The 71729-nt window shown below is 41.5% G+C and overlaps 6 protein-coding genes across 9 annotated transcripts in view; 1 reads left to right on the top strand and 5 right to left on the bottom strand.

Moving 5' to 3' along the window:
* The window catches only part of LOC139353605 (uncharacterized), a 696-nt gene extending 89 nt beyond the window's left edge, over positions 1 to 607 (bottom strand). Inside the window, exon 1 of the mRNA XM_070997959.1 lies at positions 1 to 607. This exon is cut by the window's left edge and continues 89 nt beyond it. Coding sequence (XP_070854060.1) covers positions 1 to 607 — 607 coding nt within the window.
* Positions 608 to 8941: 8334 nt separating this feature from the next.
* LOC139353604 (uncharacterized) lies at positions 8942 to 9649 on the bottom strand. Its single transcript, XM_070997958.1, has one exon. It carries the CDS (start codon positions 9647 to 9649, stop codon positions 8942 to 8944), a length of 708 nt encoding a protein of 235 aa, XP_070854059.1.
* A 22676-nt stretch (positions 9650 to 32325) lies between these two features.
* Positions 32326 to 32889, bottom strand: LOC139353603 (uncharacterized). Its single transcript, XM_070997957.1, has one exon. The coding sequence runs from the start codon at positions 32887 to 32889 to the stop codon at positions 32326 to 32328; it is 564 nt and encodes a 187-aa protein (XP_070854058.1).
* A 1854-nt stretch (positions 32890 to 34743) lies between these two features.
* On the bottom strand, positions 34744 to 35307 carry LOC139353602 (uncharacterized). The gene has a single exon (XM_070997956.1). It carries the CDS (start codon positions 35305 to 35307, stop codon positions 34744 to 34746), a length of 564 nt encoding a protein of 187 aa, XP_070854057.1.
* A 4894-nt stretch (positions 35308 to 40201) lies between these two features.
* On the bottom strand, positions 40202 to 40756 carry LOC139353601 (uncharacterized). The gene has a single exon (XM_070997955.1). The coding sequence runs from the start codon at positions 40754 to 40756 to the stop codon at positions 40202 to 40204; it is 555 nt and encodes a 184-aa protein (XP_070854056.1).
* Positions 40757 to 61227: 20471 nt separating this feature from the next.
* On the top strand, positions 61228 to 63762 carry LOC139353638 (uncharacterized). 4 transcript variants are annotated; one of them, XR_011604857.1, is made up of 7 exons: positions 61228 to 61371; positions 61676 to 61947; positions 62087 to 62218; positions 62307 to 62541; positions 62597 to 63062; positions 63137 to 63682; positions 63748 to 63762. XR_011604857.1 is itself a non-coding variant. In XM_070997980.1 (3 exons), exons 1-3 carry the CDS (start codon positions 62935 to 62937, stop codon positions 63516 to 63518), a joined length of 432 nt encoding a protein of 143 aa, XP_070854081.1. In that variant the 5' UTR covers positions 62599 to 62934; the 3' UTR covers positions 63519 to 63533. The 4 variants fall into 4 exon arrangements, 1 of the variants encoding a protein (XP_070854081.1); XR_011604858.1 differs by lacking the exon at positions 61228 to 61371 and adding an exon at positions 61475 to 61581; XR_011604859.1 differs by lacking the exon at positions 62087 to 62218.
* Positions 63763 to 71729: the final 7967 nt, after the last annotated feature.

The raw sequence follows: 71729 nt of genomic DNA, 5'->3' as shown, positions 1-71729 counted from the left end.
CGGGATGCTCAGAACGGTCCTCATACAAGTAGTGCACTGACGCCGAGCCCATGCTCTCATTCACGGACGTCAAGACAATGGCGTACTGGGTGCCAAGTGCTGCGAGCTCCTCCAGACTGGAGAGCGGTTCGTTATCATCCATTGCGATCGGCGAGCGAGCTTCCGTGCACAGTCCCTTGGCGATGAGGCGATCCCGGATGCGCATAGCACCTCGGAAGCCTTGGAGATCCATGGCTATGATCTCGCAGTCGGCAATCAGATCCTGCCCCGAAGAGTCGGCCTCGGCGACGAGCACATCCTCCCCGAACTGTCTGGAGTCATGTCCGTGTTCCTCTATAGATTGAAAGGTGGAGCTGTGGACAGTCAGGGTTTTGGCCTTGAATCGCGACTGGTGCAGAGCCAGAATAGCTATGTTGGCCTGTCTTTCGCTCTCGAACTGAACAAAACCAAACGTCTCTATCATTGTACCCAAAACTTTTCCATAACGTGCACATAGCTGAGCAAGTTCCTTGCGGCTGCATGGCGGCAGGTTTCCTCCGAAGATTCGACTGGTAAGATGGGTTGGTCCCCTGAGCAGCAAATATCCTTCGATCGGCGTATTGGACATGTTGAAAACTTTCACTCGAGCTTGTCAAACGTGAAATAGTTTCCATTGACACGTGCGACTATAGATTAACCTCTCTCAGTGTTGGAAAATGTTGTTGCGATAGTATCAGATAACGTTGACAACCCTGTACCATACTCACGGTACCAATTATTAACTTTGAAAATTATATTAATACTCTCCTTTTCTTGTGGAACTGGTAACTATTGGTTTTAAAAGGTCGTTCCTTGAGTTATGAAAATGTTTGGTGCATTTTCAATAATCCCGTGCTTGTTAAATAAAAAAGGATGAGTACACTTTCTTTTCTTTTAAATATAAAAACAAGAAAGAACGCTATAGTCGAGTACCTCGACTATCAGATACCCGTTACTCAGATAACAAACTTTAAAATAAGTTAGCCGCGCACTTTGTTCTCTCTCCCTTGCTCTCATTTCTCGGCTCTGCTTTTGTTTCAGCCAGCGCCAAGAATGAGAAAGCAACACATAAGATAGACAAAAAACATTTATATTTATGTATGCTTGCTAAACATACACAATTTTAAGGCACATTCTGTATTTCAAAATATTTGGTTGAATAGCTTTGTTTGAAAGAATTCTATTTGCCGCGGATATTAGATTGCAATTTTGTACGTCCACACACATGCATAAATACATATGTATGTATGTAAGCTAATTCATATTCTTTGAAAGAGATAAATAAAGATGTACAGATCTTTAAAGGTTTTTGCCCGTCAATGGGACAAATGGATAAAGGGTTCATTATTCAATAGAATAAGTTAGCCACGCACTTTGCTCTCTCTGAGCGCCGGCAGGGCTTTTTTCTTTGCCGCTAAGTTCGGCCGGCAACTATTTACATACACACACATACACGCGTAAAAACATTTCGCGTTGTCTGGCTCTGACGTCATAGCTTTTTTCTTTGGAGGTTTGTGGGCGTTAGAGTGGGTGTAGCAAAATTTTTTTTTAGTCAATCGATAGGTATTGACAAGACTAATACATTTCAGTTAAAATTTTCTATCTAGCATCAAAACTGTAGGAGTTACATTTTAGGGCGGTTTGTGGGCGTTAGAGTGGGCGTGGCAGTCTACTGAAACAAACTTGCGCTGCGTAAGAAGCTCAGGAATCTGTACGCCAAATTTCAATAGCCTAGCTCTCATAGTTTCCGAGATCTCAGCTTTCATCCGGACAGACGGACAGTCGGACATGGCTAGATCGACTCGGCTAGTAATCCTGATCAAGAATATATATACTTTATGGGGTCGGAAACGCTTCCTTCTGCCTGTTACATACTTTCCGACGAATCTAGTATACCCTTTTACTCTACGAGTAACGGGTATAATAATAATTATAGTTTGTGGCATGAGAGGCTAGGTCATTTGAGTAAGGGAAAGTTTTTAGAAATTAAAACCAAAAATATGTTTGACGATACAGATTTGCTGAATAACATAAAACCAGAAAATGAATTATGTGAAGCTTGTGTCAAGGGAAAGCAGGCGAGATTAAGTTTTATTAAATTTAAAAATAAGGACCACATAAATCGACCATTATTTGTTGTACATTCTGATGTGTGTGGTCCATAACCCCATCTACTGTTGATCATAAGAATTATTATGTAGTTTTTATTGATGAGTATACGCATTATTGTGTAACTTACATGTTGAGTTATAAGTCAGAAGTTTTTAGTGTATTTCAAGACTATGTAGCTAAAACGCATGCTTTGTTTAATTTAAATATAGTTAACCCAAAGACCATAGAATAACAAGATGCGTAACTAGGAGTAAGAAAATGTACACAGGCGGGCTAATTTTTGCAAAGCAACCCTTACACGTATAGGAATCTATTTTTAGAATGCTGTTGATTTGCTTCCTTCTCTTTCCCTCTCTCTTGCTATCTCGCTCACTACACTTCGCGTGTAGTCAAAATTCCATTTTTGTCTCATTTGTCGATTCTTGAAATATGTTGACGAAAAGGAACCGATCTAAAAGACGTATTGCTAATGCGAATTATAAGAGGGCTGTTGCGCTCTGCGTATGTTGGTGGCCCGTGGATAATGGATTTGAGTTCGATGTTCGAGTCCACTCTGAGGCTGGATTCAACTTAATATTTTTTTATATTTTTTTTTATTTTAATATTTTTTTAGCTGTACTTTTTTGACAATTTTTTTTTAAATATTTTTGATAGTATTTTTAGTTTTTTTAAATTCGTTTTTGTTTTTTTATTGTTTTTAGTTTTTCACAAATAGATTTCTTAGTTTTTTTAAATTTATTTTTTGGTTTTTTTTTATTTTTTTTAGTTTTTCTTCCTTTTTTTTTTTTTAGTTTTTTTTAATGTTTTTTTAGATGTACCAACTGGGACTTTAGGAATTAATCGTTCCTATAGATATATTTTATTTTGTGTAAATTACATATTAAAGGTTTTAATAAAATATCTAATAACAATAAAAACATGAACACAATAAGTAATTCACTTTGAATAAAAGTATGTACTCGAGAAAAGGATTTTTCATTATATTTTGATGAATATGGTGAGTGCTTTCCATATAAAATGCAAATGTTCGATAAATAGATTTCAGCTTTACTGTTCAAAGATCCCCAGATATTTATTTATTTATGACGCAGTATATTAAGCTTATCGCTACTTTTACATTTGTCTGCGGAGTCTAGCCACTTACAATGTTTGTACAGCAAAACTCTAATTAATTTATCTAACATTAGCATTTTATGTGAATAGCACTCATCATTTTCATCAAACCACGATGAAAAATGGCTTTCTCCAGTACACGTTACACGTTTACTCATTATAAACTGTTAAATGTGTTCTTGTTTCTTATTAGTATTAAAAATGTTTTCAAAAACCTTTATACATATGTATTTTACATACATTAAAAAATATATCTGAAAGAGCACTTAACTTTCCAAAGTCCGAATCGTTACAGAAATTTTTTTCTGCAATAAAAATTTCGGAAGGCGAATTTAACATTTCTCCCTGTTTTAAAATAATCGCTTCACATCTTTTGCTGGGGTTGAACTCCGACCTGCAATTCTCGCGGTTGAGCGACTAGACTCCTGGCCTACAGGCCTTTGACAACTTGCGTTAGTCGAATGCGACATTGAGCCCTTATTGCAGCAGACCACACGAAATGATTCACCAACACAACCAAAGAGCTTTACACGGACAACGCACACAAGGAAGATCGAAAATCCACATCGAAAATCCACACCAAAAATTTTGCCGTACATTCAGTTGTATGGCTGTTACGCATCTTGTTATTCTATGGTCTTTGGTTAACCTTTATATTGATAATGGTAGGGAGTATTTATCGAATGAAATGAAAGAGTTCTGTGTTCAAAAAGGCATTAGTTACCACTTGACGGTTCCACATACTCCACAACGAAATGGTGTATCCGAAAGGATGATTAGATCTATAACGGAAAAAGCTCGAGCTTTAGTTATAGGGGGCAAGATTCAGAAAACTTTCTGGGGTGAAGCAGTGCTAACAGCCACCTACCTTATTAATAGAAGCCCAACTAGTGCATTACATGAATGCAGAAAGACACCTTTTGAAATGTGGCACAGCAAAAAGCCGTGCCTGAAGTACTTAAGAGTTTTTGGTTCGACAGTATACGTTCTCAATAGAACGAGAAAAAGAAAAGATCTCAGTATATCTGTAAATCTTTTGAGTCGGTATAGTCAGAAAAATAATAAAGAGCGTTGGCTATGCTTAAAAAGGGTATTAAGATATCTGAAAGGTACAATTGATTTTAAGCTAACACTCACTAAAACTGATAAGAATGACGACTTCTGTGTTGGATATGTAGATTCAGATTGGGGTGGAAGTCAATTGGATAGGAGAAGTACAACAGGATATCTTTTCAAGATGTTTAAAACAAACGTTCAAAACATATAGACATCAAATATCATTTTTCACGTAAACAAGTTGAAAATAAACTAATAAAACTTGAGTATATTTCTACAGATCATCAACTGGCGGATATATTAACAAATCCACTCCCAGCTCCACGCTTCGCACAACTAAGACAGCGTCTTGGCTTAACCGATTGATGGATGCAGACGACAATTTTTTTTTATATACATACATAAAAGTTGAAGACATAATTTTATTTATCATTTAAAAGAATAATTTTTTGAAACTATGTTATTGAATTTAAAATCTGTTATATTTTCTAGTTGTTAAGTTTGGAAACAGAAGATATTCCTAATTACTTTATAATTTTCAAATTTATAAGATTACTTCCTGAAATTGCCTTTAATTGTTTTGTATGTTAATTTTGCATCACATCATTTTGTCATTTTGAATATTCATTTTGGCGAGGCGATCCCGGATGCGCATAGCACCTCGGAAGCCTTGGAGATCCATGGCTATGATCTCGCAGTCGGCAATCAGATCCTGCCCCGAAGAGTCGGCCTCGGCGACGAGCACATCCTCCCCGAACTGTCTGGAGTCATGTCCGTGTTCCTCCATAGATTGAAAGGTGGCGCTGTGGACAGTCAGGGTTTTGGCCTTGAATCGCGACTGGTGCAGAGCCAGAATAGCTATGTTGGCCTGTCTTTCGCTCTCGACCTGAACAAAACCAAACGTCTCCTCTATCATTGTACCCAAAACTTTTCCATAACGTGCACATAGCTGAGCAAGTTCCTTGCGGCCAATCGATAGGTATTGACAAGACTAATACATTTCAGTTAAAATTTTCTATCTAGCATCAAAACTGTAGGTGTTACATTTTAGGGCGGTTTGTGGGCGTTAGAGTGGGCGTGGCAGTCTACTGAAACAAACTTGCGCTGCGTAAGAAGCTCAGGAATCTGTACGCCAAATCTCAATAGCCTAACTCTCATAGTTTCCGAGATCTCAGCTTTCATCCGGACAGACGGACAGTCGGACATGGCTAGATCGACTCGGCTAGTAATCCTGATCAAGAATATATATACTTTATGGGGTCGGAAACGCTTCCTTCTGCCTGTTACATACTTTCCGACGAATCTAGTATACCCTTTTACTCTACGAGTAACGGGTATAATAATAATTATAGTTTGTGGCATGAGAGGCTAGGTCATTTGAGTAAGGGAAAGTTTTTAGAAATTAAAACCAAAAATATGTTTGACGATACAGATTTGCTGAATAACATAAAACCAGAAAATGAATTATGTGAAGCTTGTGTCAAGGGAAAGCAGGCGATTAAGTTTTAATAAATTTAAAAATAAGGACCACATAAATCGACCATTATTTGTTGTACATTCTGATGTGTGTGGTCCAATAATCCCATCTACTGTTGATCATAAGAATTATTATGTAGTTTTTATTGATGAGTATACGCATTATTGTGTAACTTACCTGTTGAGTTATAAGTCAGAAGTTTTTAGTGTATTTCAAGACTACGTAGCTAAAACGCATGCTTTGTTTAATTTAAATATAGTTAACATTTATACTGATAATGGTAGGGAGTATTTATCGAATGAAATGAAAGAGTTCTGTGTTCAAAAAGGCATTAGTTACCACTTGACGGTTCCACATACTCCACAACGAAATGGTGTATCCGAAAGGATGATTAGATCTATAACGGAAAAAGCTCGAGCTTTAGTTATAGGGGGTAAGATTCAGAAATCTTTCTGGGGTGAAGCAGTGCTAACAGCCACCTACCTTATTAATAGAAGCCCAACTAGTGCATTACATGAATGCAGAAAGACACCTTTTGAAATGTGGCACAGCAAAAAGCCGTACCTGAAGTACTTAAGAGTTTTTGGTTCGACAGTATACGTTCTAAATAGAACGAGAAAAAGAAAATTTGTTGACAAATCATGGAAAGGTATACTTGTCGGGTATGAACCAAATGGATATAAAGTATGGGATGTGGAGAATAACAAATTTGTTATTGCAAGAGATGTAGTGCTTTATGAATCAAGCAGGATAATGTCTAGAGCTGTGGATGTTGATTACAACATGGATTTTCCCATTCTTGAAGAAAATATTGAACCTGCTTTTCAAGACTCTGGTCTTATTGAGAGTGAAACGGTTCAGAAAAACACTGATATGGTAGTATTAGATGTGCAGCCTAGTGAAATTGAAAATGAAGTGGAGAATGAAGTGAAAAATGCCGATCCAGAGATATCTGGTGTTTTATCTGAAGGTGAACCAAGTGACTCTAATACTCAAATTCGAAAAAGCAATAGACTAAAAGAAAAGCCCAAATTGTCATATAGAGATATGATTAAAAATTGTGTTATGAATGCGCAAACTTTAACAGGTAGTACTCCAATATCTTTTGATAAAATTAATAATAGGAGTGATAAAGAACAGTGGAGAGCAGCTATTGAAGATGAGCTTAATTCTCATGAAATTAACAAAACATGGTCACTGGTAGAAAGACCTGAAAACAAAAACATAGTCGATTGTAAATGGATATTTACAATAAAACAGAACGAGTTTGGTAGACCAGTAAAATATAAAGCCAGACTTGTAGCACGAGGATTTACACAGGAATGTTAAATCGATTACGACGAAACATTTGCCCCTGTGACTAGAATTGCAAGTTTGAGACTTATATTGTCTTTTTCAAACCAGTATAGCCTTAAAGTACATCATATGGATGTAAAAACTGCTTTTTTAAATGGAGATTTAAAAGAGGAAATATACATGAGAGTTCCTCAAGGACTGTCTTGAAATAGCAGTCATGTTTGTAAATCGAATAAAGCAATTTATGGTCTTAAGCAGGCGGCTAGATGTTGGTTTAAAGTGTTTGAAAAGGCTTTAAAAGATATTGGTTTTAAAAATTCACTTGTAGATAGATGTATATAAATTTTGGATAAAGGGACTATTTTAAAAAATATATATGTTTTGTTATACGTAGATGACTTGGTTATTTGTACAGAAAACATTTTAACAATGAATAAATTTCAGTCATATTTAATGAGCAAGTTTCAAATGACAGATTTAATGGAAATTAAGTATTTTATTGGTATTAAAATAGACACAAAAGAAAGTAAAGTGGAATTAAGCCAATCAGCTTATATTAAAAATATTTTATTAAAATTTAAAATGGAGCAATGTAATTCTGTAAATTCACCACTTCCAAGTAAACTGAACTTTGATTTATTAGACTCTGATGAAAGAGACGATTCTCCTTGTCAAAGTTTGATTGGATGCCTTATGTATGTAATGCTATGTACAAGGCCAGATCTCAGTATATCTGTAAATCTTTTGAGTCGGTATAGTCAGAAAAATAATAAAGAGCTTTGGCTATGCTTAAAAAGGGTATTAAGATATCTGAAAGGTACAATTGATTTTAAGCTAACACTCACTAAAACTGATAAGAATGACGACTTCTTTGTTGGATATGTAGATTCAGATTGGGGTGGAAGTCAATTGGATAGGAGAAGTACAACAGGATATCTTTTCAAGATGTTTAAAACAAACGTTCAAAACATATAGACATCAAATATCATTTTTCACGTGAACAAGTTGAAAATAAACTAATAAAACTTGAGTATATTTCTACAGATCATCAACTGGCGGATATATTAACAAAACCACTCCCAGCTCCACGCTTCGCACAACTAAGACAGCGTCTTGGCTTAACCGATTGATGGATGCAGACGACAATTTTTTTTTATATACTTACATAAAAGTTGAAGACATAATTTAATTTATCATTTAAAAGAATAATTTTTTGAAACTATGTTATTGAATTTAAAATCTGTTATATTTTCTAGTTATTAAGTTTGGAAACAGAAGATATTCCTAATTACTTTATAATTTTCAAATTTATAAGATTACTTCCTGAAATTGCCTTTAATTGTTTTGTATGTTAATTTTGCATCACATCATTTTGTCATTTTGAATATTCATTTTTCTTTGTATTAATTTTAAGATTGACCTAATTGGGTTTTACTGGGTTTCCCCAATTCAAGCAACAAATGTTGGGTCAATGTGCACTCCCAGAAATATCTTGTCTTGCCAATTCAAATTTCAAATTTTTTATTAAACTTTAAATTTATAAATCATGAGCATCAGACTTTTGAGGAAGTGTGTTGGAATATGACATTACTTCATATCGATAAGAATATCGTATAAGCAAAAGTATTCTGCTCACTACTGGTAACACTAATATCGTTTTGGTTCCGATGAGCTGGTTCAGCTCTCACTTATTCCGCATAATTTTGAAGTGACAAGACGTGAAATCTGGATTCTGACGAAATAGTGTGACGCTTCCAGGAAATCACACACACACATAAATAAATTGTGTGTATTCTTATATTTACAAGTTAACTTTACCGTGATTCCTGGAGTATTATCACAGGTTTTTGAATAGAATTTTATTATAAGTTAACAACCGCAGTCACGAACACCATCCGCTGAATTAAAGACATGGCGGAGGTTGAAGTCCGAATCAACCATCTCGATGGCCTGATCCTGCGGCAAGTCGGGATGCTCAGAACGGTCCTCATACAAGTAGTGCACTGACGCCGAGCCCATGCTCTCATTCACGGACGTCAAGACAATGGCGTACTGGGTGCCAAGTGCTGCGAGCTCCTCCAGACTGGAGAGCGGTTCGTTATCATCCATTGCGATCGGCGAGCGAACTTCCGTGCACAGTCCCTTGGCGATGAGGCGATCCCGGATGCGCATAGCACCTCGGAAGCCTTGGAGATCCATGGCTATGATCTCGCAGTCGGCAATCAGATCCTGCCCCGAAGAGTCGGCCTCGGCGACGAGCACATCCTCCCCGAACTGTCTGGAGTCATGTCCGTGTTCCTCCATAGATTGAAAGGTGGCGCTGTGGACAGTCAGGGTTTTGGCCTTGAATCGGGACTGGTGCAGAGCCAGAATAGCTATGTTGGCCTGTCTTTCGCTCTCGACCTGAACAAAACCAAACGTCTCCTCTATCATTGTACCCAAAACTTTTCCATAACGTGCACATAGCTGAGCAAGTTCCTTGCGGCTGCATGGCGGCAGGTTTCCTCCGAAGATTCGACTGGTAAGATGGGTTGGTCCCCTGAGCAGCAAATATCCTTCGATCGGCGTATTGGACATGTTGAAAACTTTCACTCGAGCTTGTCAAACGTGAAATAGTTTCCATTGACACGTGCGACTATAGATTAACCTTTCTCAGTGTTGGAAAATATTGTTGCGATAGTATCAGATAACGTTGACAACCCTGTACCATACTCACGGTACCAATTATTAACTTTTGAAAATTATATTAATACTCTCCTTTTCTTGTGGAACTGGTAACTATTGGTTTTAAAAGGTCGTTCCTTGAGTTATGAAAATGTTTGGTGCATTTTCAATAAAATCGTGCTTGTTAAATAAGTAAGTATTCGTCTGGTGTAGCTTTGAAGGATGAGTACACTTTCTTTTCTAAAAACAAGGAAGAACGCTATAGCCGAGTACCTCGACTATCAGATACCCGTTACTCAGATAACAAACTTTAAAATAAGTTAGCCGCGCACTTTGTTCTCTCTCCCTTGCTCTCATTTCTCGGCTCTGCTTTTGTTTCAGCCAGCGCCAAGAATGAGAAAGCAACACATAAAATAGACAAAAAACATTTATATTTATGTATGCTTGCTAAACATACACAATTTTAAGGCACATTCTGTATTTCAAAATATTTGGTTGAATAGATTTGTTTGAAAGAATTCTATTTGCCGCGGATATTAGATTGCAATTTTTTACGTCCACACACATGCATAAATACATATGTATGTATGTATGTCGTTTTCTGGCTCTAGTGTCAAGGCTTGTCCTAACTACTTTGGTTTGAGAGCATTGGACTGAAAACGGAAAAGTTTTTTTGGGACAATCTATAGGTATTTATTAAGCTAATTCATATTCTTTGAAAGAGATAAATAAAGATGTACAGATCTTTAAAGGTTTTTGCCCGTCAATGGGACAAATGGATAAAGGGTTCATTATTCAATAGAATAAGTTAGCCGCGCACTTTGCTCTCTCTGAGCGCCGGCAGGGCTTTTTTCTTTGCCGCTAAGTTCGGCCGGCAACTATTTACATACACACACATACACGCGTAAAAACATTTCGCATTGTCTGGCTCTGACGTCAAAGCTTTTTTCTTTGGAGGTTTGTAGGCGTTAGAGTGGGCGTGGCAGCCTACTGAAACAAACTTGCGCTGCGTAAGAAGCTCAGGAATCTGTACGCCAAATCTCAATAGCCTAACTCTCATAGTTTCCGAGATCTCAGCGTTCATCCGGACAGACGGACATGGCTAGATCGACTCGGCTAGTGATCCTGATCAAGAATATATATACTTTATGGGGTCGGAAACGCTTCCTTCTGCCTGTTACATACTTTCCGACGAATCTTGTATACCCTTTTACTCTACGAGTAACGGGTATAATAATAATTATAGTTTAGGCATGAGAGGCTAGGTCATTTGAGTAAGGGAGTAAGTTTTTAGAAATTAAAACCAAAAATATGTTTGACGATACAGATTTGCTGAATAACATAAAACCAGAAAATGAATTATGTGAAGCTTGTGTCAAGGGAAAGCAGGCGAGATTAAGTTTTAATAAATTTAAAAATAAGGACCACATAAATCGACCATTATTTGTTGTACATTCTGATGTGTGTGGTCCAATAATCCCATCTACTGTTGATCATAAGAATTATTATGTAGTTTTTATTGATGAGTATACGCATTATTGTGTAACTTACCTGTTGAGTTATAAGTCAGAAGTTTTTAGTGTATTTCAAGACTATGTAGCTAAAACGCATGCTTTGTTTAATTTAAATATAGTTAACCTTTATATTGATAATGGTAGGGAGTATTTATACCCGTTACTCGTAGAGTAAAAGGGTATACTAGATTCGTCGGAAAGTATGTAACAGGCAAAAGAAAGCGTTTCCGACTCCACAAAGTATATATATTCTTGATCAGGATCACTAGCCGAGTCGATCTAGCCATGTCCGTCTGTCCGTCGGTCCGTCTGTCCGGATGAACGCTGAGATCTCGGAAACTATGGGAGCTAGGCTATTGAGATTTGGCGTGCAGATTCCTGAGCTTCTTACGCAGCGCAAGTTTGTGTCAGCACAGTGCCACGCCCACTCTAACGCCCACAAACCGCCCAAAACTGTGGCTCCTACAGTTTTCATGCTAGAATAAAAATTTTAACTGAAATGTATTGTTCTCATCAATACCTATCGATTGACCCAAAAAAAAGTTTGCCACGCCCACTTTAACGCCCACAAACCGCGAAAACCTGTAACGCCCACAATTTTCATGCTAGATAAAAAATTTAAACTGAAATGTATTGGTCTCGTCGATACCTATCGATTGATCCAAAAAAAAAGTTGCCACGCCCACTCTAACGCCCATAACGCTTAAATCTGTATACCGCCGGTAGGTGGCGCATTTTAATCTCTCTTTGCTGCTTGCATATCTCCATATAGCTGAGTAACGGGTATCTGATAGTCGAGGTACTCGACTATAGCGTTCTTCCTTGTTATCGAATGAAATTAAAGAGTTCTGTGTTCAAAAAGGCATTAGTTACCACTTGACGGTTCCACATACTCCACAACAAAATGGTGTATCCGAAAGGATTATTAGATCTATAACGGAAAAAGCTCGAGCTTTAGTTATAGGGGGCAAGATTCAGAAAACTTTCTGGGGTGAAGCAGTGCTAACAGCCACCTACCTTATTAATAGAAGCCCAACTAGTGCATTACATGAATGCAGAAAGACACCTTTTGAAATGTGGCACAGCAAAAAGCCGTGCCTGAAGTACTTAAGAGTTTTTGGTTCGACAGTATACGTTCTCAACAAAACGAGAAAAAGAAAATTTGATGACAAATCATGGAAAGGTATACTTGTCGGGTATGAACCAAATGGATATAAAGTATGGGATGTGGAGAATAACAAATTTGTTATTGCAAGAGATGTAGTGTTTGATGAATCAAGCAGGATAATGTCTAGAGCTGTGGATGTTGATAACAACATGGATTTTCCCATTCTTGAAGAAAATATTGAACCTGAAGGTTCGAAAAAGCAATAGACTAAAAGAAAAGACCAAATTGTCATATAGAGATATGATTAAAAATTGTGTTATGAATGCGCAAACTTTAACAGGTACTGCTCCAATATCTTTTGATGAAATTAATAATAGGAGTGATAAAGAACAGTGGAGAGCAGCTATTGAAGATGAGCTTAATTCTCATGAAATTAACAAAACATGGTCACTGGTAGAAAGACCTGAAAACAAAAACATAGTCGATTGTAAATGGATATTTACAATAAAACAGAACGTGTTTGGTAGACCAGTAAAATATAAAGCCAGACTTGTAGCACGAGGATTTACACAGGAATGTTTAATCGATTACGACGAAACATTTGCCCCTGTGACTAGAATTGCAAGTTTCAGACTTATAATGTCTTTTTCAAACCAGTATAGCCTTAAAGTACATCATATGGATGTAAAAACTGCTTTTTTAAATGGAGATTTAAAAGAGGAAATATACATGAGAGTTCCTCAAGGACTGTCTTGTAATAGCAGTCATGTTTGTAAATTGAATAAAGCAATTTATGGTCTTAAGCAGGCGGCTAGATGTTGGTTTAAAGTGTTTGAAAAGGCTTTAAAAGATATTGGTTTTAAAAATTCACTTGTAGATAGATGTATATATATTTTGGATAAAGGGACTATTTTAAAAAATATATATGTTTTGTTATACGTAGATGACTTGGTTATTTGTACAGAAAACATTTTAACAAAGAATAAATTTCAGTCATATTTAATGAGCAAGTTTCAAATGACAGATTTAATGAAAATTAAGTATTTTATTGGTATTAAAATAGACACAAAAGAAAGTAAAGTGGAATTAAGCCAATCAGCTTATATTAAAAATATTTTATTAAAATTTAAAATGGAGCAATGTAATTCTGTAAATTCACCACTTCCAAGTAAACTGAACTTTGATTTATTAGACTCTGATGAAAGAGACGATTCTCCTTGTCAAAGTTTGATTGGATGCCTTATGTATGTAATGCTATGTACAAGGCCAGATCTCAGTATATCTGTAAATCTTTTGAGTCGGTATAGTCAGAAAAATAATAAAGAGCTTTGGCTATGCTTAAAAAGGGTATTAAGATATCTGAAAGGTACTATTGATTTTAAGCTAACATTCACTAAAACTGAGAAGAATGACGACTTCTTTGTTGGATATGTAGATTCAGATTGGGGTGGAAGTCAATTGGATAGGAGAAGTACAACAGGATATCTTTTCAAGATGTTTAAAACAAACGTTCAAAACATATAGACATCAAATATCATTTTTCACGTGAACAAGTTGAAAATAAACTAATAAAACTTGAGTATATTTCTACAGATCATCAACTGGCGGATATATTAACAAAACCACTCCCAGCTCCACGCTTCGCACAACTAAGACAGCGTCTTGGCTTAACCGATTGATGGATGCAGACGACAATTTTTTTTTATATACTTACATAAAAGTTAAAGACATAATTTAATTTATCATTTAAAAGAATAATTTTTTGAAACTATGTTATTGAATTTAAAATCTGTTATATTTTCTAGTTATTAAGTTTGGAAACAGAAGATATTCCTAATTACTTTATAATTTTTAAATTTATAAGATTACTTCCTGAAATTGCCTTTAATTGTTTTGTATGTTAATTTTGCATCACATCATTTTGTCATTTTGAATATTCATTTTTCTTTGTATTAATTTTAAGATTGACCTAATTGGGTTTTACTGGGTTTCCCCAATTCAAGCAACAAATGTTGGGTCAATGTGCACTCCCAGAAATATCTTGTCTTGCCAATTCAAATTTCAAATTTTTTATTATACTTTAAATTTATAAATCATGAGCATCAGACTTTTGAGGAGGTGTGTTGGAATATGACATTACTTCATATCGATAAGAATATCGTATAAGCAAAAGTATTCTGCTCACTACTGGTAACACTAATATCGTTTTGGTTCCGATGAGCTGGTTCAGCTCTCACTTATTCCGCATAATTTTGAAGTGACAAGACGTGAAATCTGGATTCTGACGAAATAGTGTGACGCTTCCAGGAAATCACACACACACATAAATAAATTGTGTGTATTCTTATATTTACAAATTAACTTTACCGTGATTCCTGGAGTATTATCACAGGTTTTTGAATAGAATTTTATTATAAGTTAACAACCTCAGTCACGAACACCATCCGCTGAATTAAAGACATGGCGGCGCTTGAAGTCCGACACAACCATCTCGATGGCCTGATCCTGCGGCAAGTCGGGATGCTCAGAACGGTCCTCATACAAGTAGTGCACTGACGCCGAGCCCATGCTCTCATTCACGGACGTCAAGACAATGGCGTACTGGGTGCCAAGTGCTGCGAGCTACTCCAGACTGGAGAGCGGTTCGTTATCATCCATTGCGATCGGCGAGCGAACTTCCGTGCACAGTCCCTTGGCGATGAGGCGATCCCGGATGCGCATAGCACCTCGGAAGCCTTGGAGATCCATGGCTATGATCTCGCAGTCGGCAATCAGATCCTGCCCCGAAGAGTCGGCCTCGGCGACGAGCACATCCTCCCCGAACTGTCTGGAGTCATGTCCGTGTTCCTCCATAGATTGAAAGGTGGCGCTGTGGACAGTCAGGGTTTTGGCCTTGAATCGCGACTGGTGCAGAGCCAGAATAGCTATTGTTCGGAGCAGATCGCCAGCGCCTAGTCATGCGCGCATAGGTGTACGACGGCACCTGCATCGCTCTCTGCTTATCTTTCGCCTTCTTTCTTATACCCATAAAGCTGTCGCTTATCTATTCAGCAACTACTTTGTAAGCCTGCATATGTCTATATGAAGATCTTGGAGCCAAGCTTTTTACACATTCACAGTCCGTCTGCCGCTCCGAATAAAAGCTATACATTTTAATATAACCTATTCGTGCGTTATTAATTATAAATATAAGGGTGGCATATTTGTTGTCTTCCCCACAAACATTTGGTGACCCCGACGTGATAGCAGTTTTTATCGGAGTCTGCAGCTCGGTCTTGCGATTGTTTAATATAGTTTAAACAAACGCTTTGTTTCGCTGTCGTTATCGTGCATTCGGGCACAAACATACGAACACACATACATACATAAGTGCATATAAAAGTGCACAGCCGGCCGTTTGATTTTTTGTACATTTTGCGCTGTGAAAAAACACCAAATTTGTGTTGTGCAAATAATTCTTAACAAAGTGAATCGCATTTAATCTTTGTTAATAGCGCATATTACATATATACATGTACATATAGCCATACATACATTCGTTTGCCAGTTACATAATCCGCTGTTGCTAGGCAGGCAATTTATCGGCGACGCTTGCTGGCCTTCACGTTTTCGCGGTAAAGGGTATACGGTGTTTTGTGCCTCTAACGCGGTCGGACATTTTACTTTACTTCATTTTCATTTCATTTTTTTCTTTCTCGTGATTGAAAAATGTCTGATACGGAAAACTCGGTTCGGGCTCAAAATGAATCCACAAGTGACGTCGACTACTACCGAGTCAAAGCCCAATCTATTTTGCGACAAATGAGCTCGATGAAATGCTATTTAAACGCTGATGCGGTTAATCAGTTTGACGAATCTGATTTGCTGGCGCGAATGGAATGGATCAATTCCTTAAGCCAGGCATTTGATTCTGCGCAGACATCGTTGGAAAGACTGGACTTTGCAGAGATCTCGAGCGACCATCGGATTGAATTTGCTGAAGTCTTCATGGATGTGAAGGCGAAACTAAGCCGAGGCTTGGCGGCTCATCGCAAGTCACAATTGCCGGCTTCAACCGCTGCAAATTCAACATCTATTGACATCACTAATAATGCGGATCTTTCTTTTCGATCTAGAAAGCCTCGGTTGCCAAATTTGGAAATTGCTCGTTTTCATGGATCCTACTCTGAGTGGCCGGATTTTCTTGCGACTTTCACTACGGTCATCGGAAATGATGATGAGCTAAGCGACATTGAAAAATTACAATATTTGCGTTCGAGTTTGGGCGGCGTGGCTCTGGAAACCATACGATCTCTCGAACCCTCGAATGCTAATTTTAAAAAGGCTATGAATTTGCTGGTTAATCGATTTGATAATAAAGTTTTACACTTTCAGGCACATGTTCAGGCAATATTCGGTTTAAAGGGTGTCGAGAAGGGATCTTCGAAGGGTCTTCGGGAGCTGAGCGATTGCATGAATTCGCATCTGCGAGCAATTCGAACCCTGGCCAATACGCAACAAATTTTGGATGGACTTTTAATTCACATCGTCACTCGGAAACTGGATCAGAGGACGCGGGAAAAATGGGAAGAGGATTTGTCAATCACTGAGCTGTCTACCTGGGATGCTATGGAGTCGTTTTTGGAAAAGAGGTGCAGGATGATGGAAAACTTGAATCAAGCCTTGGTAACTCAAACACCAGGCCAGCAGGTGGGAAAAAACTTGCATCACTTATTGCATCTGCTACTAACTCAAATCATTTGACATGCTTGTTTTGCGATGCACGGGATCATTATTTGCCAAAGTGTCCTCGATTTTTAAATTTGAGTCCGAATCTTCGATATAGAGAAGCAAAGAAGTTGCACCTTTGCCTCAACTGTTTGCGCAAGGGGCATAGTTTGCAGCAATGCAAGTCGACTCACTGCAAGTATTGTCGCATGAAGCATCATTCATTATTACACATGAACCATGACCCATCCGCAACATCAACCTCATTTTCATCTCCATCATGCGATCCATCCTCGAGCTCTCAGCCATTACCATCTACTTCATCAGCATTAGTATCATGTTCGCATACATCATCGCATCCTTATCATCATTTACCAAGCCCTCCACCCAAAGCCTTAAATATTTTGCCGATCGAGTACGTGTTGCTTCCAACTGCTATTATCTACGTCAGAAATAGAATTGGAGCATTTATGCCTTGCCGAGCAATTTTAGATTCGGCCTCCCAGCTAAATTTCATAACCTCTCGCTTAGCCAGCCAACTAAACTTGAATCACAGAAGATCGCAAACGTCGATTTCTGGGATAGGAGAATCTTCCATGATCTCTGATAAGACTGTCGATATTCTTGTGCAATCACGGGATGCAAGCTCTCGAGCGGCATTCACAGCGGTTGTGACTCACAGTATTACTGATTATCAACCCCATTTCAATATAAATGCAACATCGTGGAGGATACCGCAAAACATTTCACTCGCTGACCCTAATTTCAATCAATCACAACGAATTGACCTTTTACTCGGCGCTGGGTTGTTTTTCGAAATAATTTCTATGGGACAAATTCATTTGGATAGGGCTTTGCCAACTCTTCAGAACACCAAGCTTGGTTGGATAGTCTCTGGAGGGTTATCATCGAACATGCCAACTCATAAGTCGGTTTTACAAGCCAGCATCAAGGACCCAGCTGATTACTCCGATGACACACTTTCCGCCATTGTAAAGCGATTTTGGGAAATTGAGGACTTCACTTCGTCTAAGCCATCTTTATTGCCGGAAGACTTGCGATGTGAGCAACTTTTTACTGAAAATTGCATTCGACTTGGAAACGGCCAATACTCTGTTCGTCTCTTGACCACTTCCGGATTCGAATCTTTAGGTGATTCTTATTGCTTGGCTCGTCGTCGTTTCAAGAGTTTGGAAGCTAAATTAGATAGAAACCCAGCCCTGAAAGCTCAGTATTCAGCATTTTTGAGGGAGTATATCGACCTAGGTCACATGTCTCTTGTAACTAAGGAACCGCCAGAAACACAATTCTTTTTGCCCCATCATTGCGTACATAAGCAGGAAAGCACGAGTACGAAGCTTCGTGTCGTTTTTGATGGATCTGCTAAAACAACTTCTGGTAGCTCTCTGAACGACTTACTTCTGGCAGGACCAACAATTCAACAAAAAATCTTCAATATACTGCTTCGCTTTCGATTTTTTAAAGTTGCCCTTTGTGGAGATATCTGCAAGATGTACCGTTGCGTGCGTGTTTCGTACCCGGATGATTTCTTGCAGTGCATCGTTTGGAGAGAGAGCTCCAGGAAAGAATTGAGTGTTTTTAAATTGAACACGGTGACTTACGGAACCAAGCCAGCTGCCTTCTTGGCTATAAGGGCCATGCATCAACTCTCTTACGATGAGGAGGAATCATTTCCTATTGGAGCAAAAATTGTTCGTAGAGATTTCTATGTGGATGATTTAATATCTGGTGGGGACTCAGTTGAGGAGGTGAGAGAAATTCGTCGTCAGGTGAAGGAATTACTGTCGCGAGGCCACTTTCCAATTCGCAAATGGTGTTCGAATGAGTCAGCAGCCCTGAAGGGAGAGTCTGAATGCGACAAGGAGCAGTTAATCAAATTTCACGATGGATCGGATGTCGCCAAGGCATTGGGACTAGTCTGGGATCCATCTTCTGATCAGCTCCTATTTCATTTTTCTCAACTGCCAATCAATCAACGACCCACTAAGCGGGTTGCATTGTCGACGATTGCCAAATTCTATGATCCACTCGGTTTAATAACTCCTATTATCACAAAATCTAAGATTTTTCTGCAATCTCTATGGAGTGCGAACGTGGATTGGGATGATGCACTGCCAGAGCCCATTCTTTCGTCATGGGGGGAGTTGACCTCACAGTTATCGGTCGTACAGAACTCGTACTGTAACCAAGGGCTTCCGTTGAGTTGCATGGTCTATACTTGCGATCGGAGACCAATGGAGAATCGAAAGTCCATCTGCTCTGTGCCAAGTCAAGGGTAGCTCCATTGAAGGCCTTAACAATTCCAAGATTAGAACTTTCCGCAGCGCTTTTATTGGCTGAGCTAATCGTAAACGCCAAGGAAGCCATAGATTTCGATTGCACCTTTCATTGCTGGTCGGACTCGTCCATTGTGTTGGCGTGGATTCGGCAACCTCCGAGGGAGTTTAACGTTTTCATCAAACAGAATCGCGAAAATTCAGGAGATGACGAAAGACATGTCTTGGCATCACGTTCCTACAAACTTGAACCCGGCAGACGTCGTATCGCGAGGATGTACCCCAAGAGAATTGTTGGAACATTCCCTTTGGGCTAACGGGCCTCCATTCCTTCTGCAAAGCTCGTCAAATTGGCCGTCCCTGCTAGACTCAGTAAAGGATCTTCCAGAGCGCCGTTCTGTGGCTCTAATTGGGGCCGTTTGCATAGACAGTTCATCAAACTGCAAGTTCCTCAACTCTTTCGATAAGTTGCAGCGCGTATTTGCATACATTTATCGATTCATTTCAAATTGCAGAGCCAAATCTGCGCCGTTAAAAGGTCGACTTTCGGTGGAGGAGATCAACTCTGGAACTGTACTTCTTCTGAGGAGCATCCATCAGGTTAACTTGGCGAAGGAGTATGGATCTCTTAGCCAGGGCAAGCCGTTTCCACAGAAAAGCAAGCTGGTTTCGCTTAGACCTATACTCGGCTCCGATGGGTTACTTCGCGTGGGTGGAAGGCTTCAGAACGCAAACTTGGACTACGACACGAGGCATCCGATACTGTTGCCCAAGGATCATCCAGTCACCAAGGCGATCATCGTTTATTATCATGAGAAATATTTGCATGGAGGATCGCAGGCGCTGCTTGCCGCATTACGGCAAAGGTACTGGCCGATTGGAGGCCGCAAGATCGTCGCCAGCGTTATCAACAAATGCGTCCGATGTTTCCGAATGAAACCTGTTACTGGGGAGCACGTCATGGGTAGCCTTCCAGCAAATAGAGTGCAGCCTAATCCAGTTTTTAATACCACAGGAGTGGACTATTGTGGGCCATTCTATCATAAAGCAGAGGCCAGAAATAAGGCACCCCACAAGTGCTATATCGCCGTCTTTGTCTGTTTTTCCACGAAGGCTGCTCATTTGGAAGTGGTCCAGGATCTCACGACGGATTCTTTCATCGCAGCGCTGAGGAGATTCATCAGCCTTAGAGGCAGTCCGCGTACCATTTGGAGCGACAATGCTACAAACTTTGTCGGTGCAAAGAGAGAGCTTGCCGAGCTGAAAGAGCTCTTTTTGAGCGAGCAGCACACAGCATCGATATCTTCCGTCTGTTTAGCTGATGTGATCGATTGGAAGTTCATCCCTCCGCGTGCCCCGCACTTCGGTGGTTTATGGGAGGCCGCTGTGAAGTCAGCTAAATTTCACTTCTACAGAGTCGTCGGTGCATCCATCTTAGCCATCGATGAATTAAGAACTCTTGCATATGAGATTTCTGCCATCCTTAACTCCCGTCCACTCTGTCCAATTTCAGAAAATGCTGAAAGCCTTGAGGTGCTAACACCGGCGCATTTCCTGAAGGGTTCCAGCTACACTAAGTTTCCTGAGCCTGGCATTACTCATCTCCGCGAAGACCGCCTCAGCAGATGGCAGCGGGTTACCCAGATGCAGCAACATTTCTGGAAAAGGTGGAGCAGCGAGTATTTGTCCCTACTTCAAGAGAGGAGCAAGTGGCGCGTCGAAACGTCTAACATCAAGGTTGGACGCATAGTTTTGCTTAAGGAGGACAACGTTCCACCCTTGAGATGGCAGCTTGGGTGCATCCAAGAAGTCATACCCGGCGGGGACGGAGTCATCAGAGTAGCTATGGTCCGTACAGCTACGGGTCTGATCAAGAGAGCCGTCGCCAAGCTAGCCGTTCTGCCCATCGATTCCGAGATAGTTGGAACCTTACCTCTTCCAACGGGGGGAGTATGTTCGGAGCAGATCGCCAGCGCCTAGTCATGCGCGCATAGGTGTACGACGGCACCTGCATCGCTCTCTGCTTATCTTTCGCCTTCTTTCTTATACCCATAAAGCTGTCGCTTATCTATTCAGCAACTACTTTGTAAGCCTGCATATGTCTATATGAAGATCTTGGAGCCAAGCTTTTTACACATTCACAGTCCGTCTGCCGCTCCGAATAAAAGCTATACATTTTAATATAACCTATTCGTGCGTTATTAATTATAAATATAAGGGTGGCATATTTGTTTTCTTCCCCACAAACAGCTATGTTGGCCTGACTTTCGCTCTCGAACTGAACAAAACCAAACGTCTCCTCTATCATTGTACCCAAAACTTTTCCATAACGTGCACATAGCTGAGCAAGTTCCTTGCGGCTGCATGGCGGCAAGTTTCCTACGAAGATTCGACTGGTGAGATGGGTTGGTCCCCTGAGCAGCAAATATCCTTCGATCGGCGTATTGGACATGTTGAAAACTTTCACTCGAGCTTGTCAAACGTGAAATAGTTTCCATTGACACGTGCGACTAGAGATTAACCTTTCTCAGTGTTGGAAAATGTTGTTGCGATAGTATCAGATAACGTTGACAACCCTGTACCATACTCACGGTACCAATAATTAACTTTGAAAATTATATAAATACTCTCCTTTTCTTGTGGAACTGGTAACTATTGGTTTTAAAAGGTTGTTCTTTGAGTTATGAAAATGTTTGGTGCATTTTCAATAATCCCGTGCTTGTTAAATAAATAAGTATTCGTCTGGTGTAGCTTTGAAGGATGAGTACACTTTCTTTTCTTTTAAATATAAAAACAAGGAAGAACGCTATAGTCGAGTACCTCAACTATCAGATACCCGTTACTCAGATAACAAACTTTAAAATAAGTTAGCCGCGCACTTTGTTCTCTCTCCCTTGCTCTCATTTCTCGGCTCTGCTTTTGTTTCAGCCAGCGCCAAGAATGAGAAAGCAACACATAAAATAGACAAAAAATATTTATATTTATGTATGCTTGCTAAACATACACAATTTTAAGGCACATTCTGTATTTCAAAATATTTGGTTGAATAGCTTTGTTTGAAAGAATTCTATTTGCCGCGGATATTAGATTGCAATTTTTTACGTCCACACACATGCATAAATACATATGTATGTATGTATGTCGTTTTCTGGCTCTAGTGTCAAGGCTTGTCCTAACTACTTTGGTTTGAGAGCATTGGACTGAAAACGGAAAAGTTTTTTTGGGACAATCTATAGGTATTTATTAAGCTAATTCATATTCTTTGAAAGAGATAAATAAAGATGTACAGATCTTTAAAGGTTTTTGCCCGTCAATGGGACAAATGGATAAAGGGTTAATTATTCAATAGAATAAGTTAGCCGCGCACTTTGCTCTCTCTGAGCGCCGGCAGGGCTTTTTTCTTTGCCGCTAAGTTCGGCCGGCAACTATTTACATACACACACATACACGCGTAAAAACATTTCGCATTGTCTGGCTCTGACGTCATAGCTTCTTTCTTTGGAGGTTTGTGGGCGTTAGAGTGGGCGTAGCAAAATTTTTTTTTGGTCAATCGATAGGTATTGACAAGACTAATACATTTCAGTTAAAATTTTCTATCTAGCATCAAAACTGTAGGAGTTACATTTTAGGGCGGTTTGTGGGCGTTAGAGTGGGCGTGGCAGTCTACTGAAACAAACTTGCGCTGCGTAAGAAGCTCAGGAATCTGTACGCCAAATCTCAATAGCCTAGCTCTCATAGTTTCCGAGATCTCAGCGTTCATCCGGACAGACGGACAGACGGACATGGCTAGATCGACTCGGCTAGTGATCCTGATCAAGAATATATATACTTTATGGGGTCGGAAACGCTTCCTTCTGCCTGTTACATACTTTCCGACGAATCTAGTATACCCTTTTACTCTACGAGTAACGGGTATAATAATAATTATAGTTTGTGGTATGAGAGGCCAGGTCATTTGAGTAAGGGAAAGTTTTTAGAAATTAAAACCAAAAATATGTTTGACGATACAGATTTGCTGAATAACATAAAACCAGAAAATGAATTATGTGAAGCTTGTGTCAAGGGAAAGCAGGCGAGATTAAGTTTTAATAAATTTAAAAATAAGGACCACATAAGTCGACCATTATTTGTTGTACATTCTGATGTGTGTGGTCCAATAACCCCATCTACTGTTGATCATAAGAATTATTATGTAGTTTTTATTGATGAGTATACTCATTATTGTGTAACTTACCTGTTGAGTTATAAGTCAGAAGTTTTTAGTGTATTTCAAGACTATGTAGCTAAAACGCATGCTTTGTTTAATTTAAATATAGTTAACATTTATACTGATAATGGTAGGGAGTATTTATCGAATGAAATGAAAGAGTTCTGTGTTCAAAAAGGCATTAGTTACCACTTGACGGTTCCACATACTCCACAACGAAATGGTGTATCCGAAAGGATGATTTGATCTATAACGGAAAAAGCTCGAGCAGAAAACTTTCTGGGGTGAAGCAGTGCTAACAGCCACCTACCTTATTAATAGAAGCCCAACTAGTGCATTACATGAATGCAGAAAGACACCTTTTGAAATGTGGCACAGCAAAATGCCGTGCCTGAAGTACTTAAGAGTTTTTGGTTCGACAGTATACGTTCTCAATAAAACGAGAAAAAGAAAATTTGATGACAAATCATGGAAAGGTATACTTGTCGGGTATGAACCAAATGGATATAAAGTATGGGATGTGGAGAATAACAAATTTGTTATTGCAAGAGATGTAGTGTTTGATGAATCAAGCAGGATAATGTCTAGAGCTGTGGATGTTGATAACAATATGGATTTTCCCATTCTTGAAGAAAATATTGAACCTGCTTTTCAAGACTCTGGTCTTATTGAGAGTGAAACGGTTCAGAAAAACACTGATATGGTAGTATCAGATGTGCAGCCTAGTAAAATTGAAAATGAAGTGGAGAATGAAGTGGAAAATGCCGATCCAGAGATATCTGGTGTTTTATCTGAAGGTGAACCAAGTGACTCTAATACTCAAATTCGAAAAAGCAATAGACTAAAAGAAAAGCCCAAATGTTCATCGATTACGACGAAACATTTGCCCCTGTGACTAGAATTGCAAGTTTCAGACTTATAATGTCTTTTTCCAACCAGTATACCCTTAAAGTACATCATATGGATGTAAAAACTGCTTTTTTAAATGGAGATTTAAAAGAGGAAATATACATGAGAGTTCCTCAAGGACTGTCTTGTAATAGCAGTCATGTTTGTAAATTGAATAAAGCAATTTATGGTCTTAAGCAGGCGGCTAGATATTGGTTTAAAGTGTTTGAAAAGGCTTTAAAAGATATTGGTTTTAAAAACTCACCTGTAGATAGATGTATATATATTTTGGATAAAGGGACTATTTTAAAAAATATATATGTTTTGTTATACGTAGATGACTTGGTTATTTGTACAGAAAACACTTTAACAATGAATAAATTTCAGTCATATTTAATGAGCAAGTTTCAAATGACAGATTTAATGGAAATTAAGTATTTTATTGGTATTAAAATAGACACAAAAGAAAGTAAAGTGGAATTAAGCCAATCAGCTTATATTAAAAATATTTTATTAAAATTTAAAATGGAGCAATGTAATTCTGTAAATTCACCACTTCCAAGTAAACTGAACTTTGATTTATTAGACTCTGATGAAAGAGACGATTCTCCTTGTCAAAGTTTGATTGGATGCCTTATGTATGTAATGCTATGTACAAGGCCAGATCTCAGTATATCTGTAAATCTTTTGAGTCGGTATAGTCAGAAAAATAATAAAGAGCTTTGGCTATGCTTAAAAAGGGTATTAAGATATCTGAAAGGTACTATTGATTTTAAGCTAACATTCACTAAAACTGAGAAGAATGACGACTTCTTTGTTGGATATGTAGATTCAGATTGGGGTGGAAGTCAATTGGATAGGAGAAGTACAACAGGATATCTTTTCAAGATGTTTAAAACAAACGTTCAAAACATATAGACATCAAATATCATTTTTCACGTGAACAAGTTGAAAATAAACTAATAAAACTTGAGTATATTTCTACAGATCATCAACTGGCGGATATATTAACAAAACCACTCCCAGCTCCACGCTTCGCACAACTAAGACAGCGTCTTGGCTTAACCGATTGATAGATGCAGACGACAATTTTTTTTTATATACTTACATAAAAGTTGAAGACATAATATAATTTATCATTTAAAAGAATAATTTTTTGAAACTATGTTATTGAATTTAAAATCTGTTATATTTTCTAGTTGTTAAGTTTGGAAACAGAAGATATTCCTAATTACTTTATAATTTTCAAATTTATAAGATTACTTCCTGAAATTGCCTTTAATTGTTTTGTATGTTAATTTTGCATCACATCATTTTGTCATTTTGAATATTCATTTTTCTTTGTATTAATTTTAGGATTGACCTAATTGGGTTTTACTGGGTTTCCCCAATTTAAGCAACAAATGTTGGGTCAATGTGCACTCCCAGAAATATCTTGTCTTGCCAATTCAAATTTCAAATTTTTTATTAAACTTTAAATTTATAAATCATGAGCATCAGACTTTTGAGGAGGTGTGTTGCAATATGACATTACTTCATATCGATAAGAATATCGTATAAGCAAAAGTATTCTGCTCACTACTGGTAACACTAATATCATTTTGGTTCCGATGAGCTGGTTCAGCTCTCACTTATTCCGCATAATTTTGAAGTGACAAGACGTGAAATCTGGATTCTGACGAAATAGTGTGACGCTTCCAGGAAATCACACACACACATATATTGTGTGTATTCTTATATTTACAAATTAACTTTACCGTGATTCCTGGAGTATTATCACAGGTTTTTGAATAGAATTTCATTATAAGTTAACAACCTCAGTCACGAACACCATCCGCTGAATTAAAGACATTGCGGCGGTTGAAGTCCGACACAACCATCTCGATGGCCTGATCCTGCGGCAAGTCGGGATGCTCAGAACGGTCCTCATACAAGTAGTGCACTGACGCCGAGCCCATGCTCTCATTCACGGACGTCAAGACAATGGCGTACTGGGGGCCAAGTGCTGCGAGCTCCTCCAGACTGGAGAGCGGTTCGTTATCATCCATTGCGATCGGCGAGCGAACTTCCGTGCACAGTCCCTTGGCGATGAGGCGATCCCGGATGCGCATAGCACCTCGGAAGCCTTGGAGATCCATGGCTATGATCTCGCAGTCGGCAATCAGATCCTGCCCCGAAGAGTCGGCCTCGGCGACGAGCACATCCTCCCCAAACTGTCTGGAGTCATGTCCGTGTTCCTCCATAGATTGAAAGGTGGCGCTGTGGACAGTCAGGGTTTTGGCCTTGAATCGCGACTGGTGCAGAGCCAGAATAGCTATGTTGGCCTGTCTTTCGCTCTCGAACTGAACAAAACCAAACGTCTCCTCTATCATTGTACCCAAAACTTTTCCATAACGTGCACATAGCTGAGCAAGTTCCTTGCGGCTGCATGGCGGCAGGTTTCCTACGAAGATTCGACTGGTAAGATGGGTTGGTCCCCTGAGCAGCAAATATCCTTCGATCGGCGTATTGGACATGTTGAAAACTTTCACTCGAGCTTGTCAAACGTGAAATAGTTTCCATTGACACGTGCGACTAGAGATTAACCTTTCTCAGTGTTGGAAAATGTTGTTGCGATAGTATCAGATAACGTTGACAACCCTGTACCATACTCACGGTACCAATTATTAACTTTGAAAATTATATTAATACTCTCCTTTTCTTGTGGAACTAGTAACTATTGGTTTTAAAAGGTCGTTCCTTGAGTTATGAAAATGTTTGGTGCATTTTCAATAATCCCGTGCTTGTAAAATAAATAAGTATTCGCCTGGTGTAGCTTTGAAGGATGAGTACACTTTCTTTTCTTTTAAATATAAAAACAAGGAAGAACGCTATAGTCGAGTACCTCGACTATCAGATACCCGTTACTCAGATAACAAACTTTAAAATAAGTTAGCCGCGCACTTTGTTCTCTCTCCCTTGCTCTCATTTCTCGGCTCTGCTTTTGTTTCAGCCAGCGCCAAGAATGAGAAAGCAACACATAAAATAGACAAAAAACGTTTATATTTATGTATGCTTGCTAAACATACACAATTTTAAGGCACATTCTGTATTTCAAAATATTTGGTTGAATAGCTTTGTTTGAAAGAATTCTATTTGCCCGGGTATTAGATTGCAATTTTTTACGTCCACACACATGCATAAATACATATGTATGTATGTATGTCGTTTTCTGGCTCTAGTGTCAAGGCTTGTCCTAATTACTTTGGTTTGAGAGCATTGGACTGAAAACGGAAAAGTTTTTTTGGGACAATCTTAGGTATTTATTAAGCTAATTCATATTCTTTGAAAGAGATAAATAAAGATGTACAGATCTTTAAAGGTTTTTGCCCGTCAATGGGACAAATGGATAAAGGGTTCATTATTCAATAGAATAAGTTAGCCGCGCACTTTGCTCTCTCTGAGCGCCGGCAGGGCTTTTTTCTTTGCCGCTAAGTTCGGCCGGTAACTACATACACGCGTAAAAACATTTCGCATTGTCTGGCTCTGACGTCATAGCTTTTTTCTTTGGAGGGTTGTGGGCGTTAGGGTGGGCGTAGCAATATTTTTTTTTGGTCTATCGATAGGTATTGACAAGACTAATACATTTCAGTTAAAATTTTCTATCTAGCATCAAAACTGTAGGAGTTACATTTTAGGGCGGTTTGTGGGCGTTAGAGTGGGCGTGGCAGTCTACTGAAACAAACTTGCGCTGCGTAAGAAGCTCAGGAATCTGTACGCCAAATCTCAATAGCCTAGCTCTCATAGTTTCCGAGATGTCAGCGTTCATCCGGACAGACGGACAGACGGACATGGCTAGATCGACTCGGCTAGTGATCCTGATCAAGAATATATACACTTTATGGGGTCGGAAACGCTTCCTTCTGCCTGTTACATACTTTCCGACGAATCTAGTATACTCTTTTACTCTAAGAGTAACGGGTATAAAAATATTAGCAAAGATACCAGTCTAAAGGTTATGCAGGCTGTAAAAAAGGACAGTAAGCCTCAATTTTCTTATAAGAAAAGTAGCAAATTTGCAACAAATAGAGTTTCAAAGTTCCAGAAAAAATGTTTTCATTGCGGCAAGAGTGGTCACATTTAAAAAGATTGCTTTGCTCTAAAAAGGGAAAAGGAAAAACATGGAAATGGCAAACAGGCGCAGATGACATCCACTCAAAGCCAAGGAAATCATAATGGGATCGCATTTATGATGAGACGCGCAAATAGCCAACCAAACATTGGGTTTGACCATTTGACCAACAATGAGAGTTTGTTTACAACTATCACTGAACTAGATGAACCTATTAAAATTTCTGTTGCCAAAAACGATGTATTCATTTATGGAGTTAAGAAAGGAACAGTGAAGCTGTACACAGATTCAAATGATAAAATTGAGCTTAAAGATGTCTTATACTGTCCTGATATCCCTGAAAACATGATCTCAGTTAAAAAAAGTGCAGGAGGCAGGCCTTACCATTGTATTTCACCCAGGAGGTGTAACTGTTAGAAAAGGTAAAATAATTGTAATGAATGGAAGTATATTTGGAAATGTTCCATTGGTTAATTTCTTTTCTAATAAACTAGCTTGTATTGCAAATGCAGCTAAAAATAATAATTATAGTTTGTGGCATGAGAGGCTAGGACATTTGAGTAAGGGAAAGTTTTTAGAAATTAAAACCAAAAATATGTTTGACGATACAGATTTGCTGAATAACATAAAACCAGAAAATGAATTATGTGAAGCTTGTGTCAAGGGAAAGCAGGCGAGATTAAGTTTTAATAAATTTAAAAATAAGGACCACATAAATCGACCATTATTTGTTGTACATTCTGATGTGTGTGGTACAATAACCCCATCTACTGTTGATCTTTAGAATTATTATGTAGTTTTTATTGATGAGTATACGCATTATTGTGTAACTTACCTGTTGAGTTATAAGTCAGAAGTTTTTAGTGTATTTCAAGACTATGTAGCTAAAACGCATGCTTTGTTTAATTTAAATACAGTTAACCTTTATATTGATAATGGTAGGGAGTACTTATCGAATGAAATGAAAGAGTTCTGTGTTCAAAAAGGCATTAGTTACCACTTGACGGTTCCACATACTCCACAACAAAATGGTGTATCCGAAAGGATGATTAGATCTAAACGGAAAAAGCTCGAGCTTCAAGATTCAGAAAACTTTCTGGGGTGAAGCAGTGCTAACAGCCACCTACCTTATTAATGGAAGCCCAACTAGTGCATTACATGAATGCAGAAAGACACCTTTTGAAATGTGGCACAGCAAAAAGCCGTGCCTGAAGTACTTAAGAGTTTTTGGTTCGACAGTATACGTTCTCAATAAAACGAGAAAAAGAAAATTTGATGACAAATCATGGAAAGGTATACTTGTCGGGTATGAACCAAATGGATATAAAGTATGGGATGTGGAGAATAACAAATTTGTTATTGCAAGAGATGTAGTGTTTGATGAATCAAGCAGGATAACGTCTAGAGCTGTGGATGTTGATAACAACATGGATTTTCCCATTCTTGAAGAAAATATTGAACCTGCTTTTCAAGACTCTGTACTTATTGAGAGTAAAACGGTTCAGAAAAACACTGATATGGTAGTATCAGATGTGCAGCCTAGTGAAATTAAAAATGAAGTGGAAAATGCCGATCCAGAGATTTCTGGTGTTTTATCTGAAGGTGAACCAAGTGACTCTAATACTCAAATTCGAAAAAGCAATAGACTAAAAGAAAAGCCCAAATTGTCATATAGAGATATGATTAAAAATTGTTTTATGAATGCGCAAACTTTAACAGGTAGTTCTCCAATATCTTTTGATGAAATTAATAATAGGAGTGATAAAGAACAGTGGAGAGCAGCTATTGAAGATGAGCTTAATTCTCATGAAATTAACAAAACATGGTCACTGGTAGAAAGACCTGAAAACAAAAACATAGTCGATTGTAAATGGATATTTACAATAAAACAGAACGAGTTTGGTAGACCATTTGGTAAAATATAAAGCCAGACTTGTAGCACGAGGATTTACACAGGAATGTTTAATCGATTACGACGAAACATTTGCCCCTGTGACTAGAATTGCAAGTTTCAGACTTATAATGTCTTTTTCAAACCAGTATAGCCTTAAAGTAAATGGAGATTTAAAAGAGGAAATATACATGAGAGGTTCTCAAGGACTGTCTTGTAATAGCAGTCATGTTTGTAAATTGAATAAAGCAATTTATGGTCTTAAGCAGGCGGCTAGATGTTGGTTTAAAGTGTTTGAAAAGGCTTTAAAAGATATTGGTTTTAAAAATTCACCTGTAGATAGATGTATATATATTTTGGATAAAGGGACTATTTTAAAAAATATATTTGTTTTGTTATACGTAGATGACTTGGATATTTGTACAGAAAACATTTTAACAATGAATAAATTTCAGTCATATTTAATGAGCAAGTTTCAAATGACAGATTTAATGGAAATTAAGTATTTTATTGGTATTAAAGTAGACACAAAAGAAAGTAAAGTGGAATTAGGCCAATCAGCTTATATTAAATATATTTTATTAAAATTTAAAATGGAGCAATGTAATTCTGTAAATTCACCACTTCCAAGTAAACTTAACTTTGATTTGTTAGACTCTGATGAAAGAGACGATTCTCCTTGTCAAAGTTTGATTGGATGCCTTATGTATGTAATGCTATGTACAAGGCCAGATCTCAGTATATCTGTAAATCTTTTGAGTCGGTATAGTCAGAAAAATAATAAAGAGCTTTGGCTATGCTTAAAAATCTGAAAGGTACTATTGATTTTAAGCTAACATTCACTAAAACTGAGAAGAATGACGACTTCTTTGTTGGATATGTAGATTCAGATTGGGGTGGAAGTCAATTGGATAGGAGAAGTACAACAGGATATCTTTTCAAGATGTTTAAAACAAACGTTCAAAACATATAGACATCAAATATCATTTTTCACGTGAACAAGTTGAAAATAAACTAATAAAACTTGAGTATATTTCTACAGATCATCAACTTGCGGATATATTATCAAAACCACTCCCAGCTCTACGCTTCGCACAACTAAGACAGCGTCTTGGCTTAAGCGATTGATGGATGCAGACGACAATTTTTTTTATATACTTACATAAAAGTTGAAGACATAATTTAATTTATCATTTAAAAGAATAATTTTTTGAAACTATGTTATTGAATTTAAAATCTGTTATATTTTCTAGTTATTAAGTTTGGAAACAGAAGATATTCCTAATTACTTTATAATTTTCAAATTTATAAGATTACTTCCTGAAATTGCCTTTAATTGTTTTGTATGTTAATTTTGTATCACATCATTTTGTCATTTTGAACATTCATTTTTCTTTGTATTAATTTTAAGATTGACCTAATTGGGTTTTACTGGGTTTCCCCAATTCAAGCAACAAATGTTGGGTCAATGTGCACTCCCAGAAATATCTTGTCTTGCCAATTCAAATTTCAAATTTTTTATTAAACTTTAAATTTATAAATCATGAGCATCAGACTTTTGAGGAGGTGTGTTGGAATATGACATTACTTCATATCGATAAGAATATCGTATAAGCAAAAGTATTCTGCTCACTACTGGTAACACTAATATCGTTTTGGTTCCGATGAGCTGGTTCAGCTCACACTTATTCCGCATAATTTTGAAGTGACAAGACGTGAAATCTGGATTCTGACGAAATAGTGTGACGCTTCCAGGAAATCACACACACACATAAATAAATTGTGTGTATTCTTATATTTACAAGTTAACTTTACCGTGATTCCTGGAGTATTATCACAGGTTTTTGAATAGAATTTTATTATAAGTTAACAACCGCAGTCACGAACACCATCCGCTGAATTAAAGACATGGCGGAGGTTGAAGTCCGACTCAACCATCTCGATGGCCTGATCCTGCGGCAAGTCGGGATGCTCAGAACGGTCCTCATACAAGTAGTGCACTGACGCCGAGCCCATGCTCTCATTCACGGACGTCAAGACAATGGCGTACTGGGTGCCAAGTGCTGCGAGCTCCTCCAGACTGGAGAGCGGTTCGTTATCATCCATTGCGATCGGCGAGCGAACTTCCGTGCACAGTCCCTTGGCGATGAGGCGATCCCGGATGCGCATAGCACCTCGGAAGCCTTGGAGATCCATGGCTATGATCTCGCAGTCGGCAATCAGATCCTGCCCCGAAGAGTCGGCCTCGGCGACGAGCACATCCTCCCCGAACTGTCTGGAGTCATGTCCGTGTTCCTCCATAGATTGAGAGGTGGCGCTGTGGACAGTCAGGGTTTTGGCCTTGAATCGGGACTGGTGCAGAGCCAGAATAGCTATGTTGGCCTGTCTTTCGCTCTCGAACTGAACAAAACCAAACGTCTCCTCTATCATTGTACCCAAAACTTTTCCATAACGTGCACATAGCTGAGCAAGTTCCTTGCGGCTGCATGGCGGCAGGTTTCCTACGAAGATTAAACTGGTAAGATGGGTTGGTCCCCTGAGCAGCAAATATCCTTCGATCGGCGTATTGGACATGTTGAAAACTTTCACTCGAGCTTGTCAAACGTGAAATAGTTTCCATTGACACGTGCGACTAGAGATTAACCTTTCTCAGTGTTGGAAAATGTTGTTGTGATAGTATCAGATAACGTTGACAACCCTGTACCATACTCACGGTACCAATTATTAACTTTGAAAATTATATTAATACTCTCCTTTTCTTGTGGAACTGGTAACTATTGGTTTTAAAAGGTCGTTCCTTGAGTTATGAAAATGTTTGGTGCATTTTCAATAAAATCGTGCTTGTTAAATAAGTAAGTATTCGTCTGGTGTAGCTTTGAAGGATGAGTACACTTTCTTTTCTAAAAACAAGGAAGAACGCTATAGCCGAGTACCTCGACTATCAGATACCCGTTACTCAGATAACAAACTTTAAAATAAGTTAGCCGCGCACTTTGTTCTCTCTCCCTTGCTCTCATTTCTCGGCTCTGCTTTTGTTTCAGCCAGCGCCAAGAATGAGAAAGCAACACATAAAATAGACAAAAAACATTTATATTTATGTATGCTTGCTAAACATACACAATTTTAAGGCACATTCTGTATTTCAAAATATTTGGTTGAATAGATTTGTTTGAAAGAATTCTATTTGCCGCGGATATTAGATTGCAATTTTTTACGTCCACACACATGCATAAATACATATGTATGTATGTATGTCGTTTTCTGGCTCTAGTGTCAAGGCTTGTCCTAACTACTTTGGTTTGAGAGCATTGGACTGAAAACGGAAAAGTTTTTTTGGGACAATCTATAGGTATATATTAAGCTAATTCATATTCTTTGAAAGAGATAAATAAAGATGTACAGATCTTTAAAGGTTTTTGCCCGTCAATGGGATAAATGGATAAAGGGTTCATTATTCAATAGAATAAGTTAGCCGCGCACTTTGCTCTCTCTGAGCGCCGGCAGGGCTTTTTTCTTTGCCGCTAAGTTCGGCCGGCAACTACATACACGCGTAAAAACATTTCGCATTGTCTGGCTCTGACGTCATAGCTTTTTTCTTTGGAGGGTTGTGGGCGTTAGAGTGGGCGTAGCAAAACTATGTTATTGAATTTAAAATCTGTTATATTTTCTAGTTATTAAGTTTGGAAACAGAAGATATTCCTAATTACTTTTTATTTTTCAAATTTATAAGATTACTTCCTGAAATTGCCTTTAATTGTTTTGTATGTTAATTTTGTATCACATCATTTTGTCATTTTGAACATTCATTTTTCTTTGTATTAATTTTAAGATTGACCTAATTGGGTTTTACTGGGTTTCCCCAATTCAAGCAACAAATGTTGGGTCAATGTGCACTCCCAGAAATATCTTGTCTTGCCAATTCAAATTTCAAATTTTTTATTAAACTTTAAATTTATAAATCATGAGCATCAGACTTTTGAGGAGGTGTGTTGGATTATGACATTACTTCATATCGATAAGAATATCGTATAAGCAAAAGTATTCTGCTCACTACTGGTAACACTAATATCGTTTTGGTTCCGATGAGCTGGTTCAGCTCACACTTATTCCGCATAATTTTGAAGTGACAAGACGTGAAATCTGGATTCTGACGAAATAGTGTGACGCTTCCAGGAAATCACACACACACATAAATAAATTGTGTGTATTCTTATATTTACAAGTTAACTTTACCGTGATTCCTGGAGTATTATCACAGGTTTTTGAATAGAATTTTATTATAAGTTAACAACCGCAGTCACGAACACCATCCGCTGAATTAAAGACATGGCGGAGGTTGAAGTCCGACTCAACCATCTCGATGGCCTGATCCTGCGGCAAGTCGGGATGCTCAGAACGGTCCTCATACAAGTAGTGCACTGACGCCGAGCCCATGCTCTCATTCACGGACGTCAAGACAATGGCGTACTGGGTGCCAAGTGCTGCGAGCTCCTCCAGACTGGAGAGCGGTTCGTTATCATCCATTGCGATCGGCGAGCGAACTTCCGTGCACAGTCCCTTGGCGATGAGGCGATCCCGGATGCGCATAGCACCTCGGAAGCCTTGGAGATCCATGGCTATGATCTCGCAGTCGGCAATCAGATCCTGCCCCGAAGAGTCGGCCTCGGCGACGAGCACATCCTCCCCGAACTGTCTGGAGTCATGTCCGTGTTCCTCCATAGATTGAAAGGTGGCGCTGTGGACAGTCAGGGTTTTGGCCTTGAATCGGGACTGGTGCAGAGCCAGAATAGCTATGTTGGTCTGTCTTTCGCTCTCGAACTGAACAAAACCAAACGTCTCCTCTATCATTGTACCCAAAACTTTTCCATAACGTGCACATAGCTGAGCAAGTTCCTTGCGGCTGCATGGCGGCAGGTTTCCTACGAAGATTCGACTGGTAAGATGGGTTGGTCCCCTGAGCAGCAAATATCCTTCGATCGGCGTATTGGACATGTTGAAAACTTTCACTCGAGCTTGTCAAACGTGAAATAGTTTCCATTGACACGTGCGCCTAGAGATTAACCTTTCTCAGTGTTGGAAAATGTTGTTGCGATAGTATCAGATAACGTTGACAACCCTGTACCATACTCACGGTACCAATTATTAACTTTGAAAATTATATTAATACTCTCCTTTTCTTGTGGAACTGGTAACTATTCGTTTTAAAAGGTCGTTCCTTGAGTTATGAAAATGTTTGGTGCATTTTCAATAATCCCGTGCTTGTTAAATAAATAAGTATTCGTCTGGTGTAGCTTTGAAGGATGAGTACACTTTCTTTTCTTTTAAATATAAAAACAAGGAAGAACGCTATAGTCGAGTACCTCGACTATCAGATACCCGTTACTCAGATAACAAACTTTAAAATAAGTTAGCCGCGCACTTTGTTCTCTCTCCCTTGCTCTCATTTCTCGGCTCTGCTTTTGTTTCAGCCACCGCCAAGAATGAGAAAGCAACACATAAAGTAGACTAAAAACATTTATATTTATGTATGCTTGCTAAACATACACAATTTTAAGGCACATTCTGTATTTCAAAATATTTGGTTGAATAGCTTTGTTTGAAAGAATTCTATTTGCCGCGGATATTAGATTGCAATTTTTTACGTCCACACACATGCATAAATACATATGTATGTATGTATGTCGTTTTCTGGCTCTAGTGTCAAGGCTTGTCCTAACTACTTTGGTTTGAGAGCATTGGACTGAAAACGGAAAAGTTTTTTTGGGACAATCTATAGGTATATATTAAGCTAATTCATATTCTTTGAAAGAGATAAATAAAGATGTACAGATCTTTAAAGGTTTTTGCCCGTCAATGGGATAAATGGAGAAAGGGTTCATTATTCAATAGAATAAGTTAGCCGCGCACTTTGCTCTCTCTGAGCGCCGGCAGGGCTTTTTTCTTTGCCGCTAAGTTCGTCCGGCAACTACATACACGCGTAAAAACATTTCGCATTGTCTGGCTCTGACGTCATAGCTTTTTTCTTTGGAGGGTTGTGGGCGTTAGAGTGGGCGTAGCAAAATTTTTTTTTGGTCTATCGATAGGTATTGACAAGACTAATACATTTCAGTTAAAATTTTCTATCTAGCATCAAAACTGTAGGAGTTACATTTTAGGGCGGTTTGTGGGCGTTAGAGTGGGCGTGGCAGTCTACTGAAACAAACTTGCGCTGCGTAAGAAGCTCAGGAATCTGTACGCCAAATCTCAATAGCCTAGCTCTCATAGTTTCCGAGATCTCAGCGTTCATCCGGACAGACGGACAGACGGACATGGCTAGATCGACTCGGCTAGTGATCCTGATCAAGAATATATATACTTTATGGGGTCGGAAACGCTTCCTTCTGCCTGTTACATACTTTCCGACGAATCTAGTATACCCTTTTACTCTACGAGTAACGGGTATAATAATAATTATAGTTTGTGGCATGAGAGGCTAGGTCATTTGAGTAAGGGAAAGTTTTTAGAAATTAAAACCAAAAATATGTTTGACGATACAGATTTGCTGAATAACATAAAACCAGAAAATGAATTATGTGAAGCTTGTGTCAAGGGAAAGCAGGCGAGATTAAGTTTTAATAAATTTAAAAATAAGGACCACATAAGTCGACCATTATTTGTTGTACATTCTGATGTGTGTGGTCCAATAACCCCATCTACTGTTGATCATAAGAATTATTATGTAGTTTTTATTGATGAGTATACGCATTATTGTGTAACTTACCTGTTGAGTTATAAGTCAGAAGTTTTTAGTGTATTTCAAGACTATGTAGCTAAAACGCATGCTTTGTTTAATTTAAATATAGTTAACCTTTATATTGATAATGGTACGGAGTATTTATCGAATGAAATGAAAGAGTTCTGTGTTCAAAAAGGCATTAGTTACCACTTGACGGTTCCACATACTCCACATCAAAATGGTGTATCCGAAAGGATGATTAGATCTATAACGGAAAAAGCTCGAGCTTTAGTTATAGGGGGCAAGATTCAGAAAACTTTCTGGGGTGAAGCAGTGCTAACAGCCACCTACCTTATTAATAGAAGCCCAACTAGTGCATTACATGAATGCAGAAAGACACCTTTTGAAATGTGGCACAGCAAAAAGCCGTGCCTGAAGTACCTAAGAGTTTTTGGTTCGACAGTATACGTTCTCAATAAAACGAGAAAAAGAAAATTTGATGACAAGTCATGGAAAGGTATACTTGTCTGGTATGAACCAAATGGATATAAAGTATGGGATGTGGAGAATAACAAATTTGTTATTGCAAGAGATGTAGTGTTTTATGAATCAAGCAGGATAATGTCTAGAGCTGTGGATGTTGATAACAACATGGATTTTCCCATTCTTGAAGAAAATATTGAACCTGCTTTTCAAGACTCTGGTCTTATTGAGAGTGATACGGTTCAGAAAAACACTGATATGGTAGTATTAGATGTGCAGCCTAGTGAAATTGAAAATGAAGTGGAGAATGAAGTGGAAAATGCCGATCCAGAGATATCTGGTGTTTTATCTGAAGGTGAACCAAGTGACTCTAATACTCAAATTCGAAAAAGCAATAGACTAAAAGAAAAGCCCAAAATGTCATATAGAGATATGATTAAAAATTGTGTTATGAATGCGCAAACTTTAACAGGTAGTGCTCCATTATCTTTTGATGAAATTAATAATAGGAGTGATAAAGAACAGTGGAGAGCAGCTATTGAAGTTGAGCTTAATTCTCATGAAATTAACACAACATGGTCACTGGTAGAAAACAAAAACATAGTCGATTGTAAAGGGATATTTACAATAAAACAGAACGAGTTTGGTAGACCAGTAAAATATAAAGCCAGACTTGTAGCACGAGGATTTACACAGGAATGTTTAATCGATTACGACGAAACATTTGCCCCTGTGACTAGAATTGCAAGTTTCAGACTTATAATGTCTTTTTCAAACCAGTATAGCCTTAAAGTACATCATATGGATGTAAAAACTGCTTTTTTAAATGGAGATTTAAAAGAGGAAATATACATGAGAGTTCCTCAAGGACTGTCTTGTAATAGCAGTCATGTTTGTAAATTGAATAAAGCAACTTATGGTCTTAAGCAGGGGGCTAGATGTTGGTTTAAAGTGTTTGAAAAGGCTTTAAAAGATATTGGTTTTAAAAAATCCACCTGTAGATAGATGTGTATATATTTTGGATAAAGGGACTATTTTAAAAAATATATATGTTTTGTTATACGTAGATGACTTGGTTATTTGTACAGAAAACACTTTAACAATGAATAAATTTCAGTCATATTTAATGAGCAAGTTTCAAATGACAGATTTAATGGAAATTAGGTATTTTATTGGTATTAAAATAGACACAAAAGAAAGTAAAGTGGAATTAAGCCAATCATCTTATATTAAAAATATTTTATTAAAATTTAAAATGGAGCAATGTAATTCTGTAAATTCACCACTTCCAAGTAAACTTAACTTTTATTTATTAGACTCTGATGAAAGAGACGATTCTCCTTGTCAAAGTTTGATTGGATGCCTTATGTATGTAATGCTATGTACAAGGCCAGATCTCAGTATATCTGTAAATCTTTTGAGTCGGTATAGTCAGAAAAATAATAAAGAGCTTTGGCTATGCTTAAAAAGGGTGTTAAGATATCTGAAAGGTACTATTGATTTTAAGCTAACATTCACTAAAACTGAGAAGACTTCTTTGTTGGATATGTAGATTCAGATTGGGGTGGAAGTCAATTGGATAGGAGAAGTACAACAGGATATCTTTTCAAGATGTTTAAAACAAACGTTCAAAACATATAGACATCAAATATCATTTTTCACGTGAACAAGTTGAAAATAAACTAATAAAACTTGAGTATATTTCTACACATCATCAACTGGCGGATATATTAACAAAACCACTCCCAGCTCCACGCTTCGCACAACTAAGACAGCGTCTTGGCTTAACCGATTGATGGATGCAGACGACAATTCTTTTTTATATACTTACATAAAAGTTGAAGACATAATTTAATTTATCATTTAAAAGAATAATTTTTTGAAACTATGTTATTGAATTTAAAATCTGTTATATTTTCTAGTTGTTAAGTTTGGAAACAGAAGATATTCCTAATTACTTTATAATTTTCAAATTTATAAGATTACTTCCTGAAATTGCCTTTAATTGTTTTGTATGTTAATTTTGCATCACATCATTTTGTCATTTTGAATATTCATTTTTCTTTGTATTAATTTTAAGATTGACCTAATTGGGTTTTACTGGGTTTCCCCAATTCAAGCAACAAATGTTGGGTCAATGTGCACTCCCAGAAATATCTTGTCTTGCCAATTCAAATTTCAAATTTTTTATTAAACTTTAAATTTATAAATCATGAGCATCAGACTTTTGAGGGGGTGTGTTGGAATATGACATTACTTCACATCGATAAGAATATCGTATAAGTAAAAGTATTCTGCTCACTACTGGTAACACTAATATCGTTTTGGTTCCGATGAGCTGGTTCAGCTCTCACTTATTCCGCATAATTTTGAAGTGACAAGACGTGAAATCTGGATTCTGACGAAATAGTGTGACGCTTCCAGGAAATCACACACACACATAAATAAATTGTGTGTATTCTTATATTTACAAATTAACTTTACCGTGATTCCTGGAGCATTATCACAGGTTTTTGAATAGAATTTTATTATAAGTTAACAAACTCAGTCACGAACACCATCCGCTGAATTAAAGACATGGCGGCGGTTGAAGTCCGACACAACCATCTCGATGGCCTGATCCTGCGGCAAGTCGGGATGCTCAGAACGGTCCTCATACAAGTAGTGCACTGACGCCGAGCCCATGCTCTCATTCACGGACGTCAAGACAATGGCGTACTGGGGGCCAAGTGCTGCGAGCTCCTCCAGACTGGAGAGCGGTTCGTTATCATCCATTGCGATCGGCGAGCGAACTTCCGTGCACAGTCCCTTGGCGATGAGGCGATCCCGGATGCGCATAGCACCTCGGAAGCCTTGGAGATCCATGGCTATGATCTCGCAGTCGGCAATCAGATCCTGCCCCGAAGAGTCGGCCTCGGCGACGAGCACATCCTCCCCGAACTGTCTGGAGTCATGTACGTGTTCCTCCATAGATTGAAAGGTGGCGCTGTGGACAGTCAGGGTTTTGGCCTTGAATCGCGACTGGTGCAGAGCCAGAATAGCTATGTTGGCCTGTCTTTCGCTCTCGAACTGAACAAAACCAAACGTCTCCTCTATCATTGTACCCAAAACTTTTCCATAACGTGCACATAGCTGAGCAAGTTCCTTGCGGCTGCATGGCGGCAGGTTTCCTACGAAGATTAAACTGGTAAGATGGGTTGGTCCCCTGAGCAGCAAATATCCTTCGATCGGCGTATTGGACATGTTGAAAACTTTCACTCGAGCTTGTCAAACGTGAAATAGTTTCCATTGACACGTGCGACTAGAGATTAACCTTTCTCAGTGTTGGAAAATGTTGTTGCGATAGTATCAGATAACGTTGACAACCCTGTACCATACTCACGGTACCAATTATTAACTGAAAATTATATTAATACTCTCCTTTTCTTGTGGAACTGGTAACTATTCGTTTTAAAAGGTCGTTCCTTGAGTTATGAAAATGTTTGGTGCATTTTCAATAATCCCGTGCTTGTTAAATAAATAAGTATTCGTCTGGTGTAGCATTGAAGGATGAGTACACTTTCTTTTCTTTTAAATATAAAAACAAGCAAGAACGCTATAGTCGAGTACCTCGACTATCAGATACCCGTTACTCAGATAACAAACTTTAAAATAAGTTAGCCGCGCACTTTGTTCTCTCTCCCTTGCTCTCATTTCTCGGCTCTGCTTTTGTGTCAGCCACCGCCAAGAATGAGAAAGCAACACATAAAGTAGACAAAAAACATTTATACTTATGTATGCTTGCTAAACATACACAATTTTAAGGCACATTCTGTATTTCAAAATATTTGGTTGAATAGCTTTGTTTGAAAGAATTCTATTTGCCGCGGATATTAGATTGCAATTTTTTACGTCCACACACATGCATAAATACATATGTATGTATGTATGTCGTTTTCTGGCTCTAGTGTCAAGGCTTGTCCTAACTTCTTTGGTTTGAGAGCATTGGACTGAAAACGGAAAAGTTTTTTTGGGACAATCTATAGGTATATATTAAGCTAATTCATATTCTTTGAAAGAGATAAATAAAGATGTACAGATCTTTAAAGGTTTTTGCCCGTCAATGGGATAAATGGAGAAAGGGTTCATTATTCAATAGAATAAGTTAGCCGCGCACTTTGCTCTCTCTGAGCGCCGGCAGGGCTTTTTTCTTTGCCGCTAAGTTCGTCCGGCAACTACATACACGCGTAAAAACATTTCGCATTGTCTGGCTCTGACGTCATAGCTTTTTTCTTTGGAGGGTTGTGGGCGTTAGAGTGGGCGTAGCAAAATTTTTTTTTGGTCTATCGATAGGTATTGACAAGACTAATACATTTCAGTTAAAATTTTCTATCTAGCATCAAAACTGTAGGAGTTACATTTTAGGGCGGTTTGTGGGCGTTAGAGTGGGCGTGGCAGTCTACTGAAACAAACTTGCGCTGCGTAAGAAGCTCAGGAATCTGTACGCCAAATCTCAATAGCCTAGCTCTCATAGTTTCCGAGATCTCAGCGTTCATCCGGACAGACGGACAGACGGACATGGCTAGATCGACTCGGCTAGTGATCCTGATCAAGAATATATATACTTTATGGGGTCGGAAACGCTTCCTTCTGCCTGTTACATACTTTCCGACGAATCTAGTATACCCTTTTACTCTACGAGTAACGGGTATAATAATAATTATAGTTTGTGGCATGAGAGGCTAGGTCATTTGAGTAAGGGAAAGTTTTTAGAAATTAAAACCAAAAATATGTTTGACGATACAGATTTGCTGAATAACATAAAACCAGAAAATGAATTATGTGAAGCTTGTGTCAAGGGAAAGCAGGCGAGATTAAGTTTTAATAAATTTAAAAATAAGGACCACATAAGTCGACCATTATTTGTTGTACATTCTGATGTGTGTGGTCCAATAACCCCATCTACTGTTGATCATAAGAATTATTATGTAGTTTTTATTGATGAGTATACGCATTATTGTGTAACTTACCTGTTGAGTTATAAGTCAGAAGTTTTTAGTGTATTTCAAGACTATGTAGCTAAAACGCATGCTTTGTTTAATTTAAATATAGTTAACCTTTATATTGATAATGGTACGGAGTATTTATCGAATGAAATGAAAGAGTTCTGTGTTCAAAAAGGCATTAGTTACCACTTGACGGTTCCACATACTCCACATCAAAATGGTGTATCCGAAAGGATGATTAGATCTATAACGGAAAAAGCTCGAGCTTTAGTTATAGGGGGCAAGATTCAGAAAACTTTCTGGGGTGAAGCAGTGCTAACAGCCACCTACCTTATTAATAGAAGCCCAACTAGTGCATTACATGAATGCAGAAAGACACCTTTTGAAATGTGGCACAGCAAAAAGCCGTGCCTGAAGTACCTAAGAGTTTTTGGTTCGACAGTATACGTTCTCAATAAAACGAGAAAAAGAAAATTTGATGACAAGTCATGGAAAGGTATACTTGTCTGGTATGAACCAAATGGATATAAAGTATGGGATGTGGAGAATAACAAATTTGTTATTGCAAGAGATGTAGTGTTTTATGAATCAAGCAGGATAATGTCTAGAGCTGTGGATGTTGATAACAACATGGATTTTCCCATTCTTGAAGAAAATATTGAACCTGCTTTTCAAGACTCTGGTCTTATTGAGAGTGATACGGTTCAGAAAAACACTGATATGGTAGTATTAGATGTGCAGCCTAGTGAAATTGAAAATGAAGTGGAGAATGAAGTGGAAAATGCCGATCCAGAGATATCTGGTGTTTTATCTGAAGGTGAACCAAGTGACTCTAATACTCAAATTCGAAAAAGCAATAGACTAAAAGAAAAGCCCAAAATGTCATATAGAGATATGATTAAAAATTGTGTTATGAATGCGCAAACTTTAACAGGTAGTGCTCCATTATCTTTTGATGAAATTAATAATAGGAGTGATAAAGAACAGTGGAGAGCAGCTATTGAAGTTGAGCTTAATTCTCATGAAATTAACACAACATGGTCACTGGTAGAAAGACCTGAAAACAAAAACATAGTCGATTGTAAAGGGATATTTACAATAAAACAGAACGAGTTTGGTAGACCATTTGGTAAAATATAAAGCCAGACTTGTAGCACGAGGATTTACACAGGAATGTTTAATCGATTACGACGAAACATTTGCCCCTGTGACTAGAATTGCAAGTTTCAGACTTATAATGTCTTTTTCAAACCAGTATAGTGTAACGAACTGATTTTTATTGTCTGCTCGCTACGAGATTCGTGCGGCTAGCTCAGTATATTGTGTGTTCGTCCCACCAAATTTATATTAACGTGACCGCCCAGTAGCTCAGGGAGAAAGCACAGAATTCTCGGGTTCGTATTGGGTTTTATTGCGGGTATATTATTACAAGTGTCTTAGTCGCTTGGTTGGCTTTGACTCGTTGCTTGTGACCTTCGGTGCTTCCGACGGTCCTGGATGACTCTACGACCTCTCGCCTTGATGACTCGGTGCTCCAGTCCTGTAGCTCCCTGAAGATACTCGCAGCTCCCTGAAGATCCTCGCCGCTCCCTGAAGATCCTCGCAGCTCCCTGAAGATCCTCGCAGCTCCCTGAAGATGCTCGCTCGCGGTTCACTTCTCACGCGTGACTTGGTGACTGCTGGTAACGACTCGGACTCGCGAGGGGTATCGGCCGTACGGGCTTAGGGAAGCGTCACCGTTCTCAGACTAGGGTGAACAGAAGCTGCGCTCTCCAGGATCGCTCCTTTCGACACACCGCCGCCTGTCCCTTGCTCTGTCCCGGATGGTCCCACTGGGGTTTCTGCTCAGCCCGCGCGGACAGTCAATGCGGTAACGCCAGGAAGCTGCCTCGCGCCTTACTTCGCTTCCACGCCTAGTGTAAACGAACGTTCCACCCTAGCCTCACCCTTTTGCTTTTTGTCCGGGACGTTTCCGTGTGGCTTTTGGTACTCGGGGTTCGGGCACGCCGCTCCGGGACCTCGCAAGTCGAATCCGTAGGGCTCTCCTGGATAATTCCACTCGAGACCGTACCGATCGACCGCTCTCCCTTCTGGCTTGTTATATTCGTGGTTCGGGCACGCCGCTCCGGGACCTCGCAAGTCGAATCCGTAGGGCTCTCCTGGACAATTCCACTCGAGACCTTACTGATCGACCGCTCTCCCTTCTGGCTTGTTATACTCTTTCCAGGCGTAACGCCAGGACTTTGTGGACAGGGTTAATCGACCGCCTTGACCTAGCCGTGTGCTGCCCTCTGGATCTCAGCTACCTGCGTCTCAATTCGGAGATTCCTGGTATCCCAATCCCGAACGTCTCGACGTAGCAATCTCGCTCCTTGTAGGCTCCCACGGCGCTGCTTCTCTGGCGACTCGACTTGCTGCTGCTCCCTTGTAGGTTATCTGGTTGTTTGATTGTTCACTTTGGTATCTGAGTGATCTTGACGGTTTGACTCCTTGTGATCGACTGATCCAGCTGCCAGCGCTCTGCGGCCTTATATAGGGCCTCCAAGCACCGTTATTCCCCTTTTGCGCACGGCCCGCTGGATCTCTCCACTTTGGGTCCAAAGTCCGTGCCTCCTGGATGACCCACTTGTCCTTTATGTACCGCTTCCAATGGATGTTCCGCCCACTGCTGCCGTTCCGCTGATTCCCGTGCCGCTTATGGCACACCTGTGTGCCGCTCCACTGCCGAGATGTGGCACTTCCTCTCCCGGTCCAAAGTTCACGGGAGAGTCCAAAGTCCAGAGGAGTTCCGTTATCCCCTTCTGCATGCGGCACTCTTGCTCTGCCCGCGAAGTCTCCATTCTCTCTCGATCTCCATCCTTGGTCTCCAATCTCTCTCGCTCTCCTTCATTGGTCTCCAACTCTCTCGCTCTCCATCCTTGGTCTCCAATCTCTCTCGCTCTCCTTCATTGGTCTCCAAACTCTCTCGCTCTCCTTCGTTGGTCTCCAAACTCTCTCGATCTCCCCGCCGCGCCGTTACTACGCGAATTCGCCGCGTATCTGGTAAGCGGCCGGCCATCTGCTGCTGCTTCTATTTGTGGGGAGTTATTCAACTCCTCACATTCCCCCCTTACTTCGGGAAACATTTAAGACTGGTTCCTACTCTCCGGCGTTTCCTTGCTTATCCTAGCCTTTGAGTCCTTGTGATTCCCGCGGCGCTCCCTCGTTGCTCCCTCGATGCTCCCTCGACGCTCTTAACTCCCTTGAGTTTCTACAGCGGGGGTCATCCTCCTCGTAGCAACTTTAAATCTCCCGCGCCGATATTTCCTGTGTTCCCACTGGGACATCGATACGCCTAGGCTATCGATCCCCAGCTCGCTGCTCATTGCTGCGTCTCACGCCTTTCCATGTTTCCTCTGCCTGGTCACACCGTTCGTGCGTGATCGATATTTATTCGCATATCGATACCGACGGTGCGGCGTTGCCACCTGCTCGTTTGCGATATTTCCACCTTGGCCGATATTTCCATTGTCGTGTGCCCATCGATCGCACTATCGTCCAGTGCCAATCGATCGCCTATCGAGGCGCCCCCTTCCCTGGCTCATAGTGATTTTGCAACTTTCTAGGTAAGTTTTCGCATTTCCTCACTCCTTTCTATTTCATCCTTTCTCTCTCCACACGACCTCTCTCGCCTCTCGTCTCTCTCTCTCGCCCTTCAATCGTCCTCAGCCGGCTGAGCCTGGCTTTACGCTGGCAACACTCGAACGCTGGTGCGGAGAGGACTTCGCATTTGCTTCGCTGCAGGTAAGTATTTTGGTGTCGCTTGGCTGCTTCCTGTATTAACCCAATATTGATTTCAGGACGCTGAAGCTGCCATGTATGCCCCTTACTTCTGGCCCCTGTTTCAGCCGCGTTTCCCGTTCTATGTCGGTTTTTTTTCCTTTTTTTTTTCTTTTAAACTCTGTTTTTCGGTTTATTTAACTTTTATTTTTGCTCCTCGAACACTCTCATGCCCGCCAGCCCTAACCGGACGCGGAACGCGCGCCTCTCTCTCCACACGCGCACGCTGCGCCTGCCGCCCAGGATGCGAGCCTCTTGCACCACCGGTGTCTCCGCGATCCTTTCGGGCCACTCCGTCTCCGCGATTTCTCGCCATCGCTGTCCTTCCGGCGCCGACACCGTCCGCGACAACTTCGGCCGGGCCACCACCTCGGACACTTCGGGCGCCGAGTGCTGCCGCTTGAGCGGAGGACGGCCGTTTCCCACGGGCTCAGGCCACACCCAGGGTCCTCGCTCCAGATGCTCCGCGGTTCCTGCGCTCCCGGTAGGCGTTGGCGTCGATGGCCCTGTCCTTGGCGTTGCTGGTCCGGTGCTCGGCGTCGGTGGTGCCCACTGCTCCGGTCTGCCACGGGTCCTGGGGTCCAGCGGGCTCACCCGGGGACCACATTCTTCCCAGATCCGGGGTTCTTCCGCCGCTGCCGTCTCCTCCGCGGGTCCCTCCGGCCAGGTCCAGACGACCGTCTGCTGTCGCCACCTTACCCCTTCGGCCACGAACGTCCGGGTGCTGTGGCTCACGTGGGCCGCCGGGATATCTGTCCGGATGTGTTGCTGCTGCGGTGGTGGCTGCCGCTGCGGTGGTGGCTGCTGCTGTGGTGGCTGCTGCTGCTGTGGTGGCTGCTGCTGCGGTGGTGGCTGCTGCTGCGGTGGCTGCTGCTGCTGCGGTGGCTGCTGCTGCGGTGGCTGCTGCTGCGGTGGTGGCTGCTGCTGCGATGGCTGCTGCTGCGGTGGCTGCTGCTGCGGTGGTGGCTGCTGCTGCGGTGGCTGCTGCTGCTGCGGTGGCTGCTGGTGCGGTGGCTGCTGCTGCGGTGGTGGCTGCTGCGGTGGTGGCTGCTGCTGCGGTGGTGGCTGCTGCGGTGGTGGCTGCTGCTGCGGTGGCTGCTGCTCGTGCCTCGGCGTGGGCGGTCGCGCTGGCGTCCACCGTGGTGACCCCTCGTACCGCGGTGTGGGCGGGATTTCGGGCAGCCACCGCGGAGGCGAGGACGCCCAATCGTCTGCCACTTCTTGCGGCGTGGTGCAGGGTTCGGGCGCATACCTCGGCGTAGGTGGGTACCCCGGGTTTTCCCACAGCTGCGCCTCCTCCTCCTCGGCCATCCGTAGTTGGGCCTGCCACTCCGGCGTCTCCTCCATCTCCTTCAACCGCCGCTCCTCGTCTCGCCTTCGCGCCTCGCACTTGCGCCGAAATTCCCATGTGGCCGCTACCACAGCCTCGGCATGGCTACTGAGAGCCAGCTGGTCCTGGGGCGGCTCTTCGCTGGCCCACTCTACCTCCGCCGCGCCAGTCGGGATGCGGCCGTCGGCCCTGTTGACCGCTTTGCGAAGCCGCCATCGCCTTTGCTCCACCCGTGGGTCCTCCACCAACTCGACGTCGCTGTCGGAGCTGATTACCGGATCGGGGACGCCCCGCCCGGAGATCCGCCGCGAGGTTCGGGTAGGCCGGGCTGCCGACCATCCTTGCCCCGGGCTAGATCCTCCGGACGGCTGGTGGGCAGCCATCATCCTGCGCGTTTGGCTTCTTGTCACTCGTGTGCTCATGCACTGGGCTCCCTTTAACGACACCTCGGTTCCGAGCCTTCCTCTTTGCTCAATCCCGCTATTTCCATCGGCCTCTCCTTCTTACTACCCAGATCTACGGTACAGCTCTCTGCTCTGTACCGTCTTCCCTCTTCCTTCGGCAGACTTTTGATGCGTGTTTTTTTTTTTCCTCCGATCAGTCCCAATCGAGACCTTAGACGCTCTGGTTCGCTCCCTTTGTGTTCTTAACGTTCTCCTGATGTCCTTTATGTGTTTCATTGCGCCTTTGTAGATGACCTGTAGTATCCTTGGAGGTATCCTTGGAATTTGTTCGTAGTATCCTTTGGGAATCCTTGCAGGTATCCTTGGACTCTTTCCGTAGTACCCTTTGGGAATCCTTGGACGTATCCTTTCGTAGTGTCCTTTGGTCATCCTTGGAGGTATCCTTGGACACCCTTCGTAGTATCCTTTGGGCATCCTTGGGGGTATCCTTGGACTCCTTTCGTAGTATCCTTTGGGCATCCTTGGAGGTATCCTTGGGATCCTTTCGTAGTGTCCTTTGGTCATCCTTGGAGGTATCCTTGGGCACCCTTCGTAGTATCCTTTGGGCATCCTTGGAGGTATTCTTGGACACCCTTCGTATTATCCTTTCGCATCCTTGGAGGTATCCTTGGGATCCTTTCGTAGTGTCCTTTGGTCATCCTTGGAGGTATCCTTGGACACCCTTCGTAGTATCCTTTGGGCATCCTTGGAGGTATCCTTGGGATCCTTTCGTAGTGTCCTTTGGTCATCCTTGTGGGTATCCTTGGACTTTTAATGTTGTTTTGCATCTGTTGTGTCTGCTTGCTGTAGCCGCTCGCCTGTGTTTTCCGTTTGTTGCTGTTTCAGCTCGCTTACGTGGATGGTCCGCTCTTTCTTTGTGTTTATGTGTCTTATTTTGCAGATTACTGGTGACGCAATACCTATGACTTGGTAAGGTCCGTCGTATCTTGGGGCCAATTTTGCTGCGAACCCCTCGGCCGCTTTTGATAAATGGTGTTCCTTGGCCCACACGACGTCACCCACCTTTGGCGTCCATTGCCTCCTCCTTAGGTTATAATGCCTAGCCTGGTCCTGGGATGCTTTCTCCAGGTTCCGCCTTACAATCTCGAAGATTTCCCTGAGTTTGTTAGCATTTTCTTCCGGGGTCTCTGTCGGTCGTCCGGTCCCTACGGTTTCTCTGTCGTATAGGGCGCTCGGTAGTCTTGGTTCTCTGCCTTGGGTAATGAACGACGGTGTGTAACCTGTGGATTCTGAAACGCTCGTGTTTACTGCCAGCATGATTTCTGGCCATTTTTCGTCCCAGTCTCTTTGGTTCTGCCCTGCGAACTGCGCAATCATTGTTTTCACCGTCCTATTGGCTCTCTCAGTCGGGTTCTCCTGTGGGGTGTATGGAGCTGTGAACTGTTGCCTGGCTCCCATTTCGGCCAGGAAACTCTTGAAGGTTTTGCTGGTAAACTGGACTCCGTTGTCCGTTATGACTATTTTGGGGACCCCATACCTCGCGATTATGCGTTCTTTGAAAGCTTTCTTTAGGGATTCGGCCGTCGCGCTTCGCAGCGGCACCAACTCAGTCCACTTGGAGAACCTGTCTATCAATACCAGCAGCATTTGGTTGCCGTGTTTCGAACGCGGCAGGGGTCCGACGAAGTCCGCACATACCGTAGCCCATGGTTCCTCTGGCACCTGCGTAAGCATTTTCCCAGCCATTTGCATCTGATTCGGCTTGAACCTCATGCATGTCTCGCATACTCGCACGTGGGCTCGGGCGTCTCTGTGCATTCCTGGCCAGTAGTACCGGGCTGCCAGACGTGCTATTGTCTTTCGGCTTCCTACATGGCCAGCCGCCGGTGAGTCGTGGTTCTCCTTCAGCACCGTTTCCCGCAGCGCTTTCGGGACGCACATCTTCCATGTTGCAACATCTTCGCTGCCCGCTCTATGAGGTATATTCCTGTACAGGGTGTTACCCTCCATCACGTAGTCTGGATACTTTTGCGGCTGGGTCCTTATCTTTTCGCGCATTTCCAGAATCCAGCTGCATGCTGCAGAAGCTTCCGCCGCCGACGTCTCCTTGATCCCTCGAAGCATTTCCGGCAGTGGCTGCCTTGACAAAGCGTCTGCCACCACGTTGAGTTGCCCTTTCCTGTACGCTATTTCGAAGTCGTACTGCTGCAACTCCAGGGCCCATCTGGCGATCCTCCCTGAAGGGCTCTCTATGCTGTTGAGCCACTTCAGTGCCATGTGGTCGGTTACTACTTTAAAGTGGTAACCTTCCAGATACGGCTTGAGCTTTCGGATTGCCCAGACGATTGCCAAGCACTCCTTCTCGGTTGTTGAGTAATTCTTCTCAGCGCCGTTGAGCGTTCGGCTTGAGTACGAGATTACCTTTTCGCCTCGTTCAGTTTCCTGGGTCAAGATTGCCCCGATGCCGTAGTCGCTTGCGTCAGTTTGCAAGATGAATGGTTTGTCGAAGTCCGGGCATGCCAGTACGGGGTCTGCGACGAGTCTTGCCTTCACCTCTTCGAACGCCGTCTGATGTTCCTGTGTCCACACCCATTTATTGCCCTTGCGTAGCAGATCGTTCAGAGGTTTGACTATTTTTGCGAAGTCAGGTACAAACCGGCGGTACCATGATGCTACGCCCAGGTACTGTCGGAGCTCTCTTACTGTCGATGGTGGTTCTAGTTCGGCAATGGCTGCTACCTTTTCCGGATCCGTGCCTATTCCTTCGCTAGTCACTCGATGACCGAGATATAACAGCTCTTTCTTGGGTTTAATCTCAGATTTGCCTCCTTTAGTCGTCGGAAAACTTCCTTTAGGTTGGCCTTATGTTCTTCCAGCGAGCGCCCGATCACTATGATGTCGTCCTGGTAAGCAAATGCGTGCGGCGACATTTCTGGGCCGATCACCCGGTCCAGCACCCGTTGAAAAGTCGCAGACGCCGAATGAAGTCCGAATGGCATTACTTTCCATTGGAATAAACCTTTCCCCGGCACTGTAAATGCCGTATACTGCCTGCTGTCCGCTTTCAGTGGGATTTGCCAGTACCCATCCTTTAGGTCCAAGCTGCTGATGTACCGTGCTTCCCTCAATTGGTCGAGAATATAATTTATTCGGGGCATCGGGTAGGCATCCTTTACAGATTTAGCGTTTATTTGCCTAAAGTAGACGCACAGTCTCCATTTGCCCGTCTTTTTTTTAACCATCACGATGGGAGAACTGTATGGGCTTGTTGAGTGTTCTATGTATCCCATTTGGAGAAGCTCGTCCACCTTCGCATTGATCTCCCCTTGAACTTTCGGATTCTTGGGATAGTATCGCTGCTTTATTGGTTTGTCGTCTTTCATCGTGATCTGATGCTCTGCCATGTTTGATGTTCCCTTCATGCTGCTGAAAGTCGATAGCTCTGCCTCCAGGAATTTCGTGGTGTCGTCATCTTCGCTTGCCCGTTGTACGACTGCCACCGACAACTTTTCCTCGAGCCATCCCTTGTGACGATTCCTGGCCGGTATTATCACTTCGTGTCCAGCGCACTTAATTTCGGTACCGACTTGTGTTAGAAAGTTCCATCCCAACACCAATGAATCCACTACTCCTGGTAGTATCAGCAGGCTCATGCTCAGTCGCTTGTTCCCGAACGCAATTTCCACCTCCAGGTGCTCATCGATTCCGCCACATCTTCCGTCTGCCAACCTAACTTGCCGTCGTATCCTCGTAATCTTTCCGAGGGCAGCCAGGTCGTCCGCCAGCTCTTTGCTTATAAAGCTTGCTGTTGCCCCGGTGTCGATTGTGGCCTTAAATGTGCCCCCACCAATCGTCACCGCTGCGGACAACTGCTGCGCCTCCTCGATCAGCTTTCCCGTTAGTTTGGAGAGGTAGCATCTTGCGACCCCCACTCGCCTCTCTGCGGCTGAGATCGCTGGGCATTTCCCGCCTGCTGGCAGCATTCAACGCTCCTGACGCCTACTCTCCCGCACACCCAGCAGAACAACAGGCGTTGGTGCCGACATCCCCGCGCCCAGTGTCCATGACCCCCGCACTTTCGGCAGGCCTCCTGGGGGTCTGTGATGTGTGTCGTTTCACGAGGCCTTTGTGTTGTACTTGGTGGCCTCCAAACATTGTTTGCTGGTTGCATCTGTTGCTGTTGTGGTGGTGTCCGTTGGCCTCCGCGTGGTGCTCCTGTTGCCTGCTGCCGTGGTACTCGGTTAGGTGGCGACCATTGGTCGTTTCCCCGCGTCTCCTGGATTCCTGTCTCTTCGCATCTTCTGCATGTTACCTGCGCTGGCGATGACGACTTGTTCTTCGAGAATTTGTTTTCTTGCGCGAACGCTTCCCGCTCCTTTTCCAGTTCTTCATACTCGTCTGCTAATATCATCAGCGTGTCCAGGTCCGACACTTTGTATGCCCTTAGGAAGATCCTTAGACTGGGGGTGCAGTTCTCTTTAATGACCCTTAACGTCTCTTTCGTAGAATAGTTAAGTGGCCTCACCATCGTCTGCATGTCGATCATGTAGTCCTTGAACGACTCGCTGAAGCCTTGCTTCCTTTGCCGGACCTGGTCCGCCAGCCTGGTGAAGAAGTCTCTTGGCAGGAAATATGTGTGGAAGCTTTCAATGAATTCTGCCCATGTTCTCCATTGCTTATTGTTGGCGATGAACCATTTCAAGGCCCTTCCTTTTAGCAACTCCGGCATCGCTCGAGGGATCATATCAAGCTCCAAACCGTACGTGTTGGCGGACCATTCTACCTGCTCCAGAACTCGAATGGTTTTTCCGCCCCGTCGAACCTGAACGACCATTCGCGGACCTGCTTAGCGACCTTTGCATAGTCCGACTGGCTTGGTCTCGGGATCAGCGCTGCTGCTTTCTTTTCTTGGCTTGACTCTCTCCTGTGGGCCTCTTTCAGTATGTTGTCAACGCTCAGGCTTGCCACCAGGTTGTCCCCTTCAGCGTTCGTTAACGTAATGCTTGGGCCGGCTCTGTCGTAGTATGTCGCCTCTAGCTCGGCCCAGATGTCGACGAGTTGTGGATCGTTCTCTGTTTCGGAGTAGTATTCCGATAGTGCCTTCCTCATGTCGTCTAGCCTGCCCTCCAGGGCGACGTTGAGCCTCTGTGCGACATGGGCGAAGTCTTCCTTCTTGAGGCGGTAAATCCACTTCTTTCCCATTTTTACTGTGCTGTTCTCACTGTTGGGACAATCACGTTGGGCGCCAGATGTAACGAACTGATTTTTATTGTCTGCTCGCTACGAGATTCGTGCGGCTAGCTCAGTATATTGTGTGTTCGTCCCACCAAATTTATATTAACGTGACCGCCCAGTAGCTCAGTGAGAAAGCACAGAATTCACGGGTTCGTATTGGGTTTTATTGCGGGTATATTATTACAAGTGTCTTAGTCGCTTGGTTGGCTTTGACTCGTTGCTGGTGACCCTCGGTGCTTCCGACGGTCCTGGATGACTCTACGACCTCTCGCCTTGATGACTCGGTGCTCCAGTCCTGTAGCTCCCTGAAGATACTCGCAGCTCCCTGAAGATCCTCGCCGCTCCCTGAAGATCCTCGCAGCTCCCTGAAGATCCTCGCAGCTCCCTGAAGATGCTCGCTCGCGGTTCACTTCTCACGCGTGACTTGGTGACTGCTGGTAACGACTCGGACTCGCGAGGGGTATCGGCCGTACGGGCTTAGGGAAGCGTCACCGTTCTCAGACTAGGGTGAACAGAAGCTGCGCTCTCCAGGATCGCTCCTTTCGACACACCGCCGCCTGTCCCTTGCTCTGTCCCGGATGGTCCCACTGGGGTTTCTGCTCAGCCCGCGCGGACAGTCAATGCGGTAACGCCAGGAAGCTGCCTCGCGCCTTACTTCGCTTCCACGCCTAGTGTAAACGAACGTTCCACCCTAGCCTCACCCTTTTGCTTTTTGTCCGGGACGTTTCCGTGTGGCTTTTGGTACTCGGGGTTCGGGCACGCCGCTCCGGGACCTCGCAAGTCGAATCCGTAGGGCTCTCCTGGATAATTCCACTCGAGACCGTACCGATCGACCGCTCTCCCTTCTGGCTTGTTATATTCGTGGTTCGGGCACGCCGCTCCGGGACCTCGCAAGTCGAATCCGTAGGGCTCTCCTGGACAATTCCACTCGAGACCTTACTGATCGACCGCTCTCCCTTCTGGCTTGTTATACTCTTTCCAGGCGTAACGCCAGGACTTTGTGGACAGGGTTAATCGACCGCCTTGACCTAGCCGTGTGATGCCCTCTGGATCTCAGCTACCTGCGTCTCAATTCGGAGATTCCTGGTATCCCAATCCCGAACGTCTCGACGTAGCAATCTCGCTCCTTGTAGGCTCCCACGGCGCTGCTTCTCTGGCGACTCGACTTGCTGCTGCTCCCTTGTAGGTTATCTGGTTGTTTGATTGTTCGCTTTGGTATCTGAGTGATCTTGACGGTTTGACTCCTTGTGATCGACTGATCCAGCTGCCAGCGCTCTGCGGCCTTATATAGGGCCTCCAAGCACCGTTATTCCCCTTTTGCGCACGGCCCGCTGGATCTCTCCACTTTGGGTCCAAAGTCCGTGCCTCCTGGATGACCCACTTGTCCTTTATGTACCGCTTCCAATGGATGTTCCGCCCACTGCTGCCGTTCCGCTGATTCCCGTGCCGCTTGTGGCACACCTGTGTGCCGCTCCACTGCCGAGATGTGGCACTTCCTCTCCCGGTCCAAAGTTCACGGGAGAGTCCAAAGTCCAGAGGAGTTCCGTTATCCCCTTCTGCATACGGCACTCTTGCTCTGCCCGCGAAGTCTCCATTCTCTCTCGATCTCCATCCTTGGTCTCCAATCTCTCTCGCTCTCCTTCATTGGTCTCCAACTCTCTCGCTCTCCATCCTTGGTCTCCAATCTCTCTCGCTCTCCTTCATTGGTCTCCAAACTCTCTCGCTCTCCTTCGTTGGTCTCCAAACTCTCTCGATCTCCCCGCCGCGCCGTTGCTACGCGAATTCGCCGCGTATCTGGTAAGCGGCCGGCCATCTGCTGCTGCTTCTATTTGTGGGGAGTTATTCAACTCCTCACAATAGCCTTAAAGTAAATGGAGATTTAAAAGAGGAAATATACATGAGAGTTCCTCAAGGACTGTCTTGTAATAGCAGTCATGTTTGTAAATTGAATAAAGCAATTTATGGTCTTAAGCAGGCGGCTAGATGTTGGTTTAAAGTGTTTGAAAAGGCTTTAAAAGATATTGGTTTTAAAAATTCACCTGTAGATAGATGTATATATATTTTGGATAAAGGGACTATTTTAAAAAATATATTTGTTTTGTTATACGTAGATGACTTGGATATTTGTACAGAAAACATTTTAACAATGAATAAATTTCAGTCATATTTAATGAGCAAGTTTCAAATGACAGATTTAATGGAAATTAAGTATTTTATTGGTATTAAAGTAGACACAAAAGAAAGTAAAGTGGAATTAGGCCAATCAGCTTATATTAAACATATTTTATTAAAATTTAAAATGGAGCAATGTAATTCTGTAAATTCACCACTTCCAAGTAAACTTAACTTTGATTTGTTAGACTCTGATGAAAGAGACGATTCTCCTTGTCAAAGTTTGATTGGATGCCTTATGTATGTAATGCTATGTACAAGGCCAGATCTCAGTATATCTGTAAATCTTTTGAGTCGGTATAGTCAGAAAAATAATAAAGAGCTTTGGCTATGCTTAAAAATCTGAAAGGTACTATTGATTTTAAGCTAACATTCACTAAAACTGAGAAGAATGACGACTTCTTTGTTGGATATGTAGATTCAGATTGGGGTGGAAGTCAATTGGATAGGAGAAGTACAACAGGATATCTTTTCAAGATGTTTAAAACAAACGTTCAAAACATATAGACATCAAACATCATTTTTCACGTGAACAAGTTGAAAATAAACTAATAAAACTTGAGTATATTTCTACAGATCATCAACTTGCGGATATATTATCAAAACCACTCCCAGCTCCACGCTTCGCACAACTAAGACAGCGTCTTGACTTAAGCGATTGATGGATGCAGACGACAATTTTTTTTATATACTTACATAAAAGTTGAAGACATAATTTAATTTATCATTTAAAAGAATAATTTTTTGAAACCATGTTATTGAATTTAAAATCTGTTATATTTTCTAGTTATTAAGTTTGGAAACAGAAGATATTCCTAATTACTTTATAATTTTCAAATTTATAAGATTACTTCCTGAAATTGCCTTTAATTGTTTTGTATGTTAATTTTGTATCACATCATTTTGTCATTTTGAACATTCATTTTTCTTTGTATTAATTTTAAGATTGACCTAATTGGGTTTTACTGGGTTTCCCCAATTCAAGCAACAAATGTTGGGTCAATGTGCACTCCCAGAAATATCTTGTCTTGCCAATTCAAATTTCAAATTTTTTATTAAACTTTAAATTTATAAATCATGAGCATCAGACTTTTGAGGAGGTGTGTTGGAATATGACATTACTTCATATCGATAAGAATATCGTATAAGCAAAAGTATTCTGCTCACTACTGGTAACACTAATATCGTTTTGGTTCCGATGAGCTGGTTCAGCTCACACTTATTCCGCATAATTTTGAAGTGACAAGACGTGAAATCTGGATTCTGACGAAATAGTGTGACGCTTCCAGGAAATCACACACACACATAAATAAATTGTGTGTATTCTTATATTTACAAGTTAACTTTACCGTGATTCCTGGAGTATTATCACAGGTTTTTGAATAGAATTTTATTATAAGTTAACAACCGCAGTCACGAACACCATCCGCTGAATTAAAGACATGGCGGAGGTTGAAGTCCGACTCAACCATCTCGATGGCCTGATCCTGCGGCAAGTCGGGATGCTCAGAACGGTCCTCATACAAGTAGTGCACTGACGCCGAGCCCATGCTCTCATTCACGGACGTCAAGACAATGGCGTACTGGGTGCCAAGTGCTGCGAGCTCCTCCAGACTGGAGAGCGGTTCGTTATCATCCATTGCGATCGGCGAGCGAACTTCCGTGCACAGTCCCTTGGCGATGAGGCGATCCCGGATGCGCATAGCACCTCGGAAGCCTTGGAGATCCATGGCTATGATCTCGCAGTCGGCAATCAGATCCTGCCCCGAAGAGTCGGCCTCGGCGACGAGCACATCCTCCCCGAACTGTCTGGAGTCATGTCCGTGTTCCTCCATAGATTGAGAGGTGGCGCTGTGGACAGTCAGGGTTTTGGCCTTGAATCGGGACTGGTGCAGAGCCAGAATAGCTATGTTGGCCTGTCTTTCGCTCTCGAACTGAACAAAACCAAACGTCTCCTCTATCATTGTACCCAAAACTTTTCCATAACGTGCACATAGCTGAGCAAGTTCCTTGCGGCTGCATGGCGGCAGGTTTCCTACGAAGATTCGACTGGTAAGATGGGTTGGTCCCCTGAGCAGCAAATATCCTTCGATCGGCGTATTGGACATGTTGAAAACTTTCACTCGAGCTTGTCAAACGTGAAATAGTTTCCATTGACACGTGCGCCTAGAGATTAACCTTTCTCAGTGTTGGAAAATGTTGTTGCGATAGTATCAGATAACGTTGACAACCCTGTACCATACTCACGGTACCAATTATTAACTTTGAAAATTATATTAATACTCTCCTTTTCTTGTGGAACTGGTAACTATTCGTTTTAAAAGGTCGTTCCTTGAGTTATGAAAATGTTTGGTGCATTTTCAATAATCCCGTGCTTGTTAAATAAATAAGTATTCGTCTGGTGTAGCTTTGAAGGATGAGTACACTTTCTTTTCTTTTAAATATAAAAACAAGGAAGAACGCTATAGTCGAGTACCTCGACTATCAGATACCCGTTACTCAGATAACAAACTTTAAAATAAGTTAGCCGCGCACTTTGTTCTCTCTCCCTTGCTCTCATTTCTCGGCTCTGCTTTTGTTTCAGCCACCGCCAAGAATGAGAAAGCAACACATAAAGTAGACAAAAAACATTTATATTTATGTATGCTTGCTAAACATACACAATTTTAAGGCACATTCTGTATTTCAAAATATTTGGTTGAATAGCTTTGTTTGAAAGAATTCTATTTGCCGCGGATATTAGATTGCAATTTTTTACGTCCACACGTAGTGATCCTGATCAAGAATATATATACTTTATGGGGTCGGAAACGCTTCCTTCTGCCTGTTACATACTTTCCGACGAATCTAGTATACCCTTTTACTCTACGAGTAACGGGTATAATAATAATTATAGTTTGTGGCATGAGAGGCTAGGTCATTTGAGTAAGGGAAAGTTTTTAGAAATTAAAACCAAAAATATGTTTGACGATACAGATTTGCTGAATAACATAAAACCAGAAAATGAATTATGTGAAGCTTGTGTCAAGGGAAAGCAGGCGAGATTAAGTTTTAATAAATTTAAAAATAAGGACCACATAAGTCGACCATTATTTGTTGTACATTCTGATGTGTGTGGTCCAATAACCCCATCTACTGTTGATCATAAGAATTATTATGTAGTTTTTATTGATGAGTATACGCATTATTGTGTAACTTACCTGTTGAGTTATAAGTCAGAAGTTTTTAGTGTATTTCAAGACTATGTAGCTAAAACGCATGCTTTGTTTAATTTAAATATAGTTAACCTTTATATTGATAATGGTACGGAGTATTTATCGAATGAAATGAAAGAGTTCTGTGTTCAAAAAGGCATTAGTTACCACTTGACGGTTCCACATACTCCACATCAAAATGGTGTATCCGAAAGGATGATTAGATCTATAACGGAAAAAGCTCGAGCTTTAGTTATAGGGGGCAAGATTCAGAAAACTTTCTGGGGTGAAGCAGTGCTAACAGCCACCTACCTTATTAATAGAAGCCCAACTAGTGCATTACATGAATGCAGAAAGACACCTTTTGAAATGTGGCACAGCAAAAAGCCGTGCCTGAAGTACCTAAGAGTTTTTGGTTCGACAGTATACGTTCTCAATAAAACGAGAAAAAGAAAATTTGATGACAAGTCATGGAAAGGTATACTTGTCTGGTATGAACCAAATGGATATAAAGTATGGGATGTGGAGAATAACAAATTTGTTATTGCAAGAGATGTAGTGTTTTATGAATCAAGCAGGATAATGTCTAGAGCTGTGGATGTTGATAACAACATGGATTTTCCCATTCTTGAAGAAAATATTGAACCTGCTTTTCAAGACTCTGGTCTTATTGAGAGTGATACGGTTCAGAAAAACACTGATATTGTAGTATTAGATGTGCAGCCTAGTGAAATTGAAAATGAAGTGGAGAATGAAGTGGAAAATGCCGATCCAGAGATATCTGGTGTTTTATCTGAAGGTGAACCAAGTGACTCTAATACTCAAATTCGAAAAAGCAATAGACTAAAAGAAAAGCCCAAAATGTCATATAGAGATATGATTAAAAATTGTGTTATGAATGCGCAAACTTTAACAGGTAGTTCTCCAATATCTTTTGATGAAATTAATAATAGGAGTGATAAAGAACAGTGGAGAGCAGCTATTGAAGATGAGCTTAATTCTCATGAAATTAACAAAACATGGTCACTGGTAGAAAGACCTGAAAACAAAAACATAGTCGATTGTAAATGGATATTTACAATAAAACAGAACGAGTTTGGTAGACCAGTAAAATATAAAGGCAGACTTGTAGCACGAGGATTTACACAGGAATGTTTAATCGATTACGACGAAACATTTGCCCCTGTGACTAGAATTGCAAGTTTCAGACTTATAATGTCTTTTTCAAACCAGTATAGCCTTAAAGTACATCATATGGATGTAAAAACTGCTTTTTTAAATGGAGATTTAAAAGATGAAATTGTTGTGTCCTGCTTTTCGCGCAGTGTAGATGCCGGCTAGTCAACGGTCATCTCAGGGAGGGGAACAACCAACAATGTTGTCTACGCAGCAGACACAACAAAAACAAAACGGAAATTCAAAATCGGACAACGGCAATTTCACGACAGATTTTTCTCGAACATCTGGACTGGACAACACAGCTGGTCCTGGAGTCCCTCCCAACCATGAGCGTATCCTTCAACACCCTTTGGACACATCTCCCAATCCTGTTCGGTGGATCATGCTACTTCGCCTAACTCATCTCACCCCCCAACACGAATTTCTACTCACACGACTTCATTTCTTTTCACGTTATAATTCACAATTTTCTCTTAAATTTTAACATTTTATAATCCTACCTACGGTACCGCACTTTTACAGGGAACTCATATATATATATATAAATAAATAAATAACAATAAACAATATTCCAATAGTTTTGGATTGGTGTAAGTGAATGGGTTAAATAAATAATTAATTTAAATGGATATAATTAGGAATAAATTAATTTGGGCGGGTTATATAATCAATAACGTCAGTCTCAATTTTTTTTGTATTAATTTTCGGCTCTTTACATTTGTTTGCCGCTTGTAGTTTTCGTGAACCTTTTGCTAATTCTGGGTGGCAAATATAAGGGGCGAATAAAAACCTGGGGCCACCCGGGGATGAGTGGCCAATTTTCTTGTCGAAAATGTAGATCTCCTCCTGGTGGCTGGTCTTCGTCTCTCCTTACGTCAGTATATTTTCCTGCTCCAGGCTTTTCCCTCACGGAATATTCTATAAATATTTATATTTCAACTACACTCACATTAACAAGGATTTTTTTTATCACTCACTGGAACTTGACTTCTAATCTTATATATATTTTTTTCCAAAAGAACCGTCTGCGACCAACTATATTTGCCCTTTAAACACCCTTGCTTGTTTCAAATTTTCAAGCCTCTCTTCGCCCAAAAACCACTCCAACTTTTCGAATTTCAACCTTGGTTCATTTGGGAGTTATCCGGTTTAAGGAACCAGTTCCATGAACTCACGAGTCGTCGATAGTGTTGTATCGATTTTTCGCCTATCGTTATCAGTCTTAAGGTAAACAGCTTTGCTAAATTCCAATTTGTGCATATTTTTGTCGTTTAGCACATAACAAGCACACTACGGTTTCGATGCTCGTCTCGGAACTGGAGTGGAGGATGTGCGTGTTCTGCTGGTTGTACTGCCCAACGTAGGCCACCGCCCACAACCCTGAGATTAATGCCTGGTGAGTGTGATTTGCTAGCCGGGCACTATTGTTTCAGATCCTTTGCATGGAAAACTCCCAAAGGATTGCCGCTCAAGTTTTCTAAAGCGTACAAAGAGTTTCCAAACGCTTTTGTGACTCGACATTTAGTGTACTTTCTGCAAAACTTGGAATTCCTATTCTTGCTGAAGTCACTTAGGACAAAGTTTCTCTTGTATATTTCTTGCCCCGGTGAGTATCGAATCTCTCGGGCCTTTAAGTTGTAACTCTTCGCTGCTTTCTCGTAGGCCTGATGTATCCTTTCCTTTATTTTTTCTCTGGATAGCTGTTGTCGTTCCGACCTGGGCAATTGGGCTATCTCAGCTTCATTCAGGGCATTCAACTTGCGAGCCAGCGAGTAATCTTTCCCGTTCGTGAACATGTGCTGTCCGAACATGGCAAAACACGGCGAAGTTCCGGTGCTGCTATGTATGGATGACCTCAGCGACGCTTGTATGTCCGGTAAGTGTTCATCCCATCGCGTGTGGTCATCTTGGATGTTTACTCGGATTGCTGCTAATACGGATTGGTTCACTCTCTCCGAAGCATTGGATTGTGGTGCGTATCTCCCTGTCTTCATGTGTGTAATTCCATATTCTTGTAGCATATTCTCGAATTCCTTGGATATAAACTGTCTTCCGTTGTCCGTGTGGATTGTTTCCGGCACTCCGAATTGGGTGAATATTTCTTCTTGCAGGTATCGGATTACACCTGTCGATGTGGCCTTCGGCATCGCTTTTAGCCACACAAACTTGGTCAAGTGATCTAATGCGATAAATAGCATCGTATTTCCTCGGCGAGACCGCGGATATTTTCCTAAGAAATCCAGGTACATCTTTTGCATGGGTCGATCTGTCCGTACTTCCTTCCCCATCACTGGTCGCTTTATCTGTGTGGTGTGCTTGTTCTCTTTGCAGTTTTCGCAGGCTGCTACAAAGTCTCGGACTTGAACTACCATTTTGGGCCAGTAATACATCTGCTGAAGTCTCGCCAAGGTCTTTGCCATACCCCCATGCATCGCCATGTCGCCGCCGTGGGCTTGCTGGATTAGAGTTGTCGTCAATGCTTCCGGAATCCACAGTTTCCATTCAAATTCCCCACTTTCCTCTCTATTGAAGTGTGTCTTTTTGAATAGAAGTCCTTCTTCCACACGTAAGTCCGGAAATTTATCTCTTCCTTGCTTTTCAACCAACTGCAGTCTTTCCAGGTATTCAGGACTCTCAAACTCAGTTGTTTCAAACTCGAAGAACTCTACTTCGGCGGTTTCATTCGGCCGAGATAGCATGTCGGCCACGATGTTGTCTTTCCCTTTCCGATGCTCTATGTTGAAGTCGAATGCCTGTAACGCTAATGACCACCGCGCCAGCCTCCCGTTCAAGTCCTTGAGCGTCATAAGCCATTGCAGGCTTGCATGGTCGGTAACGATCGTGAACGGCATCAACTCCACATAGGGACGGAATCTTTCTACGGCTTTTACTGCTGCGAGACACTCTTTTTCCGTTACGCTGTAATTGAGTTGTGCTCCTCTCAGCTTCGCCGAAAAGAATGCTATTGGCCGGTCCGATCCTTCTACGTCTTGCTGGTATAATACTGCCCCAATTCCTACATGGCTGGCGTCACACTGTATCCAGAAGTGTTTTCCAAAGTCTGGATGAGCTAATACCGGCGCACAGGTAAGTGCTTTCTTCAGCGTTTCGAATGCCGTAGTTGCTTCCTCCGTCCACATAAATTTTGTTTTATTTTTAAGGCAGTCCGTGAGCGGCGCACTTACACCGGAGAAATTTTGGATGAATCTGCGATACCAGCCTGCGGTTCCTAAGAAGCTGCGTAGTTGTCGCGTATTTTTGGGCACCTCTATCTTCATAATCGCCTCAACTTTCTTCAGATCCGTCCGCAAGGCCCCATCACCGATTATGAATCCCAAATATCGCAAGTATTTAAAACAAAATTTTGACTTGTGTAGCCCGATCGTCAAATTTGCTTTATTCAAACACTCTGCCACTTCTTTCAGCAACATGCAGTGTTCTTCGAAAGTCTTGGATATCATCAACAAGTCATCCAAGTATACAAAGACGCGGCTGCGAAGACGCTGTGGGATTACCTTGTCCATTACCCTACACAACCTTTGAGCCGAATTACATAATCCGAATGGCCTTCCAGGTATTGTGAAAGCGGTCAAGGGACGACTTTTCTCATCGAGTTCCACTTGCCAGAACGCATGTTTCAAATCGATACTGCTGATGAAAATCGTCTCATCCACCCGGCTTAAAATCGACACAATGTTCTGTAGCGGGTAAGCATCCTTCACTGTAAGTGTGTTCAGTTTTCTTGCGTCTAAGCACAGCCTATTCTTTCCAGGTTTCTGTACCAGCGTCGTTCGGTTGTTCCAGGGAGTTTCACTTAACTCGATGACTCCTAACCGTAGCATTTCATCGACTTCTGCGAATAGCAGTTGTTGTTTCGCCGGAGACACGGGAAAGAATCTCTCCTTGACGGGTACAGCTCCTTCAACTAACTGGATCGAGTGTTCTTCTACTTTGGTAAGTCATAATCCTTGACTTTCGTAGGTCAGAAAACGTCCTTTTGCTTCTTCCAGTTGCTCAGTCTGTTCGGGGGATAGGATATGTGCCTCTATCGGTTCTCCTTTGGCCATAAATTCGGATTCCACCTGGTGTAAGGATTCTACACCCACCACCTCTGGTGCCAATTCGAATTTTCTCCAGAAATCTATGCCCAGGTACAATTTTTGTTTCAAGGATGGACAAAGGAGTATCGGCAATCGATGTGTTACCCCATTATACGAGATGCTGGGTTGAATCTTCCCCACTACTCGATGCTGTGTACCTCCTGCTTATTTCATTATCGATTGTGATCTCTCTAATTTTAGTCCTAACCTTTCCACTGTTTCTAGGCAACCAAGCAAGCTTACTGATGCCCCGGAATCCAAGAGACCCACGAACTCCAGGTCTTCGATCTTCACCTGTGCGAATGGTCTGTTGTCGCCTTCCACCGCAGCTCTGATGGCCGAACAAATCATCCTTCTTTCTGCCTTCCGCTGCTGACTTCTCCTACGGGCTCTGGCAATTTTTGGCGAAATGTTCCGGTCCGGATCATTTTTCCCAAATATTCGGTTCCTGACCTCTTGGTAATGTGCTTCCCGGACTGCTATCGGTTCACGTTTCGACCATTTAATGGTATGTGCTGGTTTATTTACATTTATCAGAATTTTACTAATTTTATTCTCCTTACAGCTATCCTTATCATTAGGCATGCAATTTGACGAGGCTTTCACTTGTTCATGGCAAACGGATTGGAGAGCGGTTCCTTGTTCTTGCCCAAGCTCCTCACGCCGTTTCCCGTCTGGCATCGAGTACATCTTGGAGTCCTCACACCGGGTAGTCCACACTTGAAACAGAACACCTTTAAAACCTCCGATTCACACGCGTTGAATGGGTGTCCCACGGTTCCACAATTCCAGCATGTCAGTGGCTGTCGTTCCCTGTTGGTCTCCCAGTGTCTAGCTAATGCCTCCACTTCCTCTTGTTCTCCAGGTACACTCTCTTCTCCGACTGATTCCGGACAAAGCTCATCGATCCTCGGACGATCTTTATACCCTCGGTGAGTTTCGAGGTTGCTGGGATGTCGGGTCCACCGAGTCGCCAATATTCTCTCCGCATCGTGGCATTCATGTCGGAGTTGATCCATATTAGTGATGTATATCGGGTATATAATTCTCGAAATCTGATCCCTAATGTTCATTTTTGTTACTTTTATCAGGTCAAAGTCGGAAAACGGCATCTCTAGTCGAGATCTGAGCGCTAGCATGGTCTGGATATACACCTCAATGGTTTCTCCCGGCTTCTGCTTCCGTTCTCGCAGCTCATACTCTCGCTCGAAGTTGGATCGGTGACTCTGGAACTGCTGCTGTAGTGCGTACCTCAGGTAAGTCCACTCTTGCTTCTCCGTTGACCTCACGTACATCCAGTACCATTCCTTGGCTTGTCCTTCAACTAACACGTGAAATTCTCTTAGGACCTCCTTCCACGGCACCTGATACGACCTTTGGAGATGTTCGAGGCGGAATATAAACTCTGACACGGGCATGCTTCTGGGACTTCCATCAAAACTGAGCCCCCACTTCCGCAGTTGGCCGACTTTAAACGCAGAATCGCCCACTGCCCCGCTTGACCGACGCTGATCCGGCCCTGGATTGAAGTTGTTGTAAGTCCCACCGTTTCCAGGAGGATGCTCTGGCGGCGTCATGTGAGACCCATTCCATCTCCTTGGTTCCTGCTCCGTCGACCAGGCGGTTTGCCGATACCCTTCCGATGCGTGACGATTCATCTCCTGCTTCTCGGACAGAGCCCCAGATGTTGGCGGCGGGAAACCCATGTGGTGACTTACCCCCGGCAGTATGATTGGCGGAGGTTGTTGTAGCGTCCTCGGGTGGAATGGTGGCAACTGACTCGGATTTGCCCGCGGCTGCTCGGCAAGGCCATGAGGTGGCGGCATCGGCGTCCCCGAAGAGGGTATTTGGCCCTGTCCAACTTGTTGTCCTTGGGCCTGGCGAACCTGCGTAGATGCCCTCCATGCTGCTTTTTCCTTTACGAAATCCCTGCGCCACTCCGCCATGCAGTCATTGATGTCCTTCATGAACTGCATCATATCCTGCTGCATCTGCTGTTTAAACATTTCGTACTCCGTCGACATTCCCACCTGGTACGTATGTTGAGCCTGAACCAGTGCCGCATTAACCCCTGATTTTATCTCAGATGGCAAGGACTTTGGTATGGCCCCGGTTCCGCCTACCGCTTGAAGACCACTAGCTTCTCCTGGACTTCCGCTTCCCATTCCTTCAGGATTCTGCTCCCTTAGCGACTTCATGCCTTCGGGTGCCGATAAGTTCTCCAATTTCTCCTCTTGATTTGCTTGTGAACGAGTTACTGGCGGAGTCATACCTGCTGGTCCCCTATTCCGGATGAACTCCAAACTTCTCCTCAATTTTCTTCCGATTTGAACTCTATTCCTATCACTATTTGGCATATCCTAGTTCCTTTCTCATGTATATTTGTTTTTCTTATCTCTTTCTTCAAATTTTTCTAATCTGTGGGGGATGAGACGTAGCTATTTACATTATCGACTAACTTTTCTCTCCTTTCCTTCAGTTCCTAATCCGTTCGTGTCAATTTTTCACAAGTATTTAAACGGTTTTAATAATTTAATTTACTCCTTATCTTTCAGACTCTACTTGAAACTGGCTGGGCACCGATGTCACACTTTATTCACAGCGTACATGGACCACACCAACTCCAAACATAGACAACCAATTTAGATAAGTTACTACACATTTACTTTACCACAGACAACATATTAAAAAGAAAATTGTTTTCTTTTTCTATTTCATATACTGATGAACCTCCTAGCCTGGCTTCGCATGTCCCGCTTTACTCGGTCATGGGTCCACTTCTAATCGGTCTTCTCTCTCTCAGCAAGGATTGTGCTTAGCAGAAAGGACCTTTCGGAATTTCACTCACTGGGGCTACGATGGGTTCGACCTTTTAAGCCCGCCCACGGTCCAAACAGCTGGTTTCCGATGTCGCTTTCTATTGACGCACTCTCTGGTGAGTATTTACTTTCTACGTTATGCTTGAAAATTTTTACTTTTATTGATTCCATTTCATTAATTTCTTATATTTTCATTGGGCGCCATTTGTTGTGTCCTGCTTTTCGCGCAGTGTAGATGCCGGCTAGTCAACGAACATCTCAGGGAGGGGAACAACCAACAATGTTGTCTACGCAACAGACACAACAAAATATACATGAGAGTTCCTCAAGGACTGTCTTGTAATAGCAGTCATGTTTGTAAATTGAATAAAGCAATTTATGGTCTTAAGCAGGGGGCTAGATGTTGGTTTAAAGTGTTTGAAAAGGCTTTAAAAGATATTGGTTTTAAAAAATCCACCTGTAGATAGATGTGTATATATTTTGGATAAAGGGACTATTTTAAAAAATATATATGTTTTGTTATACGTAGATGACTTGGTTATTTGTACAGAAAACATTTTAACAATGAATAAATTTCAATCATATTTAATGAGCAAGTTTCAAATGACAGATTTAATGGAAATTAAGTATTTTATTGGTATTAAAATAGACACAAAAGAAAGTAAAGTGGAATTAAGCCAATCAGCTTATATTAAAAATATTTTATTAAAATTTAAAATGGAGCAATGTAATTCTGTAAATTCACCACTTCCAAGTAAACTGAACTTTGATTTATTAGACTCTGATGAAAGAGACGATTCTCCTTGTCAAAGTTTGATTGGATGCCTTATGTATGTAATGCTATGTACAAGGCCAGATCTCAGTATATCTGTAAATCTTTTGAGTCGGTATAGTCAGAAAAATAATAAAGAGCTTTGGCTATGCTTAAAAAGGGTATTAAGATATCTGAAAGGTACTATTGATTTTAAGCTAACATTCACTAAAACTGAGAAGAATGACGACTTCTTTGTTGGATATGTAGATTCAGATTGGGGTGGAAGTCAATTGGATAGGAGAAGTACAATAGGATATCTTTTCAAGATGTTTAAAACAAACGTTCAAAACATATGGACATCAAATATCATTTTTCACGTGAACAAGTTGAAAATAAACTAATAAAACTTGAGTATATTTCTACAGATCATCAACTGGCGGATATATTAACAAAACCACTCCCAGCTCCACGCTTCGCACAACTAAGACAGCGTCTTGGCTTAACCGATTGATGGATGCAGACGACAATTTTTTTTATATACTTACATAAAAGTTGAAGACATAATTTAATTTATCATTTAAAAGAATAATTTTTTGAAACTATGTTATTGAATTTAAAATCTGTTATATTTTCTAGTTATTAAGTTTGGAAACAGAAGATATTCCTAATTACTTTATAATTTTCAAATTTATAAGATTACTTCCTGAAATTGCCTTTAATTGTTTTGTATGTTAATTTTGCATCACATAATTTTGTCATTTTGAATATTCATTTTTCTTTGTATTAATTTTAAGATTGACCTAATTGGGTTTTACTGGGTTTCCCCAATTCAAGCAACAAATGTTGGGTCAATGTGAGCTCCCAGAAATATCTTGTCTTGCCAATTCAAATTTCAATTTTTTATTAAACTTTAAATTTATAAATCATGAGCATCAGACTTTTGAGGAGGTGTGTTGGAATATGACATTACTTCATATCGATAAGAATATCGTATAAGCAAAAGAATTCTGCTCACTACTGGTAACACTAATATCGTTTTGGTTCCGATGAGCTGGTTCAGCTCTCACTTGTTTCGCATAATTTTGAAGTGACAAGACGTGAAATCTGGATTCTGACGAAATAGTGTGACGCTTCCAGGAAATCACGCACACACATAAATAAATTGTGTGTATTCTTATATTTACAAATTAACTTTACCGTGATTCCTGGAGCATTATCACAGGTTTTTGAATAGAATTTTATTATAAGTTAACAACCTCAGTCACGAACACCATCCGCTGAATTAAAGACATGGCGGCGGTTGAAGTCCGACACAACCATCTCGATGGCCTGATCCTGCGGCACGTCGGGATGCTCAGAACGGTCTCATACAAGTAGTGCACTGACGCCGAGCCCATGCTCTCATTTACGGACGTCAAGACAATGGCGTACTGGGTGCCAAGTGCTGCGAGCTCCTCCAGACTGGAGAGCGGTTCGTTATCATCCATTGCGATCGGCGAGCGAACTTCCGTGCACAGTCCCTTGGCGATGAGGCGATCCCGGATGCGCATAGCACCTCGGAAGCCTTGGAGATCCATGGCTATGATCTCGCAGTCGGCAATCAGATCCTGCCCCGAAGAGTCGGCCTCGGCGACGAGCACATCCTCCCCGAACTGTCTGGAGTCATGTCCGTGTTCCTCCATAGATTGAAAGGTGGCGCTGTGGACAGTCAGGGTTTTGGCCTTGAATCGCGACTGGCGCAGAGCCAGAATAGCTATGTTGGCCTGTCTTTCGATCTCGAACTGAACAAAACCAAACGTCTCCTCTATCATTGTACCCAAAACTTTTCCATAACGTGCACATAGCTGAGCAAGTTCCTTGCGGCTGCATGGCGGCAGGTTTCCTACAAAGATTCGACTGGTAAGATGGGTTGGTCCCCTGAGCAGAAAATATCCTTCGATCAGCGTATTGGACATGTTGAAAACTTTCACTCGAGCTTGTCAAACGTGAAATAGTTTCCATTGACACGTGCGACTAGAGATTAACCTTTCTCAGTGTTGGAAAATGTTGTTGTGATAGTATCAGATAACGTTGACAACCCTGTACCATACTCACGGTACCAATTATTAACTTTGAAAATTATATTAATACTCTCCTTTACTTGTGGAACTGGTAACTATTGGTTTTAAAATGTCGTCCCTTGAGTTATGAAAATGTTTGGTGCATTTCCAATAAAATCGTGCTTGTTAAATAAATAAGTATTCGTCTGGTGTAGCTTTGAAGGATGAGTACACTTTCTTTTCTTTTAAATATAAAAACAAGGAAGAACGCTATAGTCGAGTACCTCGACTATCAGATACCCGTTACTCAGATAACAAACTTTAAAATAAGTTAGCCGCGCACTTTGTTCTCTCTCCCTTGCTCTCATTTCTCGGCTCTGCTTTTGTTTCAGCCAGCGCCAAGAATGAGAAAGCAACACATAAAATAGACAAAAAACATTTATATTTATGTATGCTTGCTAAACATACACAATTTTAAGGCACATTCTGTATTTCAAAATATTTGGTTGAATAGCTTTGTTTGAAAGAATTCTATTTGCCACGGATATTAGATTGCAATTTTTTACGTTGACACACATGCATAAATACATATGTATGTATGTATGTCGTTTTCTGGCTCTAGTGTCAAGGCTTGTCCTAACTACTTTGGTTTGAGAGCATTGGACTGAAAACGGAAAAGTTTTTTTGGGACAATCTATAGGTATTTATTAAGCTAATTCATATTTTTTGAAAGAGATAAATAAAGATGTACAGATCTTTAAAGGTTTTTGCCCGTCAATGGGACAAATGGATAAAGGGTTCATTATTCAATAGAATAAGTTAGCCGCGCACTTTGCTCTCTCTGAGCGCCGGCAGGGCTTTTTTCTTTGCCGCTAAGTTCGGCCGGCAACTATTTACATACACACACATACACGCGTAAAAACATTTCGCATTGTCTGGCTCTTACGTCATAGCTTTTTTCTTTGGAGGTTTGTGGGCGTTAGAGTGGGCGTAGCAAAATTTTTTTTTGGTCAATCGATAGGTATAGACAAGATTAATACATTTCAGTTAAAATTTTCTATCTAGCATCAAAACTGTAGGAGTTACATTTTAGGACGGTTTGTGGGCGTTAGAGTGGGCGTGGCAGTCTACTGAAATAAACTTGCGCTGCGTAAGAAGCTCAGGAATCTGTACGCCAAATCTCAATAGCCTAGCTCTCATAGTTTCCGAGATCTCGGCGTTCATCCGGACAGACGGACAGACGGACATGGCTAGATCGACTCGGCTAGTGATCCTGATCAAGAATATATATACTTTATGGGGTCGGAAACGCTTCCTTCTGCCTGTTACATACTTTCCGACGAATCTAGTATACCCTTTTACTCTACGAGTAACGGGTATAATAATGGTATTTCAGGCAAATTGCTCGACTGTGGGTCGTAATGATTCCGGAAAAACGTTAGTTGAACGGAACAAGTATTTTTTGGCTCTAAAATTTTCATATCCTAGAACCATTAAAAATACTTCGTTGGGCGACAACATATTTAAAAGTAACATTGAAGCGATCTGACCATTTTCGGAAAAACACTTTTGTAAAGTAATTGTGTTCGAAGCTTTTTGAAGTGTTTTATTTAAGTATTCTTAAAACTATATACTAAAATAAAAATTAAAAACAATTCTTTTAGCGGTACAAGTTTTAAACGAAAAGTTTATAAATTGGCATTTTTCGTATGAATATCGATCAATCCAAGTTTGTTTCGGTGCGTCATAAGTGCATATTATTTAATCATTTTTCGCTGTGTACCCTTAACAACACATCTCTGCATCAGCATGATTTATTTAACAAGAACAGAACTCAGGACTCAGACTCAGTCGGCCTGAGGTTCAGTCTCAGATGAAGCTAAAGAATCGGAGTCCTGCTCGTTTAAATGACCCACTTTCTGGTCTTTGGCTAAGGCAGAGCGTCGCCAGCTAGAAAAGGACGAAGGAAGCCCCCAAGAAATCAAATGGAAGAGTTGTGCTACCAAAGCGAAAGGCATCAGGATGAGATGAGCCAACGACCA

The sequence above is a fragment of the Drosophila suzukii genome, chromosome Y, assembly GCF_043229965.1.
Source record: "Drosophila suzukii chromosome Y, CBGP_Dsuzu_IsoJpt1.0, whole genome shotgun sequence".
Taxonomy (NCBI): domain Eukaryota; kingdom Metazoa; phylum Arthropoda; class Insecta; order Diptera; family Drosophilidae; genus Drosophila; species Drosophila suzukii.
This window is presented reverse-complemented; position numbering and strand designations above follow the sequence as displayed.

Bases quoted from the DNA above. Each gene is read 5' to 3' on its own strand.
- LOC139353604 (XM_070997958.1), bottom strand. From the start codon at position 9,649: ATGTCCAATACGCCGATCGAAGGATATTTGCTGCTCAGGGGACCAACC.
- LOC139353603 (XM_070997957.1), bottom strand. From the start codon at position 32,889: ATGATAGAGGAGACGTTTGGTTTTGTTCAGTTCGAGAGCGAAAGACAG.
- LOC139353602 (XM_070997956.1), bottom strand. From the start codon at position 35,307: ATGATAGAGGAGACGTTTGGTTTTGTTCAGTTCGAGAGCGAAAGACAG.
- LOC139353601 (XM_070997955.1), bottom strand. From the start codon at position 40,756: ATGATAGAGGAGACGTTTGGTTTTGTTCAGTTCGAGAGCGAAAGACAG.
- LOC139353638 (XM_070997980.1), top strand. From the start codon at position 62,935: ATGCTATTGGCCGGTCCGATCCTTCTACGTCTTGCTGGTATAATACTG. The intron at 63,063-63,136 runs GTAAGTGCTTTC...TTTATTTTTAAG, and splicing joins GAGCTAATACCGGCGCACAG to GCAGTCCGTGAGCGGCGCAC. The intron at 63,323-63,400 runs GTATTTAAAACA...CACTTCTTTCAG, and splicing joins ATGAATCCCAAATATCGCAA to CAACATGCAGTGTTCTTCGA.